The 72,089-nt window shown below is 47.5% G+C and overlaps 1 protein-coding gene, 1 non-coding gene and 2 pseudogenes across 5 annotated transcripts; all 4 read left to right on the top strand.

Annotated features, from left to right (window-relative positions):
* The first annotated feature begins 588 nt into the window (after positions 1 to 588).
* LOC134897631 (5S ribosomal RNA) lies at positions 589 to 706 on the top strand (annotated as a pseudogene).
* Positions 707 to 14,291: 13,585 nt separating this feature from the next.
* Positions 14,292 to 70,749, top strand: LOC135054724 (gastrula zinc finger protein XlCGF17.1-like). 4 transcript variants are annotated; one of them, XM_063958021.1, is made up of 6 exons: positions 14,292 to 14,600; positions 43,978 to 44,063; positions 44,180 to 44,277; positions 50,523 to 50,634; positions 57,170 to 58,009; positions 70,355 to 70,749. In XM_063958021.1, exons 2-6 carry the CDS (start codon positions 44,030 to 44,032, stop codon positions 70,444 to 70,446), a joined length of 1,176 nt encoding a protein of 391 aa, XP_063814091.1. In that variant the 5' UTR covers positions 14,292 to 14,600; positions 43,978 to 44,029; the 3' UTR covers positions 70,447 to 70,749. The 4 variants fall into 4 exon arrangements, 3 of the variants coding, with proteins under 3 accessions (XP_063814091.1, XP_063814090.1, XP_063814089.1); XR_010243557.1 differs by having other exon boundaries at positions 14,293 to 14,600; positions 57,170 to 58,450; positions 70,355 to 70,438; XM_063958020.1 differs by lacking the exon at positions 70,355 to 70,749 and having other exon boundaries at positions 14,293 to 14,600; positions 57,173 to 58,899.
* LOC134899949 (U5 spliceosomal RNA) lies at positions 17,116 to 17,201 on the top strand (annotated as a pseudogene).
* On the top strand, positions 18,993 to 19,107 carry LOC134899870 (U5 spliceosomal RNA). Its single transcript, XR_010173419.1, has one exon. It is a non-coding gene; the product is annotated as a U5 spliceosomal RNA (small nuclear RNA).
* Positions 70,750 to 72,089: the final 1,340 nt, after the last annotated feature.

Genomic DNA, 72,089 nt, shown 5'->3' with positions numbered 1-72,089 from the left:
CCTTGTAGTAGCCCCAGGTCTCTGACCTGCATCCTTCCCCCAAGGCATGCCCAGTACCAGGTAATTAGCTTAAGCCTCTCTCTTGGAGTACAGATGGCTGCACACAGCAGCACGCACAGGACACATCGCTGCAAGCTGATAATACAAACCCCTGACACTGGCAGCGGATCATGTGCCCCATCTCCGCAGCTCACAGGAACAGATCAGCAAGAGATAAATACAGCATTACCCAGCAACTTCACTGGGAGCGGCACAGATCACAAAAAAATTACAGACACACGAGAGTGGTTCAATAAGTAAGACCTCTCATGTGTTTAATGTTCTCTATTTTATTCTAATGTCCCAGCAGGCCAGAGCAGGTAGACCACTGCTTCCCCTAATGGCCATTAGACTGCACCTTGTATCAGTCCTACTGTCCCAACATCAGCTGTAAGATGGCGGGGCTGGCGGAGACATGGTCCCATATTGAGGTGCGAAGTGTGATCAGATTTCTGTGTCTAATAGGCACATCAGCAGCTGACATTCATCACCAACTTGGCAAGGTTTATGGTGATAACGTCATGTCAGAGGACCAAAATGTACAAACGTATATACTATCATACCACACTTTAGATACCCGATACTGTCCGATCTTGGAAGCTAAGCAGTGTTGGGCTTGGTTAGTACTTGGATGGGTACCTCCTGGGAATACCAAGTGTTGTAGAGGTCTGAGGAACCTGAATACTCAGTGCTTAACACTGACAGCAGAATCACCACTCATCTTCTTTCACACTAAAACCAGACACACACATGTGATGGTGGGACCTTCCTATTTTGAGGGATTCCAGTTAGCATCCAGTAATTATCTTATTTTATGGGTACCCCTTAGAGTGTCTATAAGAGGACTACCCTTAAAAAGTATGGGTATCAGAGCTATTACTTACAATACCCACGTGAGCACCTGATCTATTGACCCAGTGAGGGTCATAATATGCTGAGTATCTCTGTCTGTCAGTCCAATTGATCTCGCTAATTATTTAATTCCCTCTGAGGGCATATTGAGTGATGTCAAACATATTCTTGGACCACGGATTCATTGTTTTGAATATTTGTATTGTCTGTCTTTTTGGACACACTGATATTTATTAAATGATATTTATTTAGGTACACTAATATTTATTTACTGCTAATTAAAAGCTATGTTTTAATCATTGCCAATCCATTTATCTCCAGAAGTAGTTACCATCCCGGCGGTCAGAATACCGATGCCGGGATCCCGATCGCCGTGAATGACGGCAGCGGCACCACATCTATTCCCACGACTCCCATAGAGTGGGAATAGAACTTGCGCTCGCCACTGAGCCTGCAAGGGGCTTTCTTGCACTTGCTGCGCTGCTGGCATTCTGGCGGCCGGGATCCCAGGGTCGATATACTGACCTCCGGGATCCTGGCCGCCGGCATTCCATCCACAACCCGTTTATCTCTAAGGGGCCCTACTCACTGGCCGACCCGCCGCCGAGCTGCCCGACGGCGGATACGGCCGACGAGCGACCCGGCGGCGGGGGGGGGGCAGTGACGGGGGGAGTGAAGTTTCTTCACTCCCCTCGTCACGCGGCTGCATTGAAGTGCAGGCAAATATGGACGAGATCATCCATATTTGCCTGCATGCACAGCCGACGGGAGACCAGCGATGAACGAGCGCGGGGACGCGCATCGTTCATCGCTTAAGTCTCCACACTGAAAGATATGAACGAGTTCTCGTTCATTTATGAACGAGATCGTTCATATCTTTCAAAAAATCGGCCAGTGTGTAGGGCCTATAAGAGTGCACACAAAAAGAGTCTTTCTTTTTCCTTGAATGGAATTAGCTGCAGGAGTCTGGAGCCTATGAGAAGCAATGTTGTTCTGGGTTCCTGCTTCTTGTCTTGCTCAGCGATGATTGGAGGCCTGAGTCAGATGACCACAGCAGCCCTTGTGGTTGGAGGACTTTGAATCAACTGACCGCAAGTGTCATGGCGGCGTCCAGCAGCCGGAGATCTCGGATATACCCATATGGGAACATGGAGGGGTGAACAGGGTGCAATGAGGGCAGCAGCAGCCACCATAGGACTGACAGGAGTGCACGCATTATTTTTGTAGAATAGTGCACCACGGCGCCGGTAAGTGCCGATGCACGATACTCAGGGTCCTGACACCCACGAGTGGGAATAGCCCTGGCGCAGCTGTCGGCATTCTCGGCGATACCGACCGGCGGAATATTATCTACATCCCGGCAGATAAATCCATTTAGCTCTACTTTACACTAGAGATGAGCGGGTTCGGTTTTACTCGGATTTATCCGAATCTCCTTATTGGCTATTGGACGTCACGTGTTTTGGATAGCCAATAAAAAAAATCCAGAAAATAAGAAACGGTGATAATTCTGGCGTAAAGAACCGAGTAAATCCAACCCCGCTCATCTCTACTTTACACCATTGTGTATCTTCTTTCCGATTGCGATGGTCGCTCTCCATGTGAGGTCATCAGAACCGCGCATGCGCAAAAGCTTAGGCGGCACACCTTGCACATTGCATGCGCAGCATAATGCATTCGCCTGGAGTCATCGCCTATTGAAGTACGATGCTGGGCGATTATACCGCACCCTGATTGCGATCATTAATAAGTGGACCCTTAGTATTTAGGCGGATTGGATCATAAAATTTTTACCATAAAGATTTTACTGTGTTTTAGTTGATTGTGAGTCATTAGTTAGGTTTTAAGCATTGCCAAAGCCAATAAAGCACTCTTTCCCTTTGACATTACTGCCACCTGTATTATTTCAAGAGGACACTAGAGTGCAACCTCCTGCATAATAATAATGCTGCACCAGAGCCTGCTCCAACTGAAAAAATAAGATTTTACTTACCGATAAATCTATTTCTCGTAGTCCGTAGTGGATGCTGGGACTCCGTAAGGACCATGGGGATATAGCGGCTCCGCAGGAGACAGGGCACAAAATAAAAGCTTAAGGATCAGGTGGTGTGCACTGGCTCCTCCCCCTATGACCCTCCTCCAAGCCTCAGTTAGGATACTGTGCCCGGACGAGCGTACATAATAAGGAAGGATATTGAATCCCGGGTAAGACTCATACCAGCCACACCAATCACACCGTACAACTTGTGATCTGAACCCAGTTAACAGTATGATAAACGCAAAGGAGCCTCTGAAAAGATGGCTCACAACAATAATAACCCGAATTTTTGTAACAATAACTATATACAAGTATTGCAGACAATCCGCACTAGGGATGGGCGCCCAGCATCCACTACGGACTACGAGAAATAGATTTATCGGTAAGTAAAATCTTATTTTCTCTGACGTCCTAGTGGATGCTGGGACTCCGTAAGGACCATGGGGATTATACCAAAGCTCCCAAACGGGCGGGAGAGTGCGGATGACTCTGCAGCACCGAATGAGAGAACTCCAGGTCCTCCTCAGCCAGGGTATCAAATTTGTAGAATTTAGCAAACATGTTTGCCCCTGACCAAGTAGCTGCTCGGCAAAGTTGTAAAGCCGAGACCCCTCGGGCAGCCGCCCAAGATGAGCCCACCTTCCTTGTGGAATGGGCTTTTACTGATTTTGGCTGTGGCAATCCTGCCACAGAATGTGCAAGCTGAATTGTACTACAAATCCAACGAGCAATCGTCTGCTTAGAAGCAGGAGCACCCAGCTTGTTGGGTGCATACAGGATAAACAGCGAGTCAGATTTTCTGACTCCAGCCGTCCTGGAAACATATATTTTCAAGGCCCTGACAACGTCAAGCAACTTAGAGTCCTCTAAGTCCCTGGTAGCCGCAGGTACCACAATAGGTTGGTTCATGTGAAATGCAGAAACCACCTTAGGTAGAAATTGAGGACGAGTCCTCAATTCCGCCCTGTCAGAATGAAATATCAAGTAAGGGCTTTTATATGATAAAGCCGCCAATTCTGACACACGCCTGGCTGAAGCCAAGGCTAACAGCATCGACACCTTCCATGTGAGATATTTTAAGTCCACCGTGGAAAGTGGTTCAAACCAATGTGACTTTAGAAAACTCAACACCACATTGAGATCCCAAGGTGCCACTGGAGGCACAAAAGGAGGCTGTATGTGCAGCACCCCTTTTACAAATGTCTGAACTTCAGGTACTGAAGCCAGTTCTTTCTGGAAGAAAATCGACAGGGCCGAAATTTGAACCTTAATGGACCCTAATTTTAGGCCCATAGACAGTCCTGTTTGCAGGAAATGAAGGAAACGACCCAGTTGAAATTCCTCTGTAGGGGCCTTCTTGGCCTCACACCACGCAACATATTTACGCCAAATGCGGTGATAATGTTTTGCGGTTACGTCCTTCCTGGCTTTGACCAGAGTAGGGATGACTTCTTCTGGAATGCCTTTTTCCCTCAGGATCCGGCGTTCAACCGCCATGCCGTCAAACGCAGCCGCGGTAAGTCTTGGAACAGACAAGGCCCCTGCAGTAGCAGGTCCTTTCTTAGAGGTAGAGGCCACGGTTCGTCCGTGAGCATCTCTTGAAGTTCCGGGTACCAAGTCCGTCTTGGCCAATCCGGAACCACGAGTATAGTTCTTACTCCTCTCCTTCTTATGATTCTCAGTACTTTTGGTATGAGAGGCAGAGGAGGGAACACATACACTGACTGGTACACCCACGGCGTTACCAGAGCGTCCACTGCTATTGCCTGAGGGTCCCTTGACCTGGCACAATATCTGTCCAGTTTTTTGTTTAGACGTGACGCCATCATGTCCACCTTTGGTTTTTCCCAACGGTTTACAATCAGGTGGAAGACTTCTGGGTGAAGTCCCCACTCTCCCGGGTGAAGGTCGTGTCTGCTGAGGAAGTCTGCTTCCCAGTTGTCCACTCCCGGAATGAATACTGCTGACAGTGCTATCACATGATTTTCCGCCCAGCGAAGAATCCTTGCAGCTTCTGCCATTGCCCTCCTGCTTCTCGTGCCGCCCTGTCTGTTTACGTGGGCGACTGACGTGATGTTGTCCGATTGGATCAACACCGCCTGACCCTGAAGCAGAGGTTTTGCTTGACTTAGGGCATTGTAAAATAAGATTTTACTTACCGATAAATCTATTTCTCGTAGTCCGTAGTGGATGCTGGGGACTCCGTAAGGACCATGGGGATATAGCGGCTCCGCAGGAGACAGGGCACAATAATAAAAGCTTTAGGATCAGGTGGTGTGCACTGGCTCCTCCCCCTATGACCCTCCTCCAATCCTCAGTTAGGATACTGTGCCCGGACGAGCGTGCATAATAAGGAAGGATATTGAATCCCGGGTAAGACTCATACCAGCCACACCAATTACACCGTAAAACCTGTGATCTGAACCCAGTTAACAGTATGATAACAACGAAGGAGCCTCTGACAAGATGGCTCACAACAAGAATAACCCGATTTTTGTAACAATAACTATGTACAAGTATTGCAGACAATCCGCACTTGGGATGGGCGCCCAGCATCCACTACGGACTACGAGAAATAGATTTATCGGTAAGTAAAATCTTATTTTCTCTGACGTCCTAGTGGATGCTGGGACTCCGTAAGGACCATGGGGATTATACCAAAGCTCCCAAACGGGCGGGAGAGTGCGGATGACCCTGCAGCACCGAATGAGAGACTCCATGTCCTCCTCAGCCAGGGTATCAAATTTGTAGAATTTAGCAAACGTGTTTGCCCCTGACCAAGTAACTGCTCGGCAAAGTTGTAAAGCCGAGACCCCTCGGGCAGTCGCCCAAGATGAGCCCCCTTCCTTTTGGAATGGGCTTTTACAGATTTTGGCTGTGGCAGGCCTGCCACAGAATGTGTAAACTGAATTGTATTACAAATCCAGCGAGCAATCGTCTGCTTAGAAGCAGGAGCACCCATCTTGTTGGGTGCATACAGGCTAAACAGCGAGTCAGATTTTCTGACTCCAGCCGTCCTGGAAACATATTTTTCAGGGCCCTGACAACGTCAAGTAACTTGGAGTCCTCCAAGTCCCTAGTACCCACAGGTACCACAATAGGTTGGTTCATGTGAAAAACAGAAAACACCTTAAGGAGAAATTGAGGACGAGTCCTCAATTCTGCCCTGTCAGAATGAAAAATTAAGTAAGGGCTTTATATATGATAAAGCCGCCAATTCTGACACACGCCTGGCTGAAGCCAGGGCTAATAGCATCGTCACCTTCCATGTGAGATATTTTAAGTCCACAGTGGTGAGTGGTTCAAACCAATGTGACTTTAGGAAACTCAAAACAACATTGAGATCCCAAGGTGCCACTGGGGCACAAAATGAGGCTGTATATGCAGTACCCCTTTTACAAACATCTGAACGTCAGGCACTAAAGCCAGTTCTTTCTGGAAGAAATTCGACAGGGCCGAAATTTGAACCTTAATGGACCCTAATTTTAGGCCCATAGACAGTCCTGTTTTCAGGAAATGTAGGAAACGACCCAGTTGGAATTCCTCTGTAGGGGCCTTCTTGGCCTCACACCACGCAACATATCTTCACCAAATGCGGTGAAAATGTTTTGCGGTTACATCCTTCCTGTCTTCGACCAGGGTAGGGATGACTTCATCTGGAATGCCCTTTCAGGATCCGGCGTTCAACCGCCATGCCGTCAAACGCGGCCGCGGTAAGTCTTGGAACAGACAAGGCCCCTGCTGGAGCAGGTCCTTTCTTAAAGGTAGAGGCCACGGGTCTTCCGTGAACATCTCTTGAAGTTTCGGGTACCAAGTCCTTCTTGGCCAATCCGGAACCACGAGTATCGTTCTTACTCATCTCCCTCTTATGATTCTCAGTACTTTTGGTATGAGAGGCATAGGAGGGAACACATACTCTGACTGGTACACCCACAGTGTTACCAGAGCGTCCACCGCTATTGCCTGAGGGTCCCTTGACCTGGCGCAATATCTGTCTAGTTTTTTGTTCAGGCGGGACGCCATCATGTCCACCTTTGGTTTTTCCCAACGGTTTACAATCATGTGGAAGACTTCCCGATGAAGTCCCCACTCTCCCGGGTAGAGGTCATGCCTGCTGAGGAAGTCTGCTTCCCAGTTTTCCACTCCCGGAATGAACACTGCTGAGAGTGTTATCACATGATTTTTCGCCCAGCGAAGAATCCTTGTAGTTTCTGCCATTTCCCTCCTGCTTCTTGTGCCGCCCTGTTTACGTGGGCGACTGCCGTGATGTTGTCCCACTGGATCAATACCGGCTGACCTTGAAGCAGAGGTCTTGCTAAGCTTAGAGCATTGTAAATTGCCCTTAGCTCCAGTATATTTATGTGGAGAGAAGTCTCCAGACTTGATCACACTCTCTGGAAATTTTTTCCTTGTGTGACTGCTCCCCAGCCACTCAGGCTGGCATCCGTGGTCACCAGGACCCAGTCCTGAATGCCGAATCTGCGGCCCTTTCATAGATGAGCACTCTGCAGCCACCGCAGAAGAAACACCCTTGTCCTTGGAGACAGGGTTATCCGCTGATGCATCTGAAGATGCGATCCGGACCATTTTTCCAGCAGATCCCACGGAAAGGTTCTTGCGTGAAATCTACCGAATGGGATCGCTTTGTAAGAAACCACCATTTTTCACAGGATCCTTTTGCAATGATGCACTGATACTTTTCCTGGTTTTAGGAGGTTCCTGACTAGCTCGGATAACTCCCTGGCTTTCTTCTCCGGGAGAAAACATCCTTTTCTGGACTGTGTCCAGAATCATCCCTAGGAACAGTAGACGTGTCGTCGGAAAAAACTGCGATTTTGGAATATTTAGAATCCACTCGTGCTGTCGTAGAACTACTTAAGATAGTGCTACTCCGACCTCCAACTGTTCTCTGGACCTTGCCTTTATCAGGAAAGCGTCCATATTTCTTTTAAGAAGAATCATCATTTCGGCCATTACCTTGGTAAAGACCCGGGGTGCCGTGGACAATCCAAACGGCAGCGTCTGAACTGATAGTGACAGTTCTGTACCACGAACCTGAGGTACCCTTGGTGAGAAGGCAAATTTGGACATGTAGGTAAGCGTCCCTGATATCCAGTGACACCATATCGTCCCCTTCTTCCTGGTTCGCTATCACTACTCTGAGTGACTCCATCTTGATTTGAACGCTTGTATGTAAGTGTTCAAATATTTCAGATCTCACCGAGCCGTCTGGCTTCAGTACCACAATATAGTGTGGAATAATACCCCTTCCCTTGTTGTAGAATGGGTACTTTGATTATCACCTGCTGGGAATACAGCCTGTGAATTGTTCCCAATACTGCCTCCCTGTCGGAGGGAGACGTTGGTAAAGCAGACTTCAGGAACTTGTGAGGGGGAGACGTCTCGAATTTCCAATGTACACCTGGGATACTACGTGTAGGATCCAGGAGTCCACTTGTGAGTGAGCCCCCTGCGTGCTGAAACTCTTGAGATGACCCCCTACCGCACCTGAGTCCGCTTGTACTGCCCCAGCGTCATGCTGCGGACTTGGCAGAAGCTGTGGAGGGCTTCTGTTCCTGGGAATGGGCTGCCTGCTGCAGTCTTCTTCCCTTTCCTCTACCCCTGGGCAGATATGACTGGCCCTTTTGCCCGCCTGCCCTTATGGGGACGAAAGGACTGAGACTGAAAAGACTGTGTCCTTTTCTGCTGAGATGTGACTTGGGGTAAGAAAAGGTGGATTTTTCAGCTGTTGCCATGGCCACCAGGTCCGATGGACCGCCCCTTTATACGGCAAAACTTCCATGTGCCGTCTGGAATCTGCATCACCTGACCACTGTCGTGTCTTCGTCTGGCAGATATGGACATCACATTTACTCTTGATGCCAGAATGCAAATATCCCTCTGCGCATCTCGCATATATAGAAATGCATCTATAGTCAATAAAATCTTGTCCCTGTCAAGGGTATCAATATTTTCAGTCAGGAAATCCGACCAAGCCCCCTCAGCGCTGCACATCCAGGCTGAGGCGATTGCTGGTCGTAGTATAACACCAGTATGTGTGTATATACTTTTAGGATATTTTTCAGCTTCCTATCAGCTGGCTCCTTGAGGGCTGCCGTATCTGGAGACGGTAACGCCCCTTGTTTTTATAAGCGTGTGAGCGCCTTATCCACCCTAAGGTGTGTTTCCCAACTCGCCCTAACTTCTGGCGGGAAAGGGTATACCGCCAATAATTTTCTATCGGAGGAAACCCACGTATCATCACACACTTCATTTAATTTATCTGATTCAGGAAAAACTACAAGTAGTTTATTCACACCCTACATAATACCCTTATTTGTGGTACTTGTAGTATCAGAAATATGTAACACCTCCTTCATTGCCCTTAACATGAAACGTGTGGCCCTAAAGGAAAATACGTTTGTTTATTCACCGTCGACACTGGAGTCAGTGTCCGTGTCTGTGTCTGACTGAGGTAAATGGGCGTTTTTACAAGCCCCTGACGGTGTCTGAGACGCCTGGACAGGTACTAATTTGTTTGCCGGCCGTCTCATGTCGTCAACCGACCTTGCAGCGTGTTGACATTATCACGTAATTCCTAAATAAGCCATCCATTCCAGTGTCGACTCCCTAGAGAGTGACATCACCAATACAGGCAATTTGCTCCGCCTCCTCACCAACATCGTCCTCCTACATGTCGACACACACGTACCGACACACAGCACACACACAGGGAATGCTCTGATAGAGGACAGGACCCCACTAGCCCTTTGGGGAGACAGAGGGAGAGTTTGCCAGCACACACCAAAAACGCTATAATTATACAGGGACAACCCCTTATACAAGTGTTTTCCCTTATAGCATTTTTATATATGTAATCATATCGCCAAATAAGTGCCCCCCCTCTCTGTTTTAACCCTGTTTCTGTAGTGCAGTGCAGGGGAGAGCCTGGGAGCCTTCCTCACAGCAGAGCTGAGCAGGAAAATGGCGCCGTGTGCTGAGGAGAATAGGCCCCGCCCCCTTTTCGGCGGGCTCTTCTCCCGGAGTTTGTGAGATCTGGCAGGGGTTAAATACATCCATATAGCCTCAAGGGCTATATGTGATGTATTTTAGCCATAAAAAGGTATTATACATTGCTGCCCAGGGCGCCCCCCCCAGCGCCCTGCACCCTCAGTGACAGTTGGTGACTGTTGGTGAAGTGTGCTGACAACAATGGCGCACAGCTGCAGTGCTGTGCGCTACCTTATGAAGACTGAAAGTCTTCTGCCGCCTGTTTCTGGACCTCTTCAACTTCGGCATCAGCAAGGGGGGTCGGCGGCACGGCTCCGGGACGAACCCCAGGGTGAAACCTGTGTTCCGACTCCCTCTGGAGCTAATGGTGTCCAGTAGCCTAAGAAGCAAATCCATCCTGCACGCAGGTGAGTTTACTTCTCTCCCCTAAGTCCCTCGTAGCAGTGAGCCTGTTGCCAGCAGGTCTCACTGAAAGAAAAAAACCTAACTTAAACTTTTATTCTAAGCAGCTCAGGAGAGCCACCTAGATTGCACCCTTCTCGGCCGGGCACAAAAATCTAACTGAGGATTGGAGGAGGGTCATAGGGGGAGGAGCCAGTGCACACCACCTGATCCTAAAGCTTTTATTATTGTGCCCTGTCTCCTGCGGAGCCGCTATATCCCCATGGTCCTTACGGAGTCCCCAGCATCCACTAGGACGTCAGAGAAATGGCCCTTAGTTCCAGAATGTTTATATGAAGAGACGTTTCCAAGCTTGACCACAGGCCCTGGAAATTCCTTCCCTGTGTGACTGCTCCCCAGCCTCTCAGGCTGGCATCCGTGGTTACCAGGATCCAATCCTGAATGCCAAATCTGCGGCCCTCTAGTAGATGAGCACTCTGCAGCCACCACAGGAGAGACACCCTTGTCCTTGGCGACAGGGTTATCCGCTGATGCATCTGCAGATGCGATTTGGACCATTTGTCCAGTAGATCCCACTGAAATGTTCTTGCATGGAATCTTCCGAATGGAATCGCTTCGTAAGAAGCCACCATTTTCCCCAGGACCCTCGTGCACTGATGCACTGAGACCTGTCCTGGTTTTAGGAGGTTCCTGACTAGCTCGGATAACTCCCTGGCCTTCTCCTCCGGGAGAAACACCTTCTTCTGGACTGTGTCCAGAATCATTCCTAGGAACAGTAGACGTGTCGTTGGAATCAGCTGCGATTTTGGAATATTTAGAATCCACCCGTGCTGACGTAACACTACCTGAGATAGTGCTACTCCGACTTCTAACTGTTCCCTGGATCTTGCCCTTATCAGGAGATCGTCCAAGTAAGGGATAATTGAAATGCCTTTTCTTCGTAGAAGAATCATCATTTCGGCCATTACCTTGGTAAAGACCCGAGGTGCCGTGGACAATCCAAACGGCAGCGTCTGAAACTGATAATGACAGTTTAGTACTACAAACCTGAGGTACCCTTGGTGAGAAGGGTATATCGGGACGTGGAGATAAGCATCTTTGATGTCCAGAGACACCATATAGTCCCCTTCTTCCAGGTTCGCTATCACTGCTCTGAGTGACTCCATCTTGAATTTGAACCTTTTTATGTAAGTGTTCAAGGGTTTCAGATTTAAAATTGGTCTCACCGAGCCGTCCGGCTTCGGTACCACAAACAGCGTGGAATAATACCCCTTTCCTTGTTGCAGGAGGGGTACCTTGATTATCACCTGCTGGGAATACAGCTTGTGAATGGCTTCTAGAACTGCCTCCCTGTCGGAGGGAGACTTTGGTAAAGCAGACTTCAGAAAACGATGAGGGGGAAACGCCTCGAATTCCAGTTTGTACCCCTGCGATACTACCTGTAGAATCCAGGGATCCACTTGCGAGTGAGCCCACTGCGCGTTGAAATTTTTGAGACGGGCCCCCACCATATCTGAGTCTGCTTGTAAAGCCCCAGCGTCATGCTGAAGACTTGGCAGAAGCAGGGGAGGGCTTCTGCTCTTGGGAAGCGGCTGCATGGTGCAGTCTTTTTCCTCTTCCTCTGCCCGGGGGCAGAAAGGAGTGGCCTTTTGCTCGCTTGTACTTATGGGAACGAAAGGACTGAGATTGAAAAGACGGTGTCTTTTTCTGCTGATGTGGAGTGACCTGGGGTAAAAAGGTGGATTTTCCAGCCGTTGCCGTGGCCACCAGGTCCGATAGACCAGCCCCAAATAACTCCTCCCCTTTATACGGCAATACTTCCATGTGCCGTTTGGAATCCGCATCCCCTGACCACTGTCGCGTCCACAACGCTCTTCTGGCAGAGATGGACATAGCACTTACTCTTGATGCCAGGGTGCAAATATCCCTCTGTGCATCACGCATATATAATAATGCATCCTTTAAATGTTCTATAGTTAACAAAATATTGTCCCTATCCAGGGTATCAATATTCTCAGTCAGGGAATCCGACCATGCGACTCCAGCACTGCACATCCAGGCTGAGGCGATTGCTGGTCGCAGTATAACACCAGTATGTGTGTATATACTTTTTAGGATATTTTCCAGCCTTCTATCAGCTGGTTCTTTGAGGGTAGCCGTATCAGGAGACGGTAACGCTACTTGTTTAGATAAACGTGTGAGCGCCTTATCTACCCTAGGGGGTGTTTCCCAACGCGCCCTAACCTCTGGCGGGAAAGGATATAATGCTAATAATTTTTTAGAAATTAGCTGTTTTTTATCGGGAGAAACTCACGCTTTTTCACACACCTCATTTATTTCCTCTGAGTCAGGAAAAAATATTGGTAGTTTTTTCTCACCCCACATAATACCCTTCTTTGTGGTACTTGTAGTGTCAGAAAGGTTCAATGCCTCTTTCATTGCCGTGATCATGTAACGTGTGGCCCTACTGGACATTACGTTTGTCTCGTCACCGTCGACACTAGACTCAGTATCTGTGTCAGGGTCTGTGTCGACCCACTGAGGTAACGGGCGTTTTAGCGCCCCTGACGGTGTCTGAGACGCCTGGACAGGCACTAACTGATTTGCCGGCTGTCTCATGTCGTCAACAGTTTTTTGCAAATTGCTGACATTATCACTTAATTGTTTAAATACAATCATCCAGTCAGGTGTCGACTCCCTAGGGGGTGACATCACCAACGCAGGCAACTGCTCCGCCTCCACATAATTTTCCTCCTCATACATGTCGACACACGCGTACCGACACACAGCACACACACAGACAGAGGGAGAGTCTGCCAGCACACACCCAGCGCTATATATATATACAGGGATAACCTTATATAAGTGTTATTCCCTTATAGCTGCTGTTAATTATTGTTATTTGCTGCCAACAATGCCCCCCCTTCTCTTTTTTACCCTGATTCTGAAGCAGGACTGCAGGGGAGAGTCAGGGAGCCGTCCTTCCAGCGGAGCTGTGAGGGAAAATGGCGCTTGTGTGCTGAGGAGATAGGCTCCGCCCCTTCACGACGTCCTTATCTCCCGCTTTTTTGTGTAAAATGGCAGGGGATTAAAATACATCCATATAGCCCAGGAGCTATATGTGATGTATTCTGTTTTGCCACCTAAGGTATTCTGTTATATTGCGTCTCAGGGCGCTCCCGCCCCAGCGCCCTGCACCCTCAGTGACCGGAGTGTGAAGTGTGCTGAGAGCAATGGCGCACAGCTGCGGTGCTGTGCGCTACCTTAGTCTGAAGACAGGATGTCTTCTGCCGCCGATTTCACCGGACCTCTTCGTCTCTTCTGGCTCTGTAAGGGGGACGGCGGCGCGGCTCCGGTGACCCATCCAGGCTGAACCTGTGATCGTCCCTCTGGAGCTAGTGTCCAGTAGCCTAAGAAACCCGATCTACTCTGCACTCAGGTGAGTCCGTTTCTTCTCCCCTTAGTCCCACAATGCAGTGAGCCTGTTGCCAGCAGGACTCACTGAAAATAAAAAAACCTAACTAAACTTTTATTCTAAGCAGCTCAGGAGAGCCACCTAGATTGCACCCTTCTCGGCCGGGCACAAAAATCTAACTGAGGCTTGGAGGAGGGTCATAGGGGGAGGAGCCAGTGCACACCACCTGATCCTTAAGCTTTTATTTTGTGCCCTGTCTCCTGCGGAGCCGCTATATCCCCATGGTCCTTACGGAGTCCCAGCATCCACTAGGACGTCAGAGAAATAGAAAGGACCAGTGACTGCTCCAGCTGTAGTGCAGCCACAGGACACCTGAGTCAGCTCAGCCTACAGCCCAAGCATAATAGCAATAATAATATCATTACAGTATTCTTCTGCTTTATTATGGGAGTGATAACATTCAGCACAGGGCACGCACAGGAAATGCAACTTCCTGCTGGCCGGCCTGGTATACAAAAAAATGTCCGCCGCCTTATGGATAACAAAGGACAGGTATGGTATGACTTGGTACATGTCTACCGTTTGGAAAAAAAAACCCGACAGCCAAGCGGATGTCAGGGCTGAATAGAAGGCTCCGCCCACCCACCGTCTCCATAGCTGCAGCCGCCGCTTCGTCCTCTTCAATCCATCACTAGAGGCAAAACACAATCAACAATAAGTGTCCAACTGTAGAGGGCATTATTTTATTTGACAGACTTATCGGTCCACGTCTTGCAAGTGACGGCGCAGAGGGGCGAGACAACGCGTAAATTCAGCCGCCATTTTGAAGGTGTCGGGCTATAGGTAACTATTATTATTGTTCTATAGCGGGGAGGGGACTGTGCAGTGATATATGATGGGGGATAACACAGCTCCTGGCACACACTGATATGTGGTTTTATTATATAGGGGAGAGGTGCTGTACAGTTATATATGATGGGGGATAACACAGCTCCCGGCACACACTGATATGTGGTTTTATTATATAGGGGAGAGGGGACTGTACAGTGATGTATGATGGGTATAACACAGGTCCCGGCACACACTGATATGAGGTATTATATAGGGGAGAGGGGACTCTACAGTGATATATGATAAAGGTTAACACAGCTCCCAGCACACACTAATATGTGCTATTATTATATAGCGAAGAGGGGACTGTACAGTGATATATGATTAGGGTTAACACGGCTCCCGGCACACACTGATATGTGGTATTATATAGGGGAGAGGGGACTGTACAGTGATATATGATGGGGTATAACACAGCTCCCGGCACACAATGATGTGTGGTATTATTATATAGGGGAGAGGGGACTGTACAGTGATATATGATGAGGGATATCACAGCGAGTTGTAGAAAAAGGATGATCACAAAAAGGAATGATTGCCTGCAGTTCCTATTCACATCTATAGATGTCACTATATATTTTTTTAACTTCAACTGAGAATTAACAATGTACTGCACGCACATAAAGCTTTGAACTACTATATTCATAGGTTAAAAAAATTATAGCATTTATATAGCATATTTGTAACATGGTCATATAATTAAATAAGAAAACCATCATCCTAATATCAATATTGAGTCCTGGCACCAGGGCCGTCTTTACGTATGGGCTCAATGGGCTCTTGCCCAAGGGCCCTAGGCGTAAAAGGGCCCTAAGCTGATAGCTGAGGGTCCCCTCTTTCTTTATCATCCACTAGGGGTCACTGGAGTACTCTTGGGATATGGACGGGCGGAGCCGAACAAAGGCACTGAATATTCAAATTTAGGACCCTCCCACCCCTCCATATCCCCGAGTACCTCAGTGTACTGTCTCAGTGTTTTTTCGGTGCTCACAGCACGAACATCGGCTTGTGGTATAGCCACACTTGGATTTTTATTTTTAATTTTTATTTTTAATTTTTATTTTTACACTTAGCACATCCCTTCCCAGTTTCTGGAAAAACATGGGTCCGGGATAGTGCCGCTGCACGGGCAGCGCATGGCGTGTCGGTCCTCACAAAGAGCACCCTCACAGCCACAGACAGCATGGCGTGTCGGTCCTCACGAAGAGCACCCTCACAGCCACAGACAGCCCACTGCTTCTACAAAGAGCAGCCAGGAAAAGCTGGACGGGCTTGCACAAAGAAGCCGTCGCAGCCATAGATTACTGGAAGCTGACTGGAGCTGGACGGAGCTTACACATAAAAAGCCCCGCCACAGCCAAGACTACAGAGCTGAGGCAGTCGTCAGCCATGATCAGAAAGGTAGGCTGGGGGAAACGGGGCGGTCAGCGCAGGCTGCCGCCCCGCTATGTAGGGGTTAATGCCTCCTGCGCATACGGAGCTCCGTCCGGCTGCACAGCAGGGGGAGCTCATACGCACTATGCCCAGCCGCTATGGAAGTCAGTCTGACACTGGACGGAGCTTACAGAAAGCCCCGTCACAGCCAGGATGAAAGCCCCGTCACAAGCTGGACGGAGCGTACAGGAGGTGCGGCACATGTCCTAATGGTGGGGTGTCAGGGCGGTCAGCTCACGCTGCCGCCCTGCTGTGTGGGGGTTTGCCGCCGCTGAAGCCGCCGCTGATATGCCCCGCTTAACTACGCTGGAAGCTCAGAGCGGCCGCACGTCACTCAGAGACGCCGGCCGCTCTCCCAGCGCTGATTACCCGGCACCGAGGTAGGACAGGCGCCGCCCGAGCCACAGTAAGTACCCGCTTTCTAACATGCACAGAGCGGCCGCACGTCACTCACAGACGCCGGCCGCTCTTCCAGCGCTGACACCGCACGCTGATGATACATGGCGCCGCCCGCTCTTCCGGACGGCTCCCCGGCGCTATACACAGCGCTCCCCTGCTCTCCCTGCACCCGTTCCCGCTGCAGGTAACATAGGGGAGACTACCGGGGGTAAGGGGGAGTAAATACCCATAGCAACAGCACCAAGGCTGCATGGGTTAATAAGACATAGTTTTCACAGAGCATGTCCTAAAATATGTTTCTAATTGTATGGATGGCATGCTTCCTGTTTCTGTAGGCTGCCATTTGATGTCATAAGTGTTCTATTAACTGGAATGTGATTATCACACTTTAATAGGCTATTAAGCCTATATTACCTGTATAATAGGCTATTATGTCTATATATATTAACACTGCAGCAGGTCCTGTGCTTTTCAGTGTATGCATGGCATGGGGGCCATTTTTAATCATTACAGTTTCTTCCAGTTTATAATTCTAGAACATTCCTGCCCTACATCTCTAAGCCACCAGAGGCAAAGGGGGTGTTAGTGGGAATGTAGTTCGGATTGCACATGTGAACTGCTTTTCACATAAAGAATACTCTGGTTTCTCTTCAGATCTAATAAATCTTTCGCCTGTTGCTAAAGATGTCCGTAGAGAGAAATAACCATGTGTTTCATAGCCTGGCTACGGCTGGCCTTAATATGCTTTTCAGCAACAAAAATATATATATGACACAAAAGAACTTCAACAAGTAGTGCAAGTGTCTTTCTGTTGCCTATTGTGGTGTCAGTCTGCATAGCTAGTAAGGCTCTAGCGCAGACTAAAAATAATTTTTAACGGTCCTATGTTAAGCATTGGCAATTCAAATTAAAACAGCGGTAACATCGGAGTCTCGGAAGTACTCCGCCTGCTATAACTAAAGATAGTCTTTTCAAAGGGCCAAGTTCCTTTGGGTACCAGGGTTAATGCAGAAACTTCGAGTGAGAAGGGTGCATTACACCAGCACTTATATAGTGCGGGGGTTTTGGGCAACATACATTGCTAAAAACCAGTGAGTCAAGGCCTCCATTTGTTTTTTAGAAAATATTAGTGGACTTTGACCACTATTTAATCGTTTCAAAATAACGCGATCCGCCATTGGCAAATGCGTCTGTGTTAAACATTTTAAAGACCCAGGATACATTTGGGTCATTAGTCTCTAGGTATGGAAACTATGAGATCACTGTTAAAAGAAGCTGCAGAGTATATCTGTAAAGCCTCTACTAACGCCTGTTTTTCATCGTAGCTAGTTCAGCACGACTAGGACAGAGCTTGGTTGGTCCTAAATTTGATATTCAGCCATTACCGCATCCAGTATCAAAACGGAATACTGGTACCGGCGTTTAATCCCTTTAGACTTCCGTTTTTCAAAGGCGGGTGTACAAAACAGTCACGCCTTGTAACGTCAGGACGCTACAGTCAGCAAGCCAGTGGTTTGATGACCTCTTTTCCAATTGTGGAAGCGCGTCTTTACATGTTACTTTGAGGGGTTTCCAGACTTCAATTCATGGATGTCTCAGCTATTTACAGATTAAAGGACAATACTGGCTCTGTCGACCGGTTTGGCAGGTTGCCATTTAGTCTCTGCTGGGTTTCAGCTGTCTTTATAATCCAAGCAGTAGTATACCAACAGAGTCAGGGTTACATATTCCCTCTGTTTGAGCAAAACCAGACGGCTCTGTCGCAATCTCAATCAGCAGGTCACTTACTGCAGTGGGGAAATGAATTTTCTGCGGTTAGTATTTGTTTATTGGAGCACAAAGTGGCATAATGGCACTTGATCTTCACAATGCGTATTTACCCATTCCGGTTTGATCTTCATGGGTTCTAGCGTTTGCAAATCGCCACAACCATTATCCATTTCGGGTCTACCGTTGCTTATCGCCTCGGGTATTTACCAAAGTTATGTTGGGGATGATAGCTCATCTCACATAAGAACTCTGTCTCAACAGAGTTTCTCTACCTTAGATGATCTGCTCATAAGAACTCTGTCTCAACAAAGTTCCTCTAACTTGCGCTACTAAGGTATACTGCGGTAGCAGATCAAGTTCGAAAACAATCGCATCTAATTCCGTCTAAACGATGTCAATTCCTAGGTAAGATTATAAATCAAAGACTTTTACCTACTACACCAGCAATAACAAATGTACGTCTAGTAATTAGTGCAAAACACGCACACTAGCGGTACATTGGTGTATTCACCTATTAAGAATAAAGATGTGTTTTCAATTTAGTTCGCCACCCTTCACTCGCGTTTCCCACAGAGGGAAAAGGGTGCATATACTCTGGACGACAGTCGCAGAGGGTCAGGATTTGTAGTTAAAATCAGCAACAAAGGTTCTAAAACACGACAGATTGCTGTCGATAAAGGTCCTAGAACTCTGTGCATTTTACAATGCAATACATGATTCGCTTTCAGTCTGACCAGGTATATACTCTGGTTTCTCTTCAGAACGAATAAATCTTTTGCCTTTTACTAAAGATTTCTGTGGAGAGGAACAACCATGAGTTTCAGGTAAATGTTTGATGCCTGTCTCACGCTGGCCTTAAGCAGTCAAACAAGGCAACGGCAGTTGCATACACAACAACCAGTGAGAACCAAGAAGCCGCATGGTAATGCGGCATGTGACTCAAATCCTCAATGGCTTAGAACACCATTATGTGAAAATGTCACATTACGTGAGTGGACATCTGTTAGACAGAGGATCTCACCCGTCAGGATTTGGATCCTGAAAACTGGACATTAAATCCAGAGGTGTTTCATATGTGAGTCCACAGAAGGGGGTTACCCTCAAGTATACATGATGGCATCTCGCCACAATTACAAAAGCTCAGTATGTGTACAAAACAGATCACAAGGGCAGTGGCGGTGGAGTCGCTCACATTCATGTGGTCATTCAGCATCGTGTATCTGGCTCCACCAGTTTCCGCTGCTCTCTCCGTTGTCAAAACGGCTCATAAGACAGTTTGTCACAGTCATACTGGTGGTAGCTCATTTCGGAGAAGTTTGCTTCTCGAATTTTCAAGGAATACTTGCACACGATCTTGGCCCGCTCATAATACGTCCAACCTGTTACATCAGGGAACGTTAGTTTACCCATAGTTACCTATGTACCTATTATCTATGTACCGCAGCTGCGGTTGACGGGGTGAGGGTGCAAACGCCCTCTTAAGAAATTGAGCATTACAGTATCGGTTATACTAACCATGTTACGAAATAGTAAGCCGTTTAAGGCAGCTCATTTTTACAAAATTTCGTGTGCTTACATAGGTGGTAAACCTCGGAAGTTTCCAACATCATCCTTCAAGTAACCCGTATTCTGTTAAACGGGGTGGGATGGAAAACTGCGTTGATCTGCACGAAGAGTGCAGGTATCTGTGTGATAAACTTATTGTCAAAGACGTTTGCCTCTATTGGCGTCTGTACACATCTTTCTACAAGGTGTCATCAAAGTTCACACTCTATTTATCCCACCTACAGCGCCAGGCGACTTGAAGTTGGGTTCAGATTTCTTACAGTTTTCATATTTTGAACCCTTTCAACAAATGGGAATTAAGTTTCTCACTTTGGAAAACAATTTTCTTATAGCCTTGGCTTCGGCAAGGGTTTTGTTTTCATATTTGGGTGCCTTGTATTCCAAGCCACCGTATTTGAGTTTTCTCATGACAAAGCAGATCTTCGGACGAATCACGCTTTCGTATTCTTCACATCAATATACCAATAGGGGTTTCCTGTGTGGACAGCACATTCTAGAATTCTGAATGTGGTACACGCATTACGCGTTTATATATGTCCCGAACGTCAACAGTACGTGATATGAATACGTTGTTTGTTCTCTATGATACTGCCAACTGGGGTTAGCCAGTTTCTTAGCAGACATTATCCAGTTGGGTAATAATAATGACTACAAGTCAGGTTTACTTTAAGGCTAAGTTACAATCGCCTGCGTCAGTAATAGCTCATCCCACAGGTCTGTGGGAATGTCAGACCCAGTGGGTCGTGGAGTGTCTAAAACGCGGCTATATAGCCTTCATGTGCACCATGTTTGTGCACGTTTACACGTTATAAATGGTGGCGCCATCAGCATCTAGCTTTGGGCTGCCTACTGTTACAAGTATCAAACAGCTCTCCCGCCCACGAGGGAAGCTTTGGTACGTCCCAAGAGTACTCCAGTGACCCCTAGTGGATGATAAAGAAAATAGGATTTTGGTACTTACCAGGTAAATCCTTTTCTTTGAATCCATAGGGGGCACTGGACGCCCACCCAGAGCAGTTTTACCTGGGTTGTTTTAAGCTCAAGGGAGCTTAGGGTAACAAGTTTTACTTGATTGATATTAAGCTCAGAGGAGCTTATGGTAACACATTTTCACCGATTGGTTCAAATTATAAAGTTCTATCGGTTATGGTGTCAACTGTTTAGTTGACAGTAAGGTTATGGGTCAACATTGTTGTTGTCCGTTATGTTATAGGTATTCTCCATTGTCAACCTCTCTATATCGTTCCTGTTCGCTCAGTAAAAAACACTGAGACAGTACACTGAGGTACTCGGGGATATGGAGGGGTGGGAGGGTCCTAAATTTGAATATTCAGTGCCTTTGTTCGGCTCCGCCCGTCCATATCCCAAGAGTACTCCAGTGCCCCCTATGGATTCAAAGAAAAGGATTTACCTGGTAAGTACCAAAATCCTATTTTCCAGGGGTACCAGATTTTTGAAAATCGGCCCTGGGGAACCGGAGATATCTGACTTCAAAGCAGTGGTCCCCATCCTAGCCTGATAATTGTTCTTCCCAGCCAGATATCTCAGGTTCTGTCTGACTTAGAGTTTTTATGAGGGTATACTCCAAAAGCTGGGACTCTCCCCTTTCGGTGGACACTGGCATTGTGTCTCTAATATGCCCAGAACTAGAGATATCAGCCTTCCAGCAGCTGGTCCCTGCTCCAGCTCCACACGCCCAATATGCAGTTTTAAATTTCCATTGGTGGATTACTCTGGCTCCTGAACTCTTATCCCCAAGTCCCCAGCACCTACTTAAAGCTGGGACTCTCTAGCTTTTTATCCCATTCAACGCTAAGAAATCTATTTCTCTATCGTCCTAGTGGATGCTGGGGTTCCTGAAAGGACCATGGGGAATAGCGGCTCCGCAGGAGACAGGGCACAAAAGTAAAGCTTTCCGATCAGGTGGTGTGCACTGGCTCCTCCCCCTATGACCCTCCTCCAAGCCAGTTAGATTTTTGTGCCCGGCCGAGAAGGGTGCAATTCTAGGTGGCTCTCCTAAAGAGCTGCTTAGAGAAAGTTTAGCTTAGGTTTTTTACTTTACAGTGAGTCCTGCTGGCAACAGGATCACTGCAACGAGGGACAGAGGGGAGAAGAAGTGAACTCACCTGCGTGCAGGATGGATTGGCTTCTTGGCTACTGGACATCAGCTCCAGAGGGACGATCACAGGTACAGCCTGGATGGTCACCGGAGCCTTGCCGCCGGCCCCCTTGCAGATGCTGAAGTAAGAAGAGGTCCAGAATCGGCGGCAGAAGACTCCTCAGTCTTCTAAAGGTAGCGCACAGCACTGCAGCTGTGCGCCATTTTCCTCTCAGCACACTTCACACGGCAGTCACTGAGGGTGCAGGGCGCTGGGAGGGGGGCGCCCTGGGAGGCAAATGAATACCTATTTTGGCTAAAAATACCTCACATATAGCCTCCGGAGGCTATATGGAGATATTTAACCCCTGCCAGAATCCGTTAAGAGCGGGAGACGAGGCCGCCGAAAAAGGGGCGGGGCCTATCTCCTCAGCACACAGCGCCATTTTCCCTCACAGAAAGGCTGGAGGGAAGGCCCCCAGGCTCTCCCCTGCACTGCACTACAGAAACAGGGTTAAAACAGAGAGGGGGGGCACTAATTTGGCGATATGCTTATATATATTAAGATGCTATAAGGGAAAACACTTATATAAGGTTGTCCCTATATAATTATAGCGTTTTTGGTGTGTGCTGGCAAACTCTCCCTCTGTCTCTCCAAAGGGCTAGTGGGTCCTGTCCTCTATCAGAGCATTCCCTGTGTGTGTGCTGTGTGTCGGTACGTGTGTGTCGACATGTAGGAGGACGATGTTGGTGAGGAGGCGGAGCAATTGCCTGTAATGGTGATGTCACTCTCTAGGGAGTCGACACCGGAATGGATGGCTTATTTAGGAAATTACGTGATAATGTCAACACGCTGCAAGGTCGGTTGACGACATGAGACGGCCGACAAACAATTAGTACCGGTCCAGACGTCTCAAAAACACCGTCAGGGGTTTTAAAACGCCCGTTTACTTTAGTCGGTCGACACAGACACAGACAGGGACACTGAATCCAGTGTCGACGGTGAATAAACAAACGTATTCCTTATTAGGGCCACACGTTAAAGGCAATGAAGGAGGTGTTACATATTTCTGATACTACAAGTACCACAAAAGAGGGTATTATGTGGGATGTGAAAAAACTACCATAGTTTTTCCTGAATCAGATAAATTAAATAAAGTGTGTGATGATGCGTGGGTTCCCCCCGATAGAAAATTATGGGCGGTATACCCTTTCCCGCCAGAAGTTAGGGCGCGTTGGAAAACACCCCTTAAGGTGGATAAGGCGCTCACACGCTTATCAAAACAAGTGGCGGTACCGTCTATAGATAGGGCCGTCCTCAAGGACCAGCTGACAGTAGGCTGGAAAAATATCATAAAAAGTATATACACACATACTGGTGTTATACTGCGACCAGCGATCGCCTCAGCCTGGATGTGCAGAGCTGGGGTGGCTTGGTCGGATTCCCTGACTAAAAATATTGATACCCTTGACAGGGACAGTATTTTATTGACTATAGAGCATTTAAAGGATGCATTTCTATATATGCGAGATGCACAGAGGGATATTTGCACTCTGGCATCATGAGTAAATGCGATGTCCATAACTGCCAAAAGATGTTATGGACACGACAGTGGTCAGGTGATGCAGATTCCAAACGGCACAAAGGTGTATTGCCGTATAAAGGAAGAGGAGTTATTTGGGGTCGGTCCATCTGACCTGGTGGCCACGGCAACTGCTGGAAAATCCACCGTTTTTTACCCTAAGTCACATCTCTGCAGAAAAAGACACCGTCTTTTCAGCCTCAGTCCTCTCGTCCCTATAAGATCATATCTGCCCAGGGATAGAGGAAAGGGAAGAAGACTGCAGCAGGCAGCCCATTCCCAGGAACAGAAGCGTTCCACCGCTTCTGACAAGTTCTCAGCATGGCGCTGAGACCGTACAGGACCCCTGGATCCTACAAGTAGTATCCCAGGGGTACAGATTGGAAGGTCGAGACGTTTCCCCTTCGCAGGCTCCTGAAGTCTGATTTACCAAGGTCTCCCTCCGACAAGGAGGCAGTATGGAAAAAAATTCACAAGCTGTATTCCCAGCAGGTGATAACTAAATTACCCCTCCCACTACAAGAAAAGGGGTATTATTCCACACTATATTGTGGTACTGAAGCCAGAAGGCTAGGTGAGACTTATTCTAAAAAATTTTTTGAACACTTACAAAGGTTCAAATCAAGATGGAGTCACTCAGAGCAGTGATAACGAACCAGGAAGAAGAGGACTATATAGTGTCCCGGGACATCAGGGATGCTTACCTCTATGTCCCAAATTTGCCCTTCTCACTAAGGGTACCTCAGGTTCGTGGTGCAGAACTGTCACTATCAGTTTCAGACGCTGCCGTTTGGATTGTCCACGGCACCCCGGGTCTTTACCAAGGTAATGGCCGAAATGATGATTCTTCTTCGAAGAAAAGGCGTCTTAAGTATCCCTTACTTGGATGATCTCCTGATAAGGGCATAGTCCAGGGAACAGTTGGAGGTCGGAGTAGCACTATCTCGGATACTGCTACAACAGCACGGGTGGATTCTAAATATTCCAAAATCGCAGCTGATCCGACGACACGTCTGCTGTGCCTAGGGATGATTCTGGACACAGTCCAGAAGAAGGTGTTTCTCCCGGAAGAGAAAGCCAGGGAGTTATCCGAGCTAGTCAGGAACCTCCTAAAAACAGTGCATCATTGCACAAGGGTCCTGGTAAAAATGGTGGCTTCCTACGAAGCAATTCCATTCGGCAGATTTCACGCAAGAACTTTTCAGTGGGATCTGCTGGACAAATGGCCCGGATCGCATCTTCAGCTGCATCAGCGGATAACCCTATATCCAAGGACAAGGGTGTCTCTCCTGTGGTGGTTATAGAGTGCTCATCTTCTAGAGGGCTGCAGATTCGGCATTCAGGATTGGATGCTGGTGACCACGGAGCCCAGCCCGAGAGGCTGGGGAGCAGTCACACAAGGAAAAAATTTCCAGGGAGTGTGATCAAGTCTGGAGACTTTTCTCCACATAAATATACTGGAGCTAAGGGTAAATTTATAATGCTCTAAGCTTAGCAAGACCTCTGCTTCAAGGTCAGCCGGTATTGATCCAGTGGGAAAAACATCACGGCAGTCGCCCACGTAAACAGACAGGGCGACACAAGAAGCAGGAGGGCAATGGCAAAAACTGCAAGGACTTTTCGCTGGGCGGAAAATCATGTGATAGCACTGTCAGCAGTGTTTCATCCCGGGAATGGAAACTGGGAAGCAGACTTCCTCAGCAGGCACGACCTCCACCCGGGAGAGTGGAAACTTCATCGGGAAGTTTTTTCCACATGATTGTAAACCGTTGGGAAATACCAAAGGTGGACATGATGGCGTCCCGTCTGAACAAAAAACGGGACAGGTATTGCGCCAGGTCAAGAGACCCTCAGGCAATAGCTGTGGACGTTCTGGTAACACCGTGGGTGTACCAGTCGGTGTATGTGTTCCCTCCTCTGCTTCTCATACCTAAGGTGCTGAGAATTATAAGACGTAGAGGAGTAAGAACTATACTCATGGCTCCGGATTGGCCAAGAAGGACTTGGTACCCGGAACTTCAAGTGATGCTTACAGAGGTCTTATGGCCTCTGCCGCTAAGAAGGGACTTGCTTCAGCAAGTACCATGTCTGTTCCAAGACTTACCGCAGCTGCGTTTGTCGGCATGGCGGTGGAAAGCCGGATCCTAAGGGAAAAAGGCATTCCGGAAGAGGTCATTCCTACCCTGGTCAAAGCCAGAAAGGAGGTGACCGCACAACATTATCACCACATGTGGCGAAAATATGTTGCGTGGTGTGAGGCCAGGAAGGCCCCACAAAGAAATTTCAACTCGGTCGTTTCCTGCATTTCCTGCAAACAGGAGTGTCTATGGGCCTCAAATTGGGGTCCATTAAGGTTCAAATTTCGGCCCTGTCGATTTTCTTCCAGAAAGAATTGGCTTCAGTTCCTGAAGTCCAGAAGTTTGTCAAGGGAGTATTGCATATACAACCCCCTTTTGTGCCTCCAGTGGCACTGTGGGATCTCAACGTAGTTCTGGGATTCCTCAAATCACATTGGTTTAAAACCAGTCAAATCTGTGGATTTGAAGCATCTCACATGAACAGTGACCATGCTCTTGGCCCTGGCCTGGACCAGGCGAGTGTCAAATTGGTGGTTTTTTCTCAAAAAAGCCCATATCTGTTTGTCCATTCGGACAGGGCAGAGCTGCGGACTCGTCCCCAGTTCTCTCCCTAAGGTGGTGTCAGTGTTTCACCTGAACCAGCTTATTGTGGTGCCTTGCACCTACTAGGGACTTGGAGGACTCCAAGTTGCTAGATGTTGTCAGGGCCCTGAAAATATGTTCCAGGACGGCTGGAGTCAGGAAAACTGACTTGCTGTTATCCTGTATGCACCCAACAAACTGGGTGCTCTTGCTTCTAAGCAGACTATTGCTAGTTGGATGTGTAATACAATTCAGCTTGCACATTCTGTGGCAGGCCTGCCACAGCCAAAATATGTAAATGCCCATTCCACAAGGAAGGTGGGCTCATCTTGGGCGGCTGCCCGAGGGGTCTCGGCTTTACAACTTTGCCGAGCAGCTACTTGGTCAGGGGCAAACAGGTTTGCTAAATTCTACAAATTTGATACCCTGGCTGAGGAGGACCTGGAGTTCTCTCATTCGGTGCTGCAGAGTCATCCGCACTCTCCCGCCCGTTTGGGAGCTTTGGTATAATCCCCATGGTCCTTTCAGGAACCCCAGCATCCACTAGGACGATAGAGAAAATAAGAATTTACTTACCGATAATTCTATTTCTCGGAGTCCGTAGTGGATGCTGGGCGCCCATCCCAAGTGCGGATTATCTGCAATACTTGTACATAGTTACAAAAATCGGGTTATTATTGTTGTGAGCCATCTTTTCAGAGGCTCCGCTGTTATCATACTGTTAACTGGGTTTAGATCACAAGTTGTACGGTGTGATTGGTGTGGCTGGTATGAGTCTTACCCGGGATTCAAAATTCCTCCCTTATTGTGTACGCTCGTCCGGGCACAGTACCTAACTGGCTTGGAGGAGGGTCATAGGGGGAGGAGCCAGTGCACACCACCTGATCGGAAAGCTTTACTTTTGTGCCCTGTCTCCTGCGGAGCCGCTATTCCCCATGGTCCTTTCAGGAACCCCAGCATCCACTACGGACTCCGAGAAATAGAATTATCGGTAAGTAAATTCTTATTTTTCCGGAACTTGAGATATCTGAAGTCAAGCAAGCTGCCCTCCCACTAGAAAATTATGAATATTAAGGCCACTCCACTATCAACCCCTCTCCTACGTATTAAACATCCCCTACTACTCTGGAAGTCATGTACCAGGGCCTTTCATTCAGCCCAATGTCCCCTTCTACAGTTTAGTGTTCTCCTTCCTGCCCCATCTGTGCAGTAAAGGAATGATTAGCAGAAATTATTTCTCCAGGTCCCACATGCTGAGCGACAGATAGAACACCCCCTACCGCCCGCGGGACATCAAAGCTGCCGCTGCCAGCACCCCCGCCTACTGCTGGAGGATGGGTAGGGGCCCCAGTGCATTGCTGTGCCCAGGGGCCTACACTGCTGTTAAGACGGCTCTGCCTGGCACCATTTTCTGTGTGTTTCCAATGGGTAGATGGCTATATCTTTTTTTATTTACATGGGATGATCACGTTTTAAGTGCAGATATCTATACCTGGGATAATTTTCCATGTGTTTCCATTGGGGAGATGGCTATATAGTGCATCCGGAAAGTATTCACAGCACTTCACTTTTTCAACTTTTTGTTATGTTACAGCCGTATTTTAAAATTGAAAAAAACAAAACATTTTTACACACAGTACCCCACAATGACAACGTGAAAATAAAAAACTAAGAAATCACATGTACATAAGTATTCACAGCCTTTGCTCAATACTTTGTTGATGCACCTTTGGCAGCAATTACAGCCTCAAGTCTTTTTGAATATGATGCCACAAGCTTGGCACACCTATTACCCCTTTCACACCACACGGGTCAGTGTGCAGTGTGAAAGGGCCATGGTCGAATTCCCGGGTCGCCTGACCCGGTAATACAACCCGGTAATAAAGCAGGGTTAGGGTCAGTGGCAGCGTGAACGGGTTCACTACATAGGGAGAGGAGGCACGGAGATGAGCTCATCTCCCAGTGCCGCGCCCACTGCCAGCTCCGCCCCCTGCCGCTATGGCAATTGACCCGGCATATTGCCAGGACGGAAAGCCAGCTGTAGGGTCCAATGCCGGATCCCACCCAGGAAGGACCCGTTTCCAATTCCTGGGTGGGATCCGGCATTGGCGATGTGAAAGGGGTATATTTTTGCGCAGTTTCGCCCATTCCGCTTTGCAGCACCTTTCAAGCTCCATCAGGTTGGATGGGAAGCGTCGGTGCACAGCCATTTTCTGATCTCTCCAGAGATGTTTAATCGGATTCAAGTCTGGGCTCTGGCTGGGCCACTCAAGGACCTTCACAGAGTTGCTCCTGCCTGTAACTCACTTGGTAATGGAGATATCAGGGGTGCTACTATCACTTAGCAATGGAGAGATCAGGACTTCTCATGTGTTCTATATTATATGGGATGCAGTGAAACCACTGGCCAGCTCTGCCGTGTGGACAGTCTCTCGTGCTCTGCAGCCCGGACAATGACAGGCACAAGGAGGAGGAGGGCGTCGCTGCAAGAGTCAGCGCCTCACCCTTTGCACAAGGTAACAGATTAATCAGGTGAGGTGGCAGTCTGTGTAATCCCCTGCCAGCAAGAGCATTCTCTCTGCTTTTCAGTAAGGTGGTGAGGTGACGGTCTGTCTCTGCTTAACAGCTAGCACCTGCTGCGTGTCCCCGCAGCAGCATCCCGGCTGTCACTCACAGCGCAATACTCACCCTTACCCTCTTTAAGGAGCAAATAGGAGCAGACTCTGCCCTCACCTTTCGCTGATTCGGCGGCAGTACCACATAGCTGGCGCCCATTGCAGGTCTGTGACCTGCACCTCTTGACAATTCTATGACCCATCTCTACAGTGGTGCCCTCCTCACTATGGCGCTCTATTCAGTACGTACCCTGGGTAATAGTCGAGCGGCCCTGCCCTCACACTGTACAGTCTGTCACTAATCCACTGTTTTCTCCGGGGCAATCTAAGCGGGCCACCCCTTAGATCCCCCACCCATAGGCAGCTGCCTAAAGCTGCATAATGGGAGAACCAGCCCTACCCAAAATTTCCAAAGAAATAGTGCATGTCAACAAAAGGGGTGTGGTCTCACAAAAAAGTGACGTGGCCACACAATGACACCCCCATCTCAAATTACACCACACAGTGGCACAATCTTAGTCACATTACACCTCATGTAGTAGTGCAGCTTATACACATAATGCCCCCATTAGTAGTGCCACTTATACATAATGCCCCCCGTAGTAGTGCTGCTTATACACATAATGCCCCCATTAGTAGTGCCACTTATACATAATGCCCCCCGTAGTAGTGCTGCTTATACACATAATGCCCCCAGTAGTGCGGCTTATACGTAATGCTCCCAGTAGTAGTGCCGCTTATATATAATGCCCACAGAAGTGCCGCTTAAAACTCATTATGCCCCCCCCCCCCCCCCCCCACACACACACACACACACACACACACACACACACACAGATACACACATATAATTTGTCACTCAATCTCCCTCCACTTACCTTCTTGCTGGCCTGATCTGTTACAGTTTGTCCTCCTCTGCATCCTGGTCCCACATAGCTCTGCCCCCTCAGCCCCGTGACGCTCTGTCCCCTTTTCTGCCAAACACTGCCGCTGTCGGGGGGGGGGGGGGGGGGGCTTCAAGCTGCCGGTATTGCTGCCTGACAAACAGTGTGTCAGGCGCAGCAGCCAGCAGCAGCAGGGGAAAACAGGCGCAGCAGCGGAGATGCAAAGCAGGGAAAGCGTCTCTCTAGCCTGGCGCTTCCCAACTTTGTATCCCCTTCTTGAGTGGGTAGCGCCGGGTCTGTCTCTATGTTATGTTTAAGTAATGAGTATGTCCAGTAAGAAGGATACTTACTTGAGGATGCATATGTATACATGCTTTAATGCTATCATATATAAAAAAGATATAGCCATCTTCCCACATAGAAAACAGTCCCAGGTATACATATCTGCGCTTATAACGTGATCATCCCACGTAAATAAAGAAGATATAGCCATGTACCATTTGGAAACGCATAGAAAACAGTCCCAGGTATATGGAAATGTTGTTAAAAATGCGGTCATCCAATGTAAATTTAAATAGATTTTTCTATACAGTAGTTTAGAAAACAGGATTATTAAAGTGTACTACAGCTTAAGTATCCCTTATCCAAAATGCTTGGGACCGGAAGTATTTTGGATATCTGATTTTTCCGTATTTTGGAATAATTACATACTATAATGAGATTTCATGGTGATGGGACCTAAGTCTAAGAACAGAATTCATTTATGTTTCATATACACCTTGTACACACAGCCTGAAGGTCATTTAATACAATAATTTTAATAACTTTGTGTATTAAACAAAGTTTGTGTGCATTGAGACATCAGAAAACAAAGGTTTCTCTTACGTCCTAGAGGATGTTGGGGTCCATTTAGTACCATGGGGTATAGACGGGTCCTTTAGGAGCCACTGGCACTTTAAGAGTTTAATAGTGTGGGCTGGCTCCTCCCTCTATGCCCCTCCTACCAGACTCAGTTTAGAAAATGTGCCCGGAGGAGCCGGTCACAGCTAGGGGAGCTTTCCAGAGTTTCTCTAGTAAGAGTTTTCTAAGAGTTTATTATTTTACAGGGCGGCTGCTGGCAACAGCCTCCCTGCTTCGTGGGACTTAGGGGGAAAGTAGTGTCCAACCCTCTGAGGTTAATGACCACTATCTCCGCTGACAGGACACTGAGCTCCTGAGGGAAATGATCGCAAGCCCCACGAGGCGACCGCTCACTCCCGCAGCACGGCCGCCACCCCCAAACAGAGCCAGAAGAAAGAAAAGTGGTACTACACCGGTGGCCCGATAAGCGGGTCGCTGGTGCATATGGCGGCACCAAGGGTAGGAGCGCAGCTGTAATACGATGCGCTCCGGCAGGGCTCAGTTGTACAGGGTGCAGGCGCGTGAGGGGCGCCATGAGCCGGCATAAGATCACCCTAAAACTGAGCCAGCATAAGATCACCCTAAAAACTAAAACTGGACTGAAGAGCAAAGCGGCAATGGCAGAGGTAACAAGAATCCTCCTCTGGACAGAAATGCACGCTGTATCGCTGTCAGCAATCTTCATTCTGGGAGTGGACAACTGGGAAGCAGACTTCCTCAGCAGACACGATCTCCATCCAGGAGAATGGGGCCTCCACCCGGAGGTGTTCGAGGAGGTAACAAGTCGTTGGGGTGTACCTCAAATAGACACGATGGCCTCCCGCCTCAACAGGAAGCTTCGGAGGTACTGTTCCAAGTCGAGAGACCCGCAGGTGGTGGTGGTGGACGCCCTGGTAACTCTGTGGGTGTTCAAGTCAGTGTATGTGTTCCCTCCACTTCAACTCATCCCAAGAATTCTCAAACTCATGAAAAGAACAAGAGTTCAGGCGATCCTCATTGTTCCGGACTGGCAAAGAAGGGCTTGGTACACGGATCTTCTGGTACTACTGCTGGAGGATCCAATGCCTCTTCCTTTTCGCGAAGACCTTCTGCAACAGGGGCCGTTCTCTTATCAAGACTTACCACGGCTACGTTTGACGGCATGGAGGTTGAACGCTTGATTTTAGCTCGGAAGGGCATTCCGAAAACAGTAATTCCTACCCTGGTACAGGCTAGGAAAGGAGTAACGTCTAAACATTACCATTGGATTTGGAAATAGTATTGGTGTGAATCCAAGAAGTTTCCTTCGGTGGAGTTTCAACTAGGATGGTTTTTTCTCCTCTTTCTAGAGGCAGGTGTGGATGAGGGTCTACGCTTGGGCTCCATAAAAGTCCAGATTTCGACCTTGTCCATTTTCTTCCAGAAACAATTGGCTGCTCTCCGTGAGGTTCAGACTTTCTTGAAAGGGGTTCTGCACATCCAACCACCTTTTGTGGCTCCTATGGCTCAGTGGGATCTTAATGTGGTGCTGCAGTTCCTGCAATCGGATTGGTTCAAGCCTTTACAGGAGGTAGAAGTCAAGTTTCTAACTTGGAAGGCTGTCACACTGTTGGCTTTGGCTTCTGATAGGCGTATGTCAGAATTGGGGGCCTTGTCCTACAAGAGCCCCTACTTGATTTTCCATGAAGATAGGGCTGTGCTCAGAACGCATCAACAATTTCTTCCAAAAGTTGTGTCAGCTTTTCATATCAACCAACCTATTGTGGTGCCAGTGGCTACTGACTCCTCAATTACCTCAAAGTCCTTGGATGTTTTGAGGGCTTTGCAGAGTTATGTGAGGAGAACTTCTCGTCACAGAAAGTCGAACGCTCTGTTTGTCCTTTATGCTCCCAACAAGATTGGGTGTCCTGCTTCTAAGCAGACAATTTCTCGCTGGATCAGGTTCACTATCCAGTCCGCTTATTCTACGGCAGGCTTGCCATGTCCAAATTCTGTTAAGGCCCACTCTACTTGTAAGGTGGTTTCTTCCAGGGCGGCTGCCCGGGGTGTCTCGGCTTTGCAGCTTTGCCAACCAGCTGCTAGGTCAGGGTCGAACACGTTTGCGGAAGTTCTACAAGTTCGATACTTCGGCCTCTGAGGACCTAAAGCTTGGTCAATCTGTTCTGCAGGAACCTCAGCACTCTCCCTCCCATACTGGGAGCTTTGGTACATCCCTATGGTACTAAATGGACCTCAGCATCCTCTAGGATGTAAGAGAAAATAGGATTTTAATTACCTACTGGTAAATCCTTTTCTCGTAGTCCGTAGAGGATGCTGGGCGCCCGCCCAGTGCTTCGTTTTCCTGCATTACTACTTGGTTAAGTATTGGTTCAGCTATTGCTGTTCCTCTTTCATGCATGGTTAGCATTTTTTTTTCAGGTTACATGCTGATTGGCATGGTTGCTTCATGTTTCATGCTAGATAACATGGTTTCTTCGTGTTGCATGATGGTTGTCATGATTTCTTCATGTTTCATCCTGGTTAGCATGATTTCTTCATGTTGCCTGCTGGTTGACATGGTTTCTTCATGTTTCATGCGATTTTGCATGATTTCTTCGTGGTACATGCTGGTTAGCATGGTTTCTCCATTTTGCATACTGGTCAGCATGATTTTTTCAATTCGGTTCGAGCTGGTGTGAATCTCACCACTATCTGTGCATTTCCTTCTCTCAAAGTATAACCGTCTCCTCGGGCACAGTTTCTAGACTGAGTCTGGTAGGAGGGGCATAGAGGGAGGAGCCAGCCCACACTATTAAATTCTTAAAGTGCCAGTGGCTCCCAAAGGACCCATCTATACCCCATGGTACTAAATGGACCACAGCATCCTCTATGGACTACGAGAAAAGGATTTACCAGTAGGTTATTAAAATCCTATTTTCACTATCTCGGTTTCACTAAAAAAAAATCTGTATTTCGGAATATTCCGTATTTCGGAATATTTGGATATGGGATACTCAACTTGTATTACACCTTATGCAATGGTATGTGTACATATATTATGCTATATAATAAATATGGGATAATGCACTTTTTACTGCAAATGATAAGGATATTATAAGTCACTTAGGGGGTCTGACTTACATATAATTTGATGTTATATGATTTTTTTTTTAGTTTGTAATTCTTGAAATTAAGTAAAAATTTATGACATCTAGTGTCTTGGAGGTGAACTGCAGGCAATCATCCCGATCATCCCTTTCTGTGATCATCCTTTTAGTACATCCCGGCACACAGTAATGTGTGCAATTATTATATAGGGGGGAGGGGATTGTACAGTGATATGTGATGGGGCATAACACAGCTCCCGGCGCACACTGATATGTGGGATTATTATATAGAGGAGAGGGGACTGTACAGTGATATATGATTGGGGATAACACAGCTCCTGGCACACACTGATATGTGGTATTATTATATAGGGGAGAGGGGACTGTACAGTGATATATGATGAGGGATAATACAGCTCCCGGCACACACTGATATGTGGTATTATTATATAGGGGAGAGGGGTCTGTACAGTGATATATGATGGGGGATAACACAGCTCCCGGCACACACTGATATGTGGTATTATTATATAGGGGAGAGGGGACTGTACAGTGATATGTGATGGGGGATAGCACAGCTCCCTACACACTGATATGTGGTATTATTATATAAGGGAGAGGGGAATGTACAGTGATATATGATGGGGATAACACAGCTCCCGGCACACACTGATATGTGGTATTATTATATAGGGGAGAGGGGACTGTACAGTGATATATGATGGGGTATAACACAGCTCCCGGCACACACTGATATGTGGGATTATTATATAGAGGAGAGGGGACTGTACAGTGATATATGATTGGGGATAACACAGCTCCTGGCACACACTGATATGTGGTATTATTATATAAGGGAGAGGGGACTGTACAATGATATATGATGGGGGAGTAACACAGCTCCCGACACACAGTGATATGTGGTATTATTATATAGAGGAGAGGGGACTGTTCAGTGATATATGATGGGGATACTAGTATAGCTCCCGGCAAACACTGATATGTGGTATTATTATATAGAAGAGAGGGGACTGTAAAGTGATATATGATGGGGGAGTAACACAGCTCTCGACACACACTGATATGTGGTTTTATTATATAGGGGAGGGGGGGCTGTACAGTGATATATGATGGATAACACAGGTCCCAGCACACACTGATACGTGGTATTATTATATACGGGAGAGGTGACTGTATAGTGATATATGATGGGGATACTAGCACAGCTCCCGGCAAACACTGATATGTGATATTATTATATAGAGGAGAGGGGACTGTACAGTGATATATGATGGGGGAGTAACACAGCTCCCAGCACAGACTGATATGTGGTTTTATTATATAGCGGAGAGGGGACTGCACAGTGATATATGATGGGGATAACACAGCTGCCAGCAAACACTGATATCTGGTATTATTATTATTATATTCGGAGAGGGGACTATATAAGGGGTAATAACAAAGCTCCTGGCACACACTGATATGTGGTATTATTATATAGGTAAGAGGGGACCGTACAATGATATATGATAGGGGATAACATAGCTCTTGGCGCACACTGATATGTGTAATTATTATTATTATATAGAGGAAACGAGACCATACAGTGATATATGCGGGGAAATAGCTCCTGGAACACACTGATATCTGATATTGTTATAATATGGGGGTGAGGCAACCATACACTAATACAGTATATGAAAAGGAATTACACATCTTCTGGTGCAAACTGTTTTGTATTATTATGTAGTGTAGCCACATTGCAGGAGCCAGCATTTTGGTGTCACCCCCTCGGGAGCGGCCCGCACGCTCCATGTGATGTCACTGGGGCATGGCCTAACCCGGACACTTAGAGGAATGTGAGGATAGATCTTGGGGAGAAAGAGTGGCTAATAATTGGCAGGTCTGGATCTAGCTTTACAGTTATACAGGGAGAGATTCCTCTGTCAGCTGTGGAATATGTGTGTGAGGACTAAATATGATAATTGTCAGGGTTGCACGATTTAAATCAAATCATTAAATCAAAATGTTAAAAAACTACAACTTTTGCTTAGAAAGAGATAGACGTGTAGGTGGGGGCAGTCTATTTTTTGTTTTTAGCTCAGTTGGGGAGAATAATGGATGGGGTATAGGAGATTCTACCAATTATTTAGTACTACCGAGTGACGTATGCTGGAATACTATGGCAGACTGTTTGGAGTCCTTTCTAAAAAACTGGCCCATTCTTGTTAGAGCATGTGATGAAAAATAAGAATTTACTCACCGGTAATTCTATTTCTCGTAGTCCGTAGTGGATGCTGGGAACTCCGTAAGGACCATGGGGAATAGCGGGCTCCGAAGGAGGCTGGGCACTCTAGAAAGATTTCAGACTACCTGGTGTGCACTGGCTCCTCCCACTATTACCCTCCTCCAAGCCTCAGTTAGGATACCGTGCCCGGACGAGCGTACACAATAAGGAAGGATTTTGAATCCCGGGTAAGACTCATACCAGCCACACCAATCACACCGTACAACTCGTGATATGAAACCCAGTTAACAGTATGAAACAACTGAGCCTCTCAACAGATGGCTCAACAATAACCCGATTTAGTTAACAATAACTATGTACAAGTATTGCAGATAAACCGCACTTGGGATGGGCGCCCAGCATCCACTACGGACTACGAGAAATAGAATTACCGGTGAGTAAATTCTTATTTTCTCTGACGTCCTAGTGGATGCTGGGAACTCCGTAAGGACCATGGGGATTATACCAAAGCTCCCAAATGGGCGGGAGAGTGCGGATGACTCTGCAACACCGAATGAGAGAACTCCAGGTCCTCCTCAGCCAGGGTATCAAATTTATAGAATTTTGCAAACGTGTTTGCCCCTGACCAAGTAGCAGCTCAGCAAAGTTGTAAAGCCGAGACCCCTCGGGCAGCCGCCCAAGATGAGCCCACCTTCCTTGTGGAATGGGCATTGACAGATTTTGGCTGTGGCAGGCCTGCCACAGAATGTGCAAGTTGAATTGTACTACAAATCCAACGAGCAATAGTCTGCTTAGAAGCAGGAGCACCCAGCTTGTTGGGTGCATATAGGATAAACAGCGAGTCAGATTTTCTGACTCCAGCCGTCCTGGAAACATATATTTTCAGGGCCCTGACCACGTCTAACAACTTGGAGTCCTCCAAGTCCCTAGTGGCCGCAGGCACCACAATAGGCTGGTTCAAATGAAACGCTGACACCACCTTAGGGAGAAACTGGGGACGAGTCCTCAATTCTGCCCTATCCATATGGAAAATCAGATAAGGGCTTTTATAAGACAAAGCCGCCAATTCTGATACTCGCCTGGCAGAAGCCAAGGCCAATAACATGACCACCTTCCACGTGAGATATTTCAGATCCACGGTTTTTAGTGGTTCAAACCAATGTGATTTTAAGAAACTCAACACCACGTTGAGATCCCAAGGTGCCACAGGAGGCACATATGGGGGCTGAATATGCAGCACTCCCTTTACAAATGTCTGAACTTCAGGTACTGAAGCTAGTTCTTTCTGAAAGAAAATCGATAGAGCCGAGATCTGTACCTTAATGGAACCTAGTTTTAGGCCCATATTCACTCCTGCTTGCAGGAAATGCAGAAATCGACCTAGTTGAAATTCCTCAGTTGGGGCCTTTTCGGCCTCACACCATGCAACATATTTCCGCCATATGCGGTGATAATGATTTGCTGTAACCTCTTTCCTGGCTTTAATAAGCGTAGGAATGACTTCCTCCGGAATGCCCTTTTCTTTCAGGATCCGGCGTTCAACCGCCATGCCGTCAAACGCAGCCACGGTAAGTCTTGGAACAGACAGGGCCCCTGCTGTAGCAGGTCTTGTCTTAGCGGCAGAGGCCACGGGTCCTCTGAGATCATCTCTTGAAGTTCCGGGTACCATGTTCTTCTTGGCCAATCCGGAACCACGAGAATTGTGTTTACTCCTCGCTTTCTTATTATTCTCAATACCTTTGGTATGAGAGGCAGCGGAGGGAACACATAAACTGACTGGTACACTCACGGTGTCACCAGAGCGTCCACAGCTATCGCTTGAGGGTCTCTTGACCTGGCGCAATACCTCTCTAGTTTTTTGTTTAGGCGGAACGCCATCATGTCCACCTGTGGACGACCCCACTGATGTACAATCATTTGGAAGACTTCTGGATGAAGTCCCCACTCTCCCGGGTGGAGGTCGTGTCTGCTGAGGAAGTCTGCTTCCCAGTTGTCCACTCCCGGAATGAACACTGCTGACAGTGCTAGTACATGATTTTCCGCCCATCGGAGAATTCTTGTGGCTTCTGTCATTGCCATCCTGCTTCTTGTGCCGCCCTGTCGATTCACATGGGCGACTGCCGTGATGTTGTCTGACTGGATCAGCACCGGCTGGTGTAGGAGCAGGGATTTTGCTTGACTTAGGGCATTGTAGATGGCCCTTAGTTCCAGAATATTTATGTGAAGGGAAGTCTCCTGACTTGTCCATAGTCCTTGGAAGTTTCTTCCCTTTGTGACTGCCCCCCAGCCTCGCAGGCTGGCATCCGTGGTCACCAGGACCCAGTCCTGAATGCCGAATCTGCGACCCTCCAGAAGATGAGCACTCTGCAGCCACCACAGAAGAGACACCCTGGTTCTTGCAGACAGGGTTATCAAGCGATGCATCTGAAGATGCGATCCGGACCACTTGTCCAACAGATCCCACTGAAAGATTCTGGCATGGAACCTGCCGAATGGAATTGCTTTGTAAGAAGCTACCATCTTTCCCAGGACCCGCGTGCAGTGATGGACCGATACCTGTTTTGGTTTCAGGAGGTCTCTGACTAGAGAAGACAACTCCCTGGCTTTCTCCTCCAGGAGAAACACTTTTTTCTGGACTGTGTCTAGAATCATCCCCAGGAACAGTAGACGTGTCGTCGGGACCAGCTGTGACTTTGGGATATTCAGAATCCAGCCGTGCTGGTTCAGCACTTCCTGAGATAGTGCTACTCCCACCAACAACTGTTCTTTGGACCGTGCCTTTATTAGGAGATCGTCCAAGTACGGGATAATTAAAACTCCCTTTCTTCGAAGGAGTATCATCATTTCCGCCATAACCTTGGTAAATACCCTTGGTGCCGTGGAGAGTCCAAACGGCAGCGTCTGGAATTGGTAATGGCAATCCTGTACCACAAATCTGAGGTACTCCTGGTGAGGATGGTAAATGGGGACATGCAGGTAAGCATCCTTGATGTCCAGGGAAACCATGTAATCCCCCTCGTCCAGGCTTGCAATAACCGCCCTGAGCGATTCCATCTTGAACTTGAATTTTTTTATGTACATGTTCAAGGACTTCAAATTTAAAATGGGTCTCACCGAACCGTCCGGCTTCGGTACCACAAATAGTGTGGAATAGTAACCCCGGCCTTGTTGAAGTAGGGGTACCTTGATTATCACCTGCTGGGAATACAGCTTGTGAATTGCCGCTAGCACCGCCTCCCTGTCTGAGGGAGCAATCGGCAAGGCAGATTTTAGGAACCGGTGGGGTGGAGCCGCCTCGAATTCCAGCATGTATCCCTGAGATACTACTTGAAGGATCCAGGGATCCACCTGTGAGCGAGCCCACTGATCGCTGAAATTTCTGAGGCGGGCCCCCACCGTACCTGGCTCCACCTGTGGAGCCCCACCGTCATGCGGCGGACTTGGAAGAGGAAGCGGGGGAGGACTTTTGTTCCTGGGAACCTGCTGTCTGTTGCAGCCTTTTTCCCCTACCTCTGCCTCTAGACAGAAAAGACCCTCCTTTTCCACGCTTGCTTTTCTGGGTCCGAAAGGACTGAACCTGATAAAATGGCGCCTTCTTAGGCTGTGAGGAACATGGGGTAAAAATGCTGACTTCCCAGACGTTGCTGTGGAAACTAGGTTGGAGAGACCATCCCCAAATAATTCCTCCCCTTTATAAGGCAAAACTTCCATGTGCCTCTTGGAATCTGCATCTCCCGTCCACTGACGAGTCCATAAGCATCTCCTAGCAGAGATAGACAATGCACTTACTTTAGATGCCAGCCGGCAAATTTCCCTCTGTGCATCTCTCATATATAAGACTGAATCTTTTATATGGTCAATCGTTAGCAGAATAGTGTCTCTGTCTAGTGTGTCAATATTTTCTGACAGTTTTTCTGACCATGCAGCGGCAGCACTGCACATCCAAGCTGACGCAATAGCTGGTCTAAGTATAATGCCTGAGTGTGTGTATACAGACTTCAGGATTGCCTCCTGCTTTCTATCAGCAGGCTCCTTAAGGGCGGCCGTATCCTGAGAGGGTAGTGCCACCTTTTTTGACAAACGTGTGAGCGCTTTATCCACCCTAGGTGGTGTTTCCCAACGTGACCTATCCTCTGGCGGGAAAGGGAACGCCATTAGTACCTTCTTAGGAATTACAAATTTTTTATCAGGGAAAAGCCACGCTTCTTCACACACTTCATTTAGTTCATCTGATGGGGGAAAAACTACGGGTAGTTTTTTCTCCCCAAACATAATACCCTTTTTTGTGGTACCTGGATGTAAATCAGAAATGTTTAACACCTCTTTCATTGCCTCAATCATGCAGTGAATGGCCCTGACAGGCATTAGGTTTGACTCATCGTCGTCGACACTGTTATCAGTATCCGTGTCGACATCCGGGTCTGCAAACTGAGGTAGCGGGCGTTTTAGAGCCCCTGACGACCCCTGAGGCACCTGGACAGGCACGAGCTGAGATCCCGGCTGTCCCACATTTGGCATGTCGTCAAATTTCTTATGTAAAGAATCTATACGTGCACTCATTTCTTTCCATAAGTTCATCCACTCGGGTGTCTGCCCCGCAGGGGGTGACGTCCCTTCAAAGTGCATCTGCTCCGCCTCCACCTCATTATCCTCATCAAACATGTCGACACAGCCGTACCGACACACCCCACACACACAGGGAATGCTCAACAGAGGACAGGACCCACAAAAAGCCCTTTGGGGGGACAGAGTGAGAGTATGCCAGCACACACCAGAGCGCTATATATATACAGGGACTAACTGAGTTATGTCCCTAATAGCTGCTTTTCATATAATATATGTATATATACTGCCAAATTTAATGCCCCCCCTCTCTTTTCCCTCTTGCTGTTACTGTATATTGCAGGGAAGAGCCAGGGAGCTTCCTTCCAGCCGAGCTATGAGGGAAAAATGGCGCCAGTGTGCTGAGGAGATAGGCTCCGCCCCTTTTTCGCGGCCTATTCTCCCGCTTTTTATGGAATTCTGGCAGGGGTATTTACCTCATATATAGCCTCTGGGGCTATATATTGAGGTATTTTAGCCAGCCAAGGTGTTATTATTGCTGCCTCAGGGCGCCCCCCCCCCAGCGCCCTGCACCCTCAGTGACCGGAGTGTGAAGTGTGAGAGGAGCAATGGCGCACAGCTGCAGTGCTGTGCGCTACCTTGGTGAAGACAGAGTCTTCATGCCGCCGATTTTCCGGACCATCTTCTTGCTTCTGGCTCTGTAAGGGGGGCGGCGGCGCAGCTCCGGGACCGAACACCAAGGACTGGGCCTGCGGTCGATCCCTCTGGAGCTAATGGTGTCCAGTAGCCTAAGAAGCCCAATCCGGCTGCAAGCAGGCAAGTTCGCTTCTTCTCCCCTTAGTCCCTCGCTGCAGTGAGCCTGTTGCCAGCAGGTCTCACTGAAAATAAAAAACCTAAGTCTATTCTTTCTAAGAGCTCAGGAGAGCCCCTAGTGTGCATCCAACCTCGGCCGGGCACGAATTCTAACTGAGGCTTGGAGGAGGGTCATAGTGGGAGGAGCCAGTGCACACCAGGTAGTCTGAAATCTTTCTAGAGTGCCCAGCCTCCTTCGGAGCCCGCTATTCCCCATGGTCCTTACGGAGTTCCCAGCATCCACTAGGACGTCAGAGAAACATAGATGATATCCCACAAGATATTATTAACAAAGTTAATAACTTACTTTGGTATTAAGTGGAGTGCTGACGATTATTTGGCTCGACTGAAACCTGTAGCTGTAGCCCTGGATCGTGCACAAACACGCAACTGCACAGTGAGGTCATACAAGTGTGGAAGAAGCTGTTAGATGATCTTGAAGAGATTGGAAACTACAGCAATGTAGTAAAGATGGAAAAGGCAAGAGCTAAAATTGCACTCACAGATGCCCACTTGCTGGCTAATCTACTTGATCCTAGGTATTGAGGAAAAAAGCTTAGTCCTGCTGAAATTGAGACTGCTATAGAGTTTGCTGATGTCAATAATCGTCAAATTATGCCGGTCATCATCAACTTTCGTGCATTCATGAAACCATTGGCACCATACATGTTTGAAGTGGACACTTTATGCCAAGTATCTCCTCTAGCCTGGTGGATGTCCTACGCATCTCAACTTCAGTTAGACACTTCTGTAGTAAATCTTATGAAGCAGGTGTTCACCTCAGTTTCATCAAGTGCAGGAATGGAAAGGATTTTTTCAACATATGGGTTTTGTACAATCCAAAACATGCAACAGATTGGGAAATTATAAAGCAGGTTGCATGCTACCAAGCATTTTATGTTGAGGACAAACGTGAGGACGTGAACAAAGACATGTACATGTTTGACTCAGACTCAAACAAGTGATTGAGTGAAATTCAGAGCCTAATTGTACTTCTTGATGCAACTGTTTGGTGTGTATTTGTTCTATTACTGTTATTTTTGATACTGTTCTCACTTCAAAACTTGTTCATGTATTACTAAAACAAGGTGTAAACATCTAAAATTAAGCAGTTTACTTAAAAAAAATATTAATACAAAAATCCTATTTAAATCACAAAAATTTGATTTAAATCAATAAAAACTGATTTCAGTCAAATAAATAAGAATAATTTTTTTTTTATAAAAAAAATGTTTTTTTATGCAACCTGCCTAAGATGCAGTATTGGATCATCTGTGAGACCATTGGCCATCTGAGTAGCCCTAATGTTACTCAGGTGTCCCTCGCAGCTCTGTAGCTGAGGAAGTCACTTTATTTTTGGGAACGCTACCCGGCTCCAGACTGTGGGTCACTGGGCATTGTGTGCGACGATGCAGCCCTCATTCCGTGCACACACAGAAGCAAACATCTCCGACTTAGGTCCTGTCAGGGGTTCTTGTTTTACAGAACAATACAGACAGTGTCGGTGGCTGTGAGAGACTAATTAGCTTCAGTATAAGAGATTATCCTTTAGTAAATGCCTCATGTTACCCGACATTGGAAGAAGACACAACTTTGGACGGTGAGTAATTACAGACTAATTAAGCTTTTTGGAAACTTCCAATTGCTTAATTAGTCCTCAAGTGGGTGCCACCGGGATCCCAGAGCAAGTGCCGGTGACTTTCCGTAAACCTAACGATTTCAGGAAAAATCAGACTGGTCTGCAGGTGCATGAAGATAAGACACAGTTATTACTATAGAAATCACTGCATCCAATTTTCAGTCCTGCAATTGAATAGGAAAACGCCACGGCCCATTTTTTTTTTATTTGCCGCCCGCAATTGAATCCCCCCCCCCCCCTCCCCCCATAATGTCGTCACCATACTCTCAACAGCATTCTTCAAGGTTCAGAAGTGGAGGATTAGAATTCAGCTTCATAAGGGGAAGGTTATGTTTAGCCACCAGTGGGATAGTTAAGGTAAATTAGTAATACTACCTGCCAGAAACACAGTAGGATTACTGCCAGACCCACAAGGCCCCTCTGGAGCCGCCGGTCTCGCCGCACCAGGTGGGTCACCACTAGACCACCAGGAACCGTTTGTCAACATTATAATCATATAGTAATTTCAACATACTCTTGTAGACATTATGAATGCTTCTTTTCTTCCCCGAATAATGGAACGTAGACAGAGATTTAGCCTCAATTTAGTAAGCTATTACTAGAATGTCCACATATATTCAAGATGGAGGTAACCGTCCTCTATATCAGTATGGCAGGTGAGGCAAAAGATGCACATAATCTGAGTGAGATTTTAGACCTATAGTAGACGTTACCATCCGGAAAATCCTGGCCTCCGCGGCTTGTTGTATTAGGAGCTGCAAGTCTTCCACCATGCCATTTACAGCTAGGCAGCCATATTTATACTCTAACAGTAAATGTTTTAAAAGGATTAAGATGTTTGGGAAGAATATTCATTTTGACTGAAATGATCCAGCACAGCCACAGAATTATTATTTTGCTTATTTCTAATTTCATAGATCTTTCAGTCGTAACAAAGAGAAATATTTTGAAAGGAAATTAATAAAGTTTGTCATTTTAAAAGTACACACTTATGTCTTGGTCCATGCATACATGTATGTCTTGTAAGGTGTCACCATGTATTTCTCCATGCAGGAGTTGGAGTATATAGAAGGTAGAAGGACACAGGGGTCTGTATAAGGACGTGATGATGGAGAATCACCGGACCCTCACATCACTGGGTAAGAGTAGACTGTCATGTAGTGTAATGGAGAGAGCAGCTGTGGGGTTACCTAGATACACATCACTTGATAATCACATTTATACAATGTACTCTATCACATTGTGTCTCCTACAGATGGGGCCAGTAAAAGGAATACCCCAGAGAGATGTCACCGTCCTCTATATTCCCAGGACCATACAGAGGAGAATCACAGTGTCCCACAGGAGAATCAGGTAGATGGGATTTAGAGTCTTACCAATATAACTGAGTTACAATGCCAAAATAATTCAGTGACTTTTCATGATCTGATTTGTTGAGAAGCTATATATATCTAATACACTGATATTTTCTCTAACGTCCTAAGTGGATGCTGGGACTCCGTAAGGACCATGGGGATTAGCGGCTCCGCAGGAGACTGGGCACAACTAAAGAAAGCTTTAGGACTACCTGGTGTGCACTGGCTCCTCCCACTAAGACCCTCCTCCAGACCCCAGTTAGATTTCTGTGCCCGGCTGAGCTGGATGCACACTAGGGGCTCTCCTGAGCACCTAGAAAGAAAGTATATTTAGGTTTTTTATTTTCAGTGAGACCTGCTGGCAACAGACTCACTGCAGCGAGGGACTAAGGGGAGAAGAAGCGAACCTACCTGCTTGCAGCTAGCTTGGGCTTCTTAGGCTACTGGACACCATTAGCTCCAGAGGGATCGACCGCAGGACCCGACCTTGGTGTTCGTTCCCGGAGCCGCGCCGCCGTCCCCCTTACAGAGCCAGAAGCACGAAGAAGGTCCGGAAAATCGGCGGCAGAAGACTTCGGTCTTCACCAAGGTAGCGCACAGCACTGCAGCTGTGCGCCATTGCTCCTCATGTACACCTCACACTTCGGTCACTGATGGGTGCAGGGCGCTGGGGGGGGGGGGGCGCCCTGAGGGCAATAAATAACACCTTGGCTGGCAAAATATACATCATATATAGTCCCAGAGGCTATATAGATGTAAAATTACCCCTGCCAGTATCACAGAAAAAGCGGGAGAAAGTCCGCCGAAAAGGGGGCGGGGCTTCTCCCTCAGCACACTGGCGCCATTTTCTCTTCACAGTGCAGCTGGAAGACAGCTCCCCAGGCTCTCCCCTGTAGTTTTCAGGCTCAAAGGGTTAAAAAGAGAGGGGGGGCACTAAATTTAGGCGCAATATATGTATACAAGCAGCTATTTGGGGAAAAATCACTCAGTTATAGTGTTAATCCCTGCATTATATAGCGCTCTGGTGTGTGCTGGCATACTCTCTCTCGGTCTCCCCAAAGGACTTTGTGGGGTCCTGTCCTCAGTCAGAGCATTCCCTGTGTGTGTGCGGTGTGTCGATACGGCTGTGTCGACATGTTGGATGAGGAAGGTTACGTGGAGGCGGAGCAGAGGCCGATAAATGGGATGTCGCCCCCTGTGGGGCCGACACCAGAGTGGATGGATAGGTGGAAGGTATTAACCGACAGTGTCAACTCCTTACATAAAAGGCTGGATGACGTAACAGCTGTGGGACAGCCGGCTTCTCAGCCCGTGTCTGCCCAGGCGTCTCAAAGGCCATCAGGGGCTCAAAACAACGCCCGTTACCTCAGATGGCAGACACAGATGTCGACACGGAGTCTGACTCCAGTGTCGACGAGGTTGAGACATATACACAATCCACTAGGAACATCCGTTACATGATCTCGGCAATGAAAAATGTGTTACGCATTTTCTGACATAAACCCAAGTACCACATAAAAGGGGTTTTATTTTTGGGGAGAAAAAACAGCCACTGTTTTGTTCCCCCATCAGATGAATGAATGAAGTGTGTAAAGAAGCGTGGTTTCCCCCCGATAAGAAACTGGTTATTTCTAAAAAGTTACTGATGGCGTACCCTTTCCCGGGAGATATCCCTTAGGGTGGATAAGGCGCTCACACGTTTTTCAAAAGGTGGCACTGCCATCTTAGGATACGGCCACCTTGAAGGAACCTGCTGATAAAAAGCAGGAGGCGATCCTGAAGTCTGTATTTACACACTCAGGTTATATACTGAAACCTGCAATTGCCTCAGCATAAATAGTGCTGCTGCAGCGTGGTCTGACACCCTGTCAGATAATATTAATATGCTAAGACAGGGATAATAATATTTGCTAACATTGAGCATATTTAAGACGTTGTCTTATATATAAAGGATGCACAGAGGGATATTTGCCGGCTGGCATCCAGAATTAATGCAATGTCCATTCTGCCAGGAGGGTAGTAGAAACCCGGCAGTGGACAGGTGATACTGCATTTAAAAGGCACATGGAGATTCTGCCTTATAAGGGTGATGAATTGTTTGGGGATGGTCTCTGGGACCTCGTATCCACAGCAACAGCTGGGAAGAAATTTTTTTACCTCAGGTTTCCTCACAAAAGCCTAAAGAAAGCACCGTATTTTCAGGTACAGTCCTTTCGGCTTCAGAAAAGCAAGTGGGTCAAAGGCGCTTCCTTTCTGCACAGAGACAAGGGAAGAAGGAAAAAGCTGCACCAGTCAGCCAGTTCCAGGATCAAATATCTTCCCTCGCTTCCTCTGAGTCCACCGCATGACGCTGGGGCTCCACAGGTGGAGACAGGTGCGGTGGGGGCGCGTCTCGGGAACTGCAGGGATCAGTGGGCTTGCCCACAGGTGGATCCCTAGGTTCTGCAAGTAGTATCACAGGGATACAGGCTGGAGTTCGAGACGACTCCCCCTCGCCGTTGCCTCACATCAGCCTTGCCTGCTTCCCTCGGAGAAAGGTAGTACTGGCGGCAATTCACAAGCTGTACTTCCAGCAGGGTGAAATCAAGGTACCCCTCTTTCAACAAGGCCGGGGTTACTATTCCAAAATGTTGTGGTACTGAAACCAGACGGTTCGGTGAGACCCATTCTAAAATTGAAATCCTTGAACACTTATATACGAAGGTTCAAGTTCAAAATGGAATCGCTCAGGGCGATTATTGCAAGCCTGGAAAATTTCAGGGTATCACTGGACATCAAGGATACTTACCTGCATGTCCCTATTTACCCTCGTCACCAGGTGTACCTCAAAATTGTGGTACAGGATTGTCATTACCAATTCCAGACGTTGCCGTTGGTCTGTCCCCGGCACCGAGGGTATTTACCAAGGTACAGGTTGAGTATCCCATATCCAAATATTCCGAAATACGGAATATTCCGAAATACGGACTTTTTTGAGTGAGAGTGAGATAGTGAAACCTTTGTTTTTTGATGGCTCAATGTACACAAACTTTGTTTAATACACAAAGTTATTAAAATTATTGCATTAAATGACCTTCAGGCTGTGTGTATAAGGTGTATATGAAACATAAATGAATTGTGTGAATGTACACACACTTTGTTTAATGCACAAAGTTATAAAAAATATTGGCTAAAATTACCTTCAGGCTGTGTGTATAAGGTGTATATGATACATAAATACATTCTGTGCTTAGATTTAGGTCCCATCACCATGATATCTCATAATGGTATGCAATTATTCCAAAATACGGAAAAATCCCATATCCAAAATACCTCTGGTCCCAAGCATTTTGGATAAGGGAGACTCAACCTGTAATGGCCGAAGTACTTATCCCGTACTTGGACGATCTCCTTATAAAGGCGAGGTCCAGGGAGCAGTTGTTCGTCGGAGTAGCACTATCTCGGGAAGTGCTACAACAGCACGGCTGGATTCGGAATATTCCAAAGTCACAGCTGGTTCCTACGACGCGTCTACTGTTCCTGGGTATGGTTCTGGACACAGAACAGGATAAAAAGGGTTTCTCCCGGAGGAGAAGTCCAAGGAGTTGGCTTCTCTAGACGGAGACCTCCTAATACAAATACAGGTATTGGTGCATCTATGCACGCGAGCCTTGGGAAAGATGGTAGCTTCTTACGAAGAATTTCCATTCGCCAAGTCCCGTGCAAGGATCTTCCAGTGGGATCTGTTGGACAAGTGGTCCGGGTCGCATTCTCAGATGCATCGGCGGATAACCCTGTCTCCAAGGGCCAGGGTGTCGCTGTGGTGGTGACTGCACATCTTCTAGGGGGCCGCAGATTCGGCATACAGGACTGGGTCCCGGTGACCACGGATGCCAGCCTTCAAGGCTGGGGGGCAGTCACACAGGGAAGAAACTTCCAAGGCCTATGGAAAAGTCAGGAGACTTCCCTACACATAAATGTTCTGGAACTTTGGGCCATTTACAATGCCCTAAGTCAGGCTAGACCCCTGCTTCAACACCGGTCGGTGCTGATCCAGTCAGACAACATCACAGCGGTCGCTCATGTAAACCGACAGGGCGGCACAAGAAGCAGGATGGCGATGGCAGAAGCCACAAGGATTCTCCGATGGGCGGAAAATCATGTGTTAGCACTGTCAGCAGTGTTCATTCCCGGAGTGGACAACTGAGAACTTTCTCAGCAGACACGACCTCCACCCGAGAGAGTGGGGACTTCATCCAGAAGTCTTCCAAATGATTGTACACTGTGGGGAAAGGCCACAGGTGGACAGGATGGCGTCCCGCCTCAACAAAAAGCTACAAAGATATTGCGCCAGGTCAAGGGACCCTCAGGCGATAGCTGTAGACGCTCTGGTAACACCGTGGGTGTACCAGTCGGTGTATGTGTTCCCTTCTCTGCCTCTCATACCCAGGGTAATGAGAATAATAAGAAGGAGAGGAGTAAGAACTATACTCATTGTTCCGGGTGGCCAAGAAGAGCTTGGTACCCAGAACTCCAAGAAATGATCTCAGAGGACCCATGGCCTCTGCCGCTCAGACAGGACCTGCTGCAGCAGGGGGCCTGTCTGTTCCAAGACGTACCGCGGCTGCGTTTGACGGCATGGCGGTTGAACGCCGGATCCTGAAGGAAAAGGGCATTCCGGAGGAAGTTATCCCTACGCTTTTTAAAGCTAGGAAAGAAGTGAACGCAAACCATTATCACCGCATATGGCGGAAATATGTTGCGTGCTGTGAGGCCAGTAAGGCCCCAAAGGAGGAATTTCAGCTAGGTCGTTTTCTGCACTTCCTACAAGTCAGAGGTGACTATGGGCCTAAAATTGGGTTCCATTAAGGTCCAGATTTCGGCTCTATCGATTTTCTTCCAAAATAGAACTGGCTTCACTGCCTGAAGTTCAGACTTTTGTTAAGGGAGTGCTGCATAGTCAACCCCCGTTTGTGCCTCCAGTGGCACCGTGGGATCTCAACGTAGTGTTGGTTTTCCTGAAGTCGCATTGAGTTGAGCCACTTAAATCCGTGGAGCTACAATACCTCACGTGGAAAGTGGTCATGCTGTGGGCCGTGGCGTCGGCCAGGCGTGTATCAGAATTGGCGGCTTTGTCATACAAATGCCCTTATCTGTATTCTACATGGATAAGGCGGAATTGAGGACTCGTTCCCAATTCCTTCCTAAGGTGGTATCAGTTTTTCATGTGAACCAACCTATTGTGGTGCCTGCGGCTACTTGGGACTTGGAGGATTCCAAGTTTTCTGGACGTAGTCAGGGCCCTGAAAAGTATATGTTTCCAGGACGGCTGGAGTCAGGAAAACTGACTCGCTATTTATCCTGTGTGCACCCAACAAGCTGGGTGCTCCTGCTTCTAAGCAGACTATTGCTCGCTGGATCTGTAGCACGATTCAACTTGCACATTCTGCGGCTGGAATGCCGCACCCTAAATCTGTGAAAGCCCATTCCACGAGGAAAGTGGGCTCTTCTTGGGCGGCTGCCCGAGGGGTCTCGGCTTTACAAATTTGGCGAGCTGTTACTTAGTCGGGTTAAAACACTCTTGCAAGAGTCTACACGTTTGATACCCTGGCTGAGGAGGACCTAGAGTTTGCTCATTCGGTGCTGCAGAGTCATCCGCACTCTCCCGCCCGTTTGGGAGCTTTGGTATAATCCCCATGGTCCTTACGGAGTCCCAGCATCCACTTAGGACGTTAGAGAAAATAAGATTTTACTCACCGGTAAATCTATTTCTCGTAGTCCGTAGTGGATGCTGGGCGCCCATCCCAAGTGCGGATTGTCTGCAATACTTGTATATAGTTATTGCCTAACTAAAGGGTTATTGTTGAGCCATCTGTTGAGAGGCTCAGTTGTTATCATACTGTTAACTGGGTATAGTATCACGAGTTATACGGTGTGATTGGTGTGGCTGGTATGAGTCTTACCCGGGATTCAAAATCCTTCCTTATTGTTTCAGCTCTTCCGGGCACAGTATCCTAACTGAGGTCTGGAGGAGGGTCTTAGTGGGAGGAGCCAGTGCACACAAGGTAGTCCTAAAGCTTTCTTTAGTTGTGCCCAGTCTCCTGCGGAGCCGCTCATCCCCATGGTCCTTACGGAGTCCCAGCATCCACTACGGACTACGAGAAATAGATTTACCGGTGAGTAAAATCTTATTTTTTGTTTTATCTCAGTTAATGAAATCAGACAGTATTAAAATGGCATTTCATTATTTTGTGGGTTGTTTAGGGTGACGGTCTGACTATTATTAAGGTTGAAGTTCTAGAGGTAGAAGAAGAGACGTATGTGAGGGGTGATCAACAGTATAAGGAGGAGGAAATCCCTACAGATATCAGAACAGGTGAGTAATAATCACAAAGTACTGAGTCACATACTGTATCCAACTTGTTCATTCACTACAGCAATCTCTTGACCTACACCCTCCTCTGTTAGTATAGACTAATACTGTATCTGCCTAATGGATGAGTCAGGAGCCATCAGCCCCAATTATACCCCCAGAGAACTGACCTCCCCGCACTGTAAAAATAGGTTCTTTACAACAACTCATCCAGTGGAATGGTATTTTCTCCCTCCGCGTTCCCATCTGTTCTCCTCCTTCTGTGCAAGGGTCTCATCATCTGAGAGACGACTCTGACCCCAGGAGCGGTCTCGCTGCTCTGACAAGTATTTAAATGAGTAGTCACATATCAACTGGTGACATTCAAATTAGTAAAAACCTATTTAAGGGGACCCGCACTTTATCGCGATCCGGCGCGCCCGGTGGGAGTCGGGCCGCGCGCGCTGTCGTGGACACTGTGTCAGTACAGGGACCCCACTAGGCCACCAGGGCAAGGGCACAGGTCGGTTTCTCTCATAAACCATTTCTCACGCAGCCCACAGTACCGGTGGTTAAGTCCAGCAGGGGGAAAGGCTTAGACCTGTAGCCCCTCCCCCAGCCCCAGGGCGCCATTTAGAGTAAATGTTCCCGCCCTGGAGCTGCATATCTCTCTCTCTTCTCACTCCCAGCAGTGTTTGGGCGCCATTACACTTAGCTACACTGTTCCTGGGACTGTTTGGGCAAATCCTCCTCTGTAAAGCCGCCTGCATTTCAGCACTGTGCATCTTACTGGACACTTAAGTATTCTACATGTCTGTTGACAGTGCTAGTTAAGAAACAGTGCATTTAGTCAGGGTTATTTAGTACAAGTACACTGTGATATACATCCAGTCTTTACTGTGCATTGTTATATCTATCTTTTATATAGCTATATAGCTAGTCCAGTGCAGTATTATTGCATGTCATAACTTCTGCATTGTACAACTGTGACTATTGTGTTTGCATTTGCCTGCTGTGTGACTTCCATTTCGTGTTTCTCACTCAGCTTGCTATCCCTATATTCTATAACCTGAGGGGACTAGGTGCGTCAGGTTTATAATATTAATATAGGTTATTCACAAGATATACTCAGTGTGTATTTTTCTATGTGATTTTAGTCACCGTATCTCTCCTTAATTCCTGTTTGTGCTGAGTACACGGCTCAGGGGTTTGGGTCAGGTATTGTGCTGCTGATATTGTACTGTGTTACCTTGTATTGCGATATATCATGTCTGCCAAAAAGGGTAACGGTTCTGGGGCTGAACCCACTGGGAGTGGTGATGAAGTCGCAGATACATTTGAGGAAAACGTAGCAGCTAAGGGTTTTGGTTCTGGGGGATCCTTGCCCCCCAGTGGGACTGTAGCAACTGGGGTTCAGAATGACCCACCGTGGGCTGCCTTCTCCACGCTACTGACTACACTAGTTACCAAACTAACGCCCCATATGGGACCTCCTGTGCTGGTGCAACCGTTCATGGTCCCCGCGGTTAATCCGCCGTGGGCAGATCATTTGTCCATTCAGTTACAGCAATTGAACCATTCCTTGACTACTAAGAAATCAAACCCTCGCCCCCCTAAGACCAAAGGGTCCTCTAAGCGGGCCATTACTTCCTCACAATCCACTGCTGTCCCTGACACCTCGTCTGATGAGGATGGCGTTTATACTGACCCCACAGATTCCGATCCTGATCAATCTGATGGGGAGGGTGTTTCACAAGTGGATGTTCCTTATTATTGGAGGCTATACGGTCAATTCTTCAGATTACAGATGAACCAGAACCGTCCGTTCCTCCTAAGAAACCGGATAGGTTTAAACGTCAGAAGGTGGTTAAACTAGTTTTACCTCACTCTGATCATCTGGGTGATATTCGTCAGGAATCCTGGGAGAACCCAGGAAAGAAGTTCATGCCTCATAAGAAGCTACTTGCTCGCTATCCTGTCGCGCCAGAGCTGACTAAAAATTGGGAGACACCTCCACCAGTGGATTCACATGTGGCAAGGATGGTGGTCTCCTCAGCTCTACCTGTCACTACCGTTACGTCTCTGAAAGAGCCTACGTATAAGCGTGTAGTGGGTTGTCTAAAAGCGATTTATACCCTTGTGGGCGCCGTACATAGGCCTACTATTGCAGCAACATGGGCTGCAGAAGCTATTGAAGCGTGGGTCCAGGAGTTGGAAGCTGAAATCTCTTCTGACCATGCTAGACAATGCTTGTCGTATATTGTCACGGCTTCTCACTATGTTAAGGAGGCGGCTTCTGATGCCGGTGTTCTGGCAGCCAAGGCTTCAACTAAGTCAGTTCTAGTTCGCCGGATCTTATGGCTGCGGTCCTGGTCTGTGGATCTGGACTCTAGAAAAACCCTGGAGGTACTCCCTTTTAAGGGAAATATCCTTTTTGGAGAGGACTTAAATAAGATAGTGGCTGATTTGGCGACTGCTAAAACAGCCTGTCTACCAAGTACTGCCCCTTCTGTACCGAAGGATAAAAGTATTTCCTTTCGTCCTTCAGGAAAAGCAAAAGGTCAGGCGTACACCAAACAGGGTCGCACTTCCAAATCTGGCAAGCCAAATCCCAAACGTACCTGGGCTGCCCGTCAGCCAGCTTCCAAAACCGATAAGCCTGCCGCATGATGGGGCGGGCCTCCCCCTGGGGGACCCCAGGGTGGGGGGCCGGCTTCTAAGGTATACCCAGGAATGGTTGAAGACCACTTCAGATGCCTGGGTGCGGTAAGTCGTCACTCGGGGTTACGCCGTCGCCTTCAAAACCCGTCCCCCTCATCGATTTTGCCTGACAGGCGTTCCTTCGGATCAGGTAAAGGCAAAGACTCTTCATTCGGTGGTACAGACCATCCTGGACACAGGAGTGGTAGTACAGGTGCCTCTTGCTCAGAGGGGCCATGGGTACTATTCGCCGCTGTTCCTAGTCCCGAAACCGAATGGGTCCTCCCGGCCCATTCTCAACCGCAAGGCGTTGAACAAATTTGTGAAGGTATCCAAGTTCCGTATGGAAACTCTTCGCTCTATTGTCCTGGCCTTGGAAACTGCAGATTATATGGTCTCCCTGGACATACAGGATGCTTACCTGCATATCCCTATAGCAGTGTCGCATCAGCAGTTTCTGAGGTTAGCGGTTGGCAATCTACATTACCAATTTCGGGCGTTTAACTTTTGGTATGACCAAGGCTCCGCGAGTCTTCACCAAAGTCATGGCGGTGATGATGACTGTACTCCGCCGTCAAGGGGTCAGGATCCTACCGTACCTGGACGACTTGTTGATCCTGGCAAATTCCCCAGAAATTCTCCTACGTCATCTGGATCTTACTGTCCGGTTTCTGCAAGCCCACGGGTGGCTCATCAACTGGAAGAAATCCTCCCTGGTCCCTGCTCAGAGCATGGTGCACCTGGGAGCGTTATTGGACACTCGCAACCAACAGTTGTTTTTGTCTCGGGAGAAAGTCCTGAAGCTTCAGGACAGGATTCGATACTTCCTATTTCGTCCGCAAGTGTCGATATATTCGGCGATGCAAGTGCTAGGCCTCATGGTGTCGGCATTCGACATGGTGGAGTATGCTCACTTTCATTCTCGCCCCCTCCAGAGGCTGATTCTGGCCAAGTGGGACGGCCTGCCTCACCAGATCAGGTCTCAATAAATCTCCTTGACACCGGAGGTCCGTCTGTCACTGAGCTGGTGGCTTCAGGACCAACGATTGTGCTGGGGTCGTTCTCCCGATCAACATTCTGGAATTACGGGCGGTATTCAACTCATTGAACCTGGCCCAGCATTTAATACAGAACCAACCTTTTCAGGTACAGTCGGACAACGCCACCACAGTGGCTTACATAAATCATCAAGGCGGCACTCGAAGTCGCTTGGCAATGAAGGAAGTATTACAGATTCTTCAATGGGCGTAACGCCATCTACCTGCCATATCGGCAATATTCATTCCGGGGGTCCTGAATTGGGAAGCGGACTTTCTCAGTCATCAGGACGTACACGCCGGAGAGTGGGGCCTCCATCCAGAAGTGTTTCAACTCCTAGTGGAAAGGTGGGGCCTTCCGGACGTGGACCTGCTGGCATCTCAACACAATCACAAGGTTCCGGTCTTCGGAGCAAGAACAAGGGATCCTCAAGCAGCGTTCTTGGATGCGCTGGCGGTTCCGTGGAATTTTTGGCTGCCGTACGTGTTCCCTCCGGTGTCACTACAGCCCAGGGTAATACGGAAGTTCAAGCAGGAAGGAGGACTTCTGCTTTTCGTAGCTCCAGCGTGGCCCAGACGGCACTGGTTCTCAGACCTCCGGGGCCTCTCGCTAGAGTGTCCCCTTCTACTTCCACAGCGACCAGACCTCCTCGTTCAGGGCCCCTGTGTCCACCAGGACTTGGCCCGGCTGGCTTTGACGGAGTGGCTCTTGAAGCTTCCGTCTTGAGGGCCAGAGCTATTTCTCAGTCGGTCATTCAAACTATGCTGCGGGCCCGGAAACCGGCTTTTGCTTTGATTTACCATAGGGTCTGGCATTCTTACTTTGGTGCGCTTCTAACAATTATGACGCTTCCAAGTTTAGTACGGCCAAGCTTTTGGCTTTTCTTCAGCAGGGCCTGGACCTTGGCCTGCGTCTGGCTTCCATCAAGGTTCATATTTCTGCCCTGTCGGTTTGGTTTCAGAGAAAAATCGCTACCTTGCCTGATGTACATACCTTCACTCAGGGTGTGTTGCGAATCCAACCTCCCTATTCCCGCCCCTGGCTCCTTGGGATTTGTTGGTGGTTTTGGAGGCATTGCAAGATACTCCGTTTGAACCTCTTGAATCGGCTGACCTTAAGTAGCATTCTCTTAAGATGGTGTTTCTGCTGGCTATTGCCTCTGCTAGAAGAGTGTCGGATTTGGGCGCCTTGTCTTGTAGTTCCCCATATCTGATTTTTCACCATGACCGGGCAGTTCTGCGGACTCATCCCGGGTATTTACCTAAGGTGGTGTCTTCGTTCCACCTTAATAAGGAAATTGTGGTTCCTGCCCTTGTCTCTCCTGATTTGTCTCCCAAAGAGCGGTCTTTGGATTTGATACGGGCTGTCCGTATCTATGTGAAGAGGACTGCTTCCATCCGGAAGTATGATTCTCTCTTTGTTCTGTTTGGTTTTCACAAACGTGGCTGGCCTGCTCACAAGCAGACCTTAGCCAGGTGGATTAGAATGGTGATTGCACATGCTTATGTGAGGGCTGGTCTGTCCGCTCCTGCTCACATTAAGGCCCATTCTACTTGGTCTGTTGGACCTTCTTGGGCGGCCCGCCGTGGTGCGACCCTTGAACAGTTGTGCAATGCGGCTATGTGGTCCTCAGTTAACACATTCATAAGGTTCTATGCCTTCGATACTTCCGCCTCCCAGGATGCTTCCTTTGGATGCCAGGTTCTTATTCCCGCAACAGTGCGTCCCCTCCTATAAGGAACTGCTTTAGGACATCCCCAAAGTCTATCCTTGTGGAGCCCAGTGTACCCCGCAGCAGAAAACGAGATTTATGGTAAGAACTTACCTTTGTTAAATCTCTTTCTGCGAGGTACAATGGGCTCCACAGGGCACCCACCCTGACGCACTTAGCTTCTTTGGGTTGGTATGGCATTAGCCGCTGACACTTTCTCCTGTCGTGAGAGTGTGGTGTATGTGGCTACTAACAGTTGTCGTCTCTTTTGCCTGCTACTGCATTGGACTGGTTAACAAAAACCGAGCTCCTGTGCACGGAGGCAGCGTTATAGAGGAGGCGGCGCTATGCATTCTGGGAACAGTCAAAGCTTTGAGCCTGTTGGTGCCTCGAATCAAGATCCTACTCTACACCCTCAATGTCATTCCCTGTGGAGCCCAGTGTACCTCGCAGAAAGAGATTTAACGGTAAGTTCTTACCATAAATCTCGTTTTTTTGCAAAGCTCGGCTGCACAAGCGACCGCAGCCTTGCTATGCAAAAATCCACTCCTCCATAGGCGGCGTCTACCTGATCGCACGGGCAGTAAAAAGATGCAGCGTGCGATCAGCTCAGAATGAGGGCCAAAGTACAATGGAACTTCCCATGAAAAAGACCCTTGACCACTGCATCATAGCAATTTGTATACAGACTCAGTCACATACAGATGTACAAGTGTAGTATATCGAAGTAATCAATACAGTCTCCTGAAACGGTTTTGTCACATTGCATTGTGATTAAGATGCACATCAAGGCAAAAAAGTCAAAACAATAAGCCACCTTAATATTTATTTTCTGGTGATAGCAATGACTAAAACACAGCACGTAAGAGAGAATTCCACATATGGAGGGGGGTGATTTAAAGGCAAAATCTCCCCCATCTTGTGTCATATAATAAAAAAAGACTCCCGTCATTTAATGCAGAAGGTTTTCTAATATAAAAACAGGTAGCCCTTGTACCATTTTATTTCCAAATGTTGTAATAATTTTAAATAACGGGAAAAAATGCGTGATAATCTTCAATTGCATACGATATAATAAATTGTCTATTTCCATATGTGTTTTATTCCCAGCAGATGAGTGCAAAAGCGGGAATACCTCAAAGGGTCATCTCATTTTATCTCCAGATTTTGAAGTAGAAGGTCACATCATCGCACAAGATTATTCAGGACAAAACTCGAAACATTTGGAATGTTCTCCTAATATCTTGGCCTGTATTACACATAGGACATCTCATACCAGTGGAAAAGTTTTTTCCTGTCCGGAATGTGGTAAATGTTTTATACATCGCTCAATCTTCATCAGACATCAAAGAAGTCACACAGATGACAAACCGTTTCCATGCTCTGAGTGCGGGAAATGTTTCACACACAAATCAGGTCTTGTTACACATCAGAGACTTCACACCGGCGAGAAACCATTTCTGTGTTCTGATTGTGGGAAATGTTTTGTAGACAAATCAGGTCTTGTTTCACATCAGAGAAGTCACACGGGTGAAAGGCCGTTTCCGTGTGCTGAATGTGGGAAATGTTTTACACATAAATCAGGTCTTGTTGATCATAAAAGAATACACACAGGCGAAAAGCCATTTTCCTGTTCAGAGTGTGGGAAATGTTTTACACAGAAATCAAAACTTATTAGACATCAAAGAGTTCACACGGGTGAAAAGCCATTTTCGTGTTCAGAGTGTGGCAAATGTTTTTCACAGAAAGCAAAGCTTGTTGCACATCTGAGAACTCACACGGGCGAGAAGCCGTTTACATGCTCGGAGTGCGGGAAATGTTTTACAAAGAAAGAAAAACTTATTAGACATCAGAGAATCCACACAGGCGAGAAGCCGTTTTCATGTTCTGCGTGTGGGAAATGTTTTACACAGAAACAGAAGCTTGTTGCCCACTTAAGAACTCACACAGGTGAGAAGCCATTTTTGTGCTCTGAGTGTAGGAAATGTTTTGCAAATAAATCTACACTTATTATACACCAGAGAACGCACACGGGAGAGAAGCCATTTCCATGTTCGGCATGTGGGAAATGTTTTACGCAGAAATCAAAACTGGTTGAACACCACATGACTCACACGGGTGAGAAGCCATTTTCGTGTTCTGAGTGTGGGAAATTGTTTACAAAGAAAGAAAAACTGATCAGACATTGGAGGACTCACACGGGCGCAAAGCCATTCCCATGTTCTGATTGTGGGAAATGGTTTACAAACAGATCGAATCTCGTGAGACACCAAAGGACTCACACGGGTTAGAAACTATTTCAGGGTTCTGAGTTAAGGAAAATGTTTTGCACAAAATGAAGTCTTGTACGATATCAGAGAGATCATGCATGTGATAAACCATTTTCTTGTGGTGAGTGTGAAAAAAGTTAAACACTTAAATCTTGTTGACTCACACAGGAGAGAAGTCATTTCCGTGAGCTGAACAATATCACACCAGGTTGCCGCAATAATCAAAATGTTAAGTAGACATTTACATTAAAACAGATAGAAATAGAAAATTAATTATATTCGATTATATTAAAGTGAGCCATTAAGACATCAGTTTGGTAACACGGTTGGTGCAATGGTTAGCATTACTGCTTAAGAGCACTGAGGCTCTTGGGTTAATTTCATGCAACGGCCCTAACTGTGCAGTTTGTATGTTCTCCCCATGCTTGCTGCAAGACAAACATTGAGCAAGTATGGAATGTAATGCAATTTCATTATTTTATTACATATTATAATTCTACACAGTGAGAAGAATATGTTGCTGTTATATACAGTTTCTCTTACATCCTAGAGGATGCTGGGGACTCCAAATGGACCATGGCGTATAAAGGGGATCCGCAGGAGCTTGGGCACACTAAAAAGACTTTGACTGGGTGTGAACTGGCTCCTCCCTCTATGCCCCTCCCCCAGACCTCAGTTAGACTTTGTGCCCAGGAGTGACTGGACACACACTAGGGGAGCTCTACAGAGTTTCTCTAGAAAGACTTTTGTTAGGTTTTTTATTTTTAGGGAGACCTGCTGGCTACAGGCTCCCTGCATCGTGGGAGTGAGGGGAGAGAAGTCAGACCCACTTCTTCTTAGTTAAGGGCTCTGCTTCTTAGGCTACTGGACACAATTAGCTCCAGAGGGTTCGATCACTTGGTTCGCCTAGCTGCTTGTTCCCGGAGCCGCGCCATCACCCCCCTCACAGAAGCCAGAAGAAAGAAGCCGGGTGAGTATTAGAAGAACCGAAGACTTCAGTGACGGCAGAAGACTTCAGTAACGAGGTACAGCGCAGCGGTTTCGCTCCTTGCTCCCACACGTATCACTAACGGCACTCGCATGGTGCAGTGCGCCCTGGGAAGCATTTACTTGGGTCGGTGGCTGGCAAAAACGCATTATATGGTGCCCGGACACTGTATAGAGTACCCCCGCCAATATATAAAAGATTGGAATTTAAGTGGGCTACAGCGTGCCGGGAAGGGGCGGGGCTTAGCCGCACATTTGCTCACCAGCGCCATATTCTCCTATCTCTACAGTGCTGCAGAGACGCCAGCCCGGACCTCCAAGCTCCCGCAAGTAACAGGGAGGAAAAATGGGGGGGGGGGGGGCACATAAAATTTGGTGCTTTCATACTGTTTAGACAGCACTGATCATATATACTATTTCTTTTAGTGTATGGGCGCTGGGGTGTGAGCTGGCATACTCCCTCTGTATTTCTCTCTACAGGCTTCCTTGTGGGTCTGTCCCCGTGCTTGTGGCCTGTGTGAGTGTGGGTGTGTCGGAACTCGGTGTCGGTATGTCTGAGCCTGGGTGTTCCTAACCGGAGGAAGTTATTGGGGGTACAGAAAAGGATTTAGGTATGTCTCTGTCGACACAGCCGACTGCTGATTGGATGACTATGCTGAGTACATTGAATGCAAATGTGGCTTTATTATCTAAGAGACTGGATAAATCCGATTCTCAGACACAAACATGGAGACAGTCAGTGGAGGACGCTTTGTCTCAAGTACAGACAGTCTCAGGGTCACAAAAGCGTTCTTTTACCCAGATGGCAGATACAGGTACCGACACGGACTCTGACTCTGATGTCGATTTTAATGAGGCTTCTTTGCATCCACGGGTTGTCAAGAGCATTCAGTACATGATTATAGCCATTAAAGATGTTTTACATATATCTGAGGAACCTGCCGTTCCTGACACGAGAGTTTGTTTATTTAAAGGAAAAGACTTGAGGTAAAATTTTCCCCCTCTCATGAAATGAATGCGCTTTGTGAAAAGGCTTGGGAGTCGCCTGACAAACGGTGGCAGATTCCCAAGAGAATTTTGATGGCATATCCTTTTCCCTCTGACGACAGGGAAAAATGGGAGTCGTCTCCCAATGTGGACAAGGCTCTCTCGTGATTGTCCAAGAAGGTGGCGCTCCCGTCTTCTGACACGGCTGCTCTCAAGGATCCGCTCTCAAGGATGCACTAGTATTCTCAAGAATACTGGTGCATTGCTCAGACCTGCTGTGGCGTCGGTATGGGTGAGTAGTGCTATTGCTAAGTGGGCTGAAAATTTGGCTTCTGAAATGGATACTCTTGATAAAGATAATATTCTTTTGACTCTTGGTTATATCAAGGACGCTGCAGATTACCTACAGGATGCGGCGAGGGATGTTGGCCTCTTGGGATCAAGAGCCAATGCTATAGCGATTTCGGCCAGGAGGGCGCTGTGGGTTCATCAATGGAATGCTGATGCCGACTCCAAGAAGAATATGGAAGCTCTCCCTTTTAAAGGTAGTGTCTTGTTCAGTGACGGCCTGGCTGACCTGGTGTCTACCGCTACTGCGGGTAAGTCATCTTTTGTTCCCTATGTACCCACACAACAGAAAAAGGCACCCCATCAGCAGATGCAGTCCTTTCGGCCTAATAAATACAAAAGAGGTAAGGGCTCGTCCTTCCTCGCTTCAAAGGGTAGAGGAAGGGGAAGGAAGTCGCCTGCGGTGTCAGACACCCAGGACCAGAAGTCCTCCCCCGCCTCTACCAAGTCCACCGCATGACGCTGGGGCTCTCCTGGGGGAGTCCCTACCGGGGGCGGGGGGGGGGGCGTCTCCCGATTCTTCAGTCAGGTCTGGGTTCGATCGGCCCTGGATCCTTGGGTCTTAGACATAGTGTCCCAAGGGTACAGACTGGAGTTTCAGGAGATGCCCCCCAACTGGTTTTTCGTGTCGGCCTTGCCAGTTTCTCTTCCCGAAAGAGAGGTGGTAAGGGATGCGATACAAAAGTTGTGTCAACAGAGGGTCGTTGTGCCGGTTCCCTCGTCCCAATGGGGGGAAGGGTTCTATTCGAGCCTCTTTGTTGTGCTGAAGCCGGACGGCTCGGTCAGACCAATTCTGAACCTAAAATCTCTCAATCCATACTTGAAAGTGTTCAAGTTCAAGATGGAATCTCTTCGAGCGGTGATCTCCAGCCTCGAAGGGGGGGATTTTATGGCGTCAGTCGACATAAAGGATGCTTACTTGCACATCCCGATATACCCTCCTCATCAAGCCTTCCTGAGGTTTGCGGTACAGGACGGTCATTACCAATTTCAGACGTTGCCGTTTGGGCTTTCCACGGCCCCGAGGGTTTTCACCAAGGTAATGGCGGAGATGATGGTGCTCCTTCGCAAGCAAGGGGTCACAATTATCTCGTACTTGGACGATCTCCTAATAAAGGCGATGTCCCAGGATCAGTTGTTGAGAAATGTGGATCTCTCCCTGTCGGTTCTGCAGCATCATGGTTGGATTCTAAATTTGCCAAAGTCTCAGTTGATTCCGGCCACTCGGCTGTCTTTTCTGGGCATGATCCTAGACACGGAACGACAGAGAGTATTTCTTCCGGAGGACAAAGCTCTGGAAATCCAGACCGTGGTCAGGGAGCTACTGAGGCCGACAAGTGTGTCGATTCATCAATACACTCGAGTGCTAGGGAAGATGGTGGCGGCTTACGAAGCCATTCAGTTTGGCAGGTTTCATGCCCGGGTGTTTCAGTGGGATCTGCTAAACAAATGGTCCTGGTCTCACCTGCACTTGCACCGGAAAATAAGTCTATCTTCCAGGGCCAGGATCTCTCTCCTGTGGTGGCTACAAGGCTCTCACCTCCTAGAGGACATCAATTCGGAATCCAGGACTGGGTCCTGCTGACAACAGATGCAAGTCTCCGAGGCTGGGGCGCGGTCACACAGGGAAGAAATTTCCAGGGAAAGTGGTCAGGCCAAGAAGCTTGTCTCCACATAAATGTTCTCGAGTTAAGAGCCATTTACAACGGCCTGCTGCAAGCGAAGAACCTTCTTCAGGGTCTCCCTGTCCTGATCCAGTCGGACAACATAACAGCGGTGGCGTACGTAAACCACCAAGGCGGAACAAGGAGCAGGGCAGCGATGGCGGAGGCCACAAGAATCTTTCGCTGGGCGGAACAGAACGTGAGCGCTCTGTCTGCAGTTTTCCTCCCGGGCGTGGACAACTGGGAAGCAGACTTCCTCAGCAGACACGATCTCCATCCGGGAGAGTGGGCTCTTCATCAAGAGGTATTTGCAGAAGTGACAAGGCGTTGGGGAATTCCTCTAATAGACACGATGGTGTCGCGCCTCAACAAGAAGCTTCCGAGGTATTGTTCCAGGTCAAGGGACCCCCAAGCCAGTACAGTGGACACCCTGGTAACTCCGTGGGTGTTTCGGTCGGTGTATGTGTTCCCTCCGCTTCCTCTCATTCCAAAGGTGTTGAGGATCGTACGACGAACAGGGGTTCAGGCAATACGTATTGTTCCAGATTGGCCACGGAGGGCTTGGTATCCGGATCTTCGGGAATTGCTGGTAGAAGATCCTTGGCCGCTTCCTCTAAGAGAGGACCTGTTACTACAGGGACCCTGCGTGTTTCCGGACTTACCGCAGCTGCGTTTAACGGCGTGGAAGTTGAACGCCAAATCCTAGCTCGGAAGGGTATTCCTGGGGAGGTCATTCCCACTCTCCTTAAAGCTAGGAAGGAGGTCACGGCGAAACATTATCACCGTATTTGGAGGAAGTATGTATCCTGGTGTGAAACCAAGGCAGCTCCTGCGGAGGAGTTTCATTTGGGTCGTTTCCTCCATTTTTTGCAGGCAGGCGTGGATGCAGGCCTGAAATTGGGTTCCACCAAAGTGCTGATTTCGGCTTTGTCTATTTTCTTTCCAAAGGAATTGGCTGTCCTTCCTGAGGTTCAGACTTTCGTGAAGGGAGTGCTGCATATACATCCTCCTTTTGTGCCACCCGTGGCACCGTGGGACCTTGAAGTGGTGTTACATTTTCTTATGTCTCACTGGTTTGAACCTTTGCGTAAGGTTGAGTTAAAATTTCTCACTTGGAAAGTGGTCTTGCTTTTGGCTCTGGCATCTGCTAGACGAGTGTCCGAGTGGGCGGCTTTGTCTCACAAGAGCCCATATTTGATCTTTCATTCTGATAGAGCGGATTTGAGGACTCGTCAACAATTTCTGCCGAAGGTGGTTTCTTCGTTCACATAAACCAGCCTATTGCTGTACCTGTGGCTACGGATGCTGTGGCGGTTCCAAAGTCTCTGGATGTTGTAAGAGCCTTGAAGATTTATGTCGCCAGAACGGCTCTTACTAGGAAAACAGAGGCTCTGTTTGTCTTGTATGCTCCCAACAAGATTTGAAATCCTGCTTCTAAGCAGACTATTGCACGCTGGATTTGTAATACGATTCAGCAAGCTCATTCTTCGGCTGGGCTACCATTGCCGAGGTCTGTAAAGGCCCATTCTACCAGGAAGGTGGGCTCATCTTGGGCGGCTGCCCGAGGGGTCTCGGTACTTCAACTTTGCCGAGCAGCTACGTGGTCGGGTTCAAACACTTTTGCTAAATTCTACAAGTTTGATACCCTGGCTGAGGAGGACCTCATGTTTGCTCAATCGGTGCTGCAGAGTCGTCCGCACTCTCCCGCCCGGTCTGTAGCTTTGGTATAGACCCCATGGTCCTTACGGAGTCCCCAGCATCCTCTAGGACGTAAGAGAAAATAGGATTTTAATACCTACCGGTAAATCCTTTTCTCCTAGTCCGAAGAGGATGCTGGGCGCCCATCCCAGTGCGGACTATTCCTTGCAGTGGTAGTGTTACTGGTTGTTTTTGGTTACACGCGGGTTGTGTATCGGTTATATTCAGCTTGTTGCTGTTATTAGTTCATACTGTTTTCTGGTTTCCTGTTACTCCGGTTGTATGGTATGTTTGTGGTGTGGGCTGGTATGTGTCTCGCCCTTAATTTAACAAAAATCCTTTCCTCGAAATGTCCGTCTCTCCTGGGCACAGTTCCTATAACTGAGGTCTGGGGGAGGGGCATAGAGGGAGGAGCCAGTTCACACCCAGTCAAAGTCTTTTTAGTGTGCCCAAGCTCCTGCGGATCCCGTCTATACCCCATGGTCCTATTTGAGTCCCCAGCATCCTCTACGAACTAGGAGAAAAGGATTTACCGGTAGGTATTAAAATCCTATTATTTCCTAGATAGTTCTGCATGGGCCTGGACATATTGGGCTGCATCTGCCAGTTTCTCGCTGTGCAGGTGTCTTAGGCGAACACACAAGTCTCTGCAGATCTGCGAGCTAAGTCAGCCGGGTATCCACTTGTGGCTAAATAGGTATAACTGGGTGGCAGTGGGGCATTGGAGCTTAGGGTAAGTGTGCTGTGTGCATGTAGACAGAAGTGCAGTCTATTCAGAGGTAATTGTATGCAGAGACCCAGGTAATTCTGGCTGATCCATTCCACCAGTGATAAGGCTGGTGCTGATGGTGATGACGTCTGCTTAAACCTGAGGAGGTATATGGGCAGTGCAGCCACATCGATGCTGCTGCAGGTGATAACCCCCCAGCTATACTCCAGCACGCAGTGTGGCGGCTTTGTGCGAGACTCTGAACGTACCACATAATATGGGAACTGGGACACTAGAACTGCACATGTATTGGCTTACTCTGTGATTGAGTGTGTCATATAACGTGTTCTACGATACAGTTCCAACACTTCAACAAAAAATATGTGAGCCTTGAATGAAAATACCAAGGTTGTGATGTCCTCTGGCTATTATGACACAAATACAGCCATTCATACAGCTACACATGTGACTTGGCGGTGGTGGAGGTCAGGCCTCAGTTCATCATCTTCAGAAATGTAAAAATATTTGCCTATGTTGCATCTTGTGGGCACCGTACATTTACTTCTTGTGGGCACCGTACATTTACGTCTTTTAGGCACTTTTTAGGGGTTGATGTATCAAACAGTGAAGAGGGTGGAGACGTGGACCAGTAGAGAAGTTGCCCATATTGCCCAACCAGTCAGCTTCTACCTATCATTTTATAGAGACGCGACAGATGCTGCCTTGAAGCTGATTGGTTGCTATAGGAAACTTCTCCACTGGTCCACTTGTCATCTGTCATCACTGTTTAATACGTCAGCCCTAAATGCTTTAGACTCCCAATATGCATACCTACCAATCTCCTGGCACGGCAGGGAGACTCCCACATCTCAGGTGGCTCTTTCAAACTCCTAGGAGAATGGAAACAACTTGCAAGTACCTTACTGCCACCCATCTAATCAACAAAGTGGGCAGTCCAGGCAGTTTGATGATGTGATTTTTTATCATCATGACCCTCACCCCACTTTTCAATGCTTGGAATCATGGTTTTGTATGTGGCGATGGAGGTGGAGACACAATTGTGCAATTGATATACCTCGCTCCCCCCCTGCACCCTCATTAAAGTATCAATGAGTAATCCCATGGAGATCCTCATATTGCCATATAGGAGGGGGCATGTTTGATTTAAGGCTAGACCTGTGTGGTCTTACCAGATATCTTACCTGGTAGGAGATTCTTTGGCAGCATAAGGATAAACAAAGGTATAGGACAGTGGTATTCAGCATACGGCACTCCAGCTGCTGTGGAACTACATATCCCAGCATGCCCTGCCACAGTTTAGCATGCCCTAATAGCAAAATGGCAGGGCATGCTGGGATGTGTTCAACAGGAGCTGCATGGCCACTTGTAGAATACCCCTGGCATAGGACTATGCGAGTTTTAAAAGTTAACATCACTCAAACTTTCATACATCTCAATGCTATAGTTGTAAAATGTACTAAATGCAGGATGTTTCTTCTCGCAATTCCATCTTAACTCTCAGTGGGCGCATCCATTTTGTGGGGTGATCCAACGTTCATGGAAATGAGGCGTTTCATTAGGATTCAGCGCCTTTCCTGAGGTACTTCAGGAACTGATTGGCCAAATTCTGAAGAATATCACCTCAAAATGGCTGCCTGCACTGTGTGTCAGGGACAGTTGTGCTTCAATCGATGTGATGGGATATATGTAACACCAGAAGCATTAGCGTATTTCAGTCTTTGATTTCTTGCTATTTCTATGCAAGTTAAAGTAAATTGCTGGTCTATGTTTTTATAATAACTCCTATTTCTCCGGCTGGGTCCACAGGATAACATTGGGATATGCCGGAGCGACAGCGGAAATGGCACCAAATAGTCACGAGCTTTCTGGCCTCCCAGGATGCATCGGGCTCCTCCATATAATCCCGCCCACTGACTCAGTCAAATCAGATTTTTGTTTGGTGCGGCAGGAGCCGGACCATGGTCACAGGACTGCTGCTAAGGCAGCCCTAAGCTTTTGTTATTTTATTTTATAGTCTTACTAAGTTTTGAGTGATCTTTCCTAACAGCGTCTTAAACGCGTGCTGAAAAGAGTCGCTCCAACAACTCCCCACCGGGTTGCAACAACGCTTACCCGTGGGTATTAGTGCTGTCTCGACGGGCGTCTGTGTCGGATGTTCTAGCAGGTCCTGCAGACGTTACCAGGCTGTGGCCGGAGCATGGTGAGAAGGTAAGGCATCGATTCCACTTACTAGAGGAGTTCGGACACAGCCGCACTGTATTGGAGGAGACTACCAAACAGTGGCTGATGCGCCGCCACTCTTAAGTGCAACAGCGCTATGCTGCAGGGATCATAGGCGCCAGGACTAGGCTGAGGCCACGATCCTTGTGGTTTATGTCAGCAGGGGGAGTCAGATGCTCTCCTGGTCGCCCCTCCCCCAGGTCATGACCAGTTTCCGTGCGTCTCCCGTCCATGAACTGATGACCTCACTTCCGTCTCAGACGCTACCACGAGGGTACTCGGTCGCAGCTTAGACGTTGCGATTGTGTACACTAGAGTTGCCGCCGAGACCGGGTCGCAGACAGGAGCGTCTGCATACACTTATCGTTCACTGAGTGTCTGGGTCCGTTATTGAACATCTGTGTCATCAGTTACCAGAGCGGCAGTGTACACCAGTAGCGTCTGAATCCTCTCAGCGTCTGTCGGGCGTATTGATTGATTCTGGAAGTGGGGTGAGTCTCCCTGTATCCCACTCTAACTGAGTAAGGGTTATACAGTACTAAAATTATTTCTACTTGTTAGTATGAATAGTTAATTTTGGTACACAATGCATATGAGACCTGTACAGTACTGTTGTTTTCTGCATAACATGTCTGAGAAAACTTGTGATAATAGCTGTTTAAAAACAGAAGTGCAGTCATTGTAATCCTACATACTAGAAAAGTATTCTGTGGTTGATTATATTCTCATATGACAATGTCTAATAATTAACATGTGACTGCTAGTGTGATTGCTGACTTTTATATGTTTGTCAAGCATGGTTTCTGATACTCCATTCAGGTGCTCGGATTGTGGTCAGATTGATATCACTTCTATATCTATATAGGTGATTTTCAGTCACAGAGAGTGCAGTATTTGTAAAAAAAACAAAACGGATCATTTACCATGTCTGTGAGAGGCAAAAGACGAGGATACTTTATCAGGGAAACCCTTAACATGCTTATCTGGTAAAAGGATTTTGCATGAAATAGCCCAGTATGTTACTTATGAGGGGCAACGCCCTGCAAGAAGGGGTGTGGTCGCACAGACCTTGTCTACAATAGCTAACAGATTAGCACCTGCAGTTCCACCCCCGGGAATAGGTTACACTATTAACCCATACATGCAGCTCCCTCCTTATGGTTTGATGCCAACAGCTTCTACAAGTTGCCAGGCTATTAATACCAGGGTAGATACATCCATATTACAGACTACACAAGATGAAACAACAGATGAGGATACAGTGTATTCAAATACCCCATATGACGACCAGTCGGAGGGCTTCAGCACAGAGGATATAGCTGAGCTCATTGATGCCATGAAAGTTATTATGTGTCTTGAGGAACCAGCCAAGGCAATGTCAAAATCTAAGGCACCTAAGTTTAAACGTCCAAAATCGGTTATGACTGAGTTTCCGGAGTCAGAGGATCTGACGGAAATTATGGAAGGACCGTGGGCTACTCCTAATAAAAAGTATAAGATTCCGAAGAAATGGGATTCTTATTATCCTTTTTCAGCTGGGGACTGTTTAAAAAGGGAGGTTCCTCCTAAGGTAGATGCACATATTGTACGACTTGTGCGTAAGTCTGCTTTACCATTACCGTCTACCTCACTGGATGATGTCACAGGTAGATGGTTTCTTGAAAAATATTTTCTCTCTCTCGAGCTGTGGTAAGGCCAGCTATGGCTTCAGCATGGATGGCGAAAGCACTGGTAGAATGGGCGGAGGAATTAGTGGCCTCGCCATACCTACCAGGGAGCAGGAGTCTCAGCTAGGCTATATAAAACAAGCTGCGCAATATTTGGAAGAATTGATATGGGTATGATTGCTTCTAAAGCATCAGCCTTAACGGTAGCTGCCCGTAGAGCAGTCTGGCTATGTACTTGGAAAACGGATGCAGAATCCAAGAAAGCTCTTGAAGCGTTGCCTTTCACTGGGAATATTCTGTTCGGAAAGCAATTGACAGATATCCTGGAGTCCAAAGCTGAATCCAAGAAAGTTAAGTTTCCGGCTAGCTATGCCCCTAAATCAAGGGGAGCAAAATTTTCGTCCGATTCGATGGCAAGGTAGATCTAAAGGAAAGGTTGAGACTAACCAACCCCAGTACAATAAATAAGCTAGGGGCAAGAAGCATTGGGCCAGTAGACGGCCAGCTTCCAAACCAGAGCAGAAGCCATCAATTTGAGGGTACGGGCCTCCGCCTGGAGGATTCCAGGGTTGGGGGACCGACTCCTTCAGTTTGCACACATTTGGCGCCAGTCGACGACAGATGCTTGGGTGCAGAAGGTGGTTTCTTTTTCATCCACTAGGGGTCACTGGAGTACTCTTGGGATATGGACGGCTTTAGCAGAACAAAGGCACTGAATATTTAAATTTAGTAACTCTCCTCCCCTCCATATTCCCAGAGTACCTCAGTGTTTTTTCTGTGCTCATAGTAGCAACAGGCACGAGTGCTAGCTCTGCAGCACTTATACTTATTTTTTATTGTATTTTTTATTTTACTTTTTCTAAACTTTATGCACATCCCTTCCCCCCTTCCAAAAGGCGTGGGTCCAGGATAGTGGAAGCTGCTACAAGCAGCTGCTGGTGTGCCGGTCATCACTACAGAGCACCCTCACAGCCAAGGCAGATCATCCTGCAGGACAGGCTGGACGGAGCTTGCAGAAGAAGCCCCGTCATAGCCCCTCACCACAGCCGTCCAGGTATGTTGGGGGACGGGGCGGTCAGCTCACGGTGCTGCCCCGCTGTGTGGGGAACATACTTTATGTGCGCCGCCCGCCACTATGTGCGCCGCCCGCCGCTTACAATGCTGTGACGAGCCGCTGTTAGTGTTATTAGCGCTCGCTAGAGCCGCTCAGACCCGCCGCGCTATAGAGCGCGCTCCCCGGCTCCCTGTACCCGCTCCCCGGCTCCCTGTAACCGTTCCCCATCTCAGACCCGCCGCTCAGAACCCGTACGCCGGCCGCACTTCCGCCTCATACCGCCGCGCTATAGAGCGCGCTCCCCGGCTCCCTGTAACCGTTCCCCGGCTCAGTGTACCCGCTCCCCTCTGGAATAGACAGCGGTACACGGAGCACAGGGGGAGTGGGAGTCTTCTCAGGCAGCGCAGCTGCACGGGGTGGGGGGGGGGAGAAGTGTATAAGCCTATAGCAGCAGCAAAGGCTGCATGGGTTGTAAGAATTGCATAGGCTATTAAGCCTTTATTAACAGGGGTGTTATTAACAGGATATTTGCAGGTTATACATGTCTTTACACGGGGTTATAACCTGCACTGTGATTATAAGTGTAAGCATGGTGTTAGGATTCTGTTCAGTATGTATCTGGTGTCAGCTGATCCATATGTGTTCTGTTCCTTTGGCTCTGTGTACATAGCTCCTGTTCATGCCGAGAAGCCTGGTCTGCCAGTTCATGTTATCCTGCCACAACCATTCTTGCCAGTTCATGTTCATGCCAGGACTATTTAGCTAAGTATTATAGACTTTCACTGTGCTCTGTGGATTCTCTAGTATTCATTACTTGTGTTACATGTTACTATGGACTTCCTCTATGCCTGCATGCTGTTATGCTTTATTGTACAAGTCCTGCAATCTGAGTTCCGTGGATTATATTACTCTGGTTCCTTGTTCAACTATCTCATTACTCTGCTGCAAGTCTCAGTCTGAAAAACCATTTACTCTCTGCTCATATTGTACCCTGGATTGTTACTGTGATTCCTCTGCCATACCTTATTATACCACTGCTATAATAAAGTACTTAGTATTCCTGCACTTCTGTGGACATTCATTACCTGCAACAGTGATTGTGATACATTCTAGTCCTGAATTCAAGTCCTGGCTCTTAGCTGTGTTATATTACTCACCTGCTGTCCAGTGTAAAGTGTGGTGCTGCACATTCCAGTATTAAAGGGAGAGTCCATAGTCTGCTAATCTTAAATTCTGCTACAACGCGCTCAAGTTATTACAGTATTCCCCAGTCAAGTCTGGTTAACCATTTCTATGTCACACTGCATCTGCCTGCACCTCCAGTAGTAATCCTCTCCTTGTAATTCACCTGCCATACATTAGAGGCAGGTGAATCGTAACACATGGCATGGGGGCCATTTTAACCATGCTTCCTGTTTGTGATTCCAGAACGTTCCTGTCCTACAACACTAATCCACCGGAGGCGCAGGGGTGTTAGTGGGCATTTTGGATCAGATTTCCTATAGTCCTGGCCACGTGTACTGCACTTCGGCTATATATATATATATATATATATATATCAACAATAGGGGGGGAAATTATTGCGCCACTTGTGTACAACACCAAATGATCTAGGATCCATGTATAGTTAAAGTAAACGACACTCCCTAGGGATTAGCAAGGGCGTCAGCTGTCCCCCAAAAACACAGGGATGGTAGTTCCCTGAAACAACGAATAATACACACAGGGGGGTGGGGGATATAGTGACCGTCGGTGTCTTAAAATAGTTCAGTAAATGTGGATCTAAAAAATGTATCTAAAATGAGTAACCAGATCAAAAATGAATTTAAAAAAGGGAGATATTTATTTAAACACTAAAACAGACAATAGTTATATGCAATTACTAAAATTTAAGCAGCAACAATTCTTAAAAAATGGGATAAAAACAATAAACACAATGCTACAAATACTAGTTAAAATATATGTTAAAAATGTAAAACAATTTTAACTTAACTTGGTATGAGGTCACTGCCAGGTAGCCCAACGCGTTTCGTCATTTAGACTTCATCAAGGGGTAAAGGCAGAATGAGACTGAACTTCTATTTATACTAGTACTAATCTCATATTAATTGTGACATCACTTCCTGTTAATTATTTCATGACATTATAAGATGGGTTAAAAATTCTGTATTTAACATATCTATGGTCTTATTTACTGGTATATGTATACATGATGTTAAGGCAATGTTTATAAGGCAAGTAAATTAGACTTACTACAGTGAATATATAAACATATAGAAACATAGACTTATGCATTTTGCACTTTACACATATTTTTATACATTTATATATTTATATGTTTATATATTTATATATTTATATATTTATATGTTTCTATATGTTTATATATTCACTGTAGTAAGTCT

This window comes from Pseudophryne corroboree, chromosome 3 (assembly GCF_028390025.1).
Source record: "Pseudophryne corroboree isolate aPseCor3 chromosome 3, aPseCor3.hap2, whole genome shotgun sequence".
Classification (NCBI taxonomy): Eukaryota; Metazoa; Chordata; class Amphibia; order Anura; family Myobatrachidae; genus Pseudophryne; species Pseudophryne corroboree.
Note: the sequence above shows the minus strand (reverse complement) of the source record. Positions and strands in the feature narration are given on the sequence as shown.

What these genes read in the sequence shown, in the direction of transcription:
- LOC135054724 (XM_063958019.1), top strand. Translation starts at nt 44,030, where the DNA reads ATGATGGAGAATCACCGGACCCTCACATCACTGG. An exon ending in CCGGACCCTCACATCACTGG is followed by an intron (nt 44,064 to 44,179) that starts GTAAGAGTAGAC and finishes TGTCTCCTACAG; the next exon opens with ATGGGGCCAGTAAAAGGAAT. An exon ending in GTGTCCCACAGGAGAATCAG is followed by an intron (nt 44,278 to 50,522) that starts GTAGATGGGATT and finishes TGGGTTGTTTAG; the next exon opens with GGTGACGGTCTGACTATTAT.